The sequence below is a fragment of the Vombatus ursinus genome, unplaced genomic scaffold (assembly GCF_900497805.2).
Source record: "Vombatus ursinus unplaced genomic scaffold, bare-nosed wombat genome assembly UNPS02014812.1, whole genome shotgun sequence".
NCBI lineage: Eukaryota > Metazoa > Chordata > Mammalia > Diprotodontia > Vombatidae > Vombatus > Vombatus ursinus.
The window spans coordinates 94,549,601-94,621,689 of record NW_020954590.1 but is presented as its reverse complement, the minus strand read 5'-3'; positions in this window follow the sequence as shown (position 1 = coordinate 94,621,689).

Genomic DNA, 72,089 nt, shown 5'->3' with positions numbered 1-72,089 from the left:
CTCTATGTTTATCCGGGTGGGCTCCGAAGACTGGTAAGTATGACCTTGGCAGCCTGCTCCTGTTGGAAGGAGAGTGCACGGCGTGACTGGCACAGTTGGGAATGTTTACCAAATACTTCTATTCATGCATGACATTGTACTCAGTTTATCTAATTCCAGAACACTACAAGGTCTCCTCAGTGAAATCCACAAGGAAAATGAAAGATATTCTTCTACCCAACAACAATTAAAATATTAAGGAGGATGAAAAATGCTTATTGCTCAACATATATATGTTAACTGTTAGCCAAAGTAGTCCTTCAATGTGAATGTCCTTGACAGGTGCTATTGATAGAAATGAACACAGAATTTGGTGGTTGGAGAAGACTGAACTGGGATTGCATTTGGGATAAGCATGCACTGGTATATAGAACTTTCTTTGATCTCAGCTTAATCATTATTTCAAACACTCATCCATTTAATATCCTGTACAAAATTATTAGCATATGCTGCTAATCATTGAAATACTACAATTTCAAGAGAATCAACATTATGAATAATCTGAAATAATGGAAGGTGGGCATAATAAACAACCTGTCATGTGCTAACAACAATGACTTTCATGGGTGTAATTTCATAAACAATTTATGGAGAACACATATAACAGGGAAAAGAAGCAGGTAGTAATGAATTGAGAATGACAGACAACAGATTGATATAGCAGTATCCTTAAAATAGTAAAAGAATTAGAAGACTCTCTCAGGAACTTTTGGCAGATAATCAAGGGATTATCTATGGGAAAGTATAGACAAGAATCACATAGGATGAAAAGGTATGGAAGGATGATGATCAGCCCCTGGAGAAAGGACTACCCACATCGATAGCATCTCAGATCTACCACATCAGCAAAGTATTAAAGTCTCCTACAACCTAGATTTTGGGATTGAGTATAGATATTCCTTCTGTGTGCCTGTGTGAGTGGGTCTTAGTTGAACCTCATATCTAGGACCCCTTTCTTTGACAACTGTTATTATTGGGAATACATCTGAGATTTTGTCAGACTCAGGCTATGGTATTATTAAAAAATATGATGTCTACATTGGTAGACAGAAAAAAGGTGGCTCTACCTTTGTTAACCAGTGAGCAGCAGAGTTGGAACTAATGCATGAATCAAGTGTTTACAATATGTCTACTGTGTGTTTACTATATTGCCAGAAACTGTGCTAAATTTGGGTCATATGAAGGAAAAAAATGCCTGTACTCAGTAAGCTTACATTATAATAAGGAAAACTACATATACATGAATGGGTATACACAAGATACATACAGAGTAGAAGCAAGCTATCTTAGAGGAGAAAGCACTAGCATCTGAGGGACTAAGAAAAGCCTTCTGCAGGAAGTGGTTTTTAAGTTGGATTTTTTAAGGAAGCAAGGAATCCCAATGGGCAGAGGTGAGCAAGGAAAGCACTGAAAGGATGAGAAATAGCTAATACAAAGTCACAGAGTAATCATGTATGAGAGACAGCAAGCAGATCAGCATGGCTAGGCCATAGAGTATGGAGGGGAATAATGAATAAGAAGACTGGATAGCTAGGGAAAAGCCAGGTTATAAAAACCTTTAAATGCCAAAAGAAAGTATTTTTATTTAATCCCCCCAAAATGAGTCACTGAAGTTTGTTGAGTTTATTGATGACATGGTTAGTCCTTCACTTTAGAAAAATCACTTTGGCAGCTGTGTGTAGGGTAGATTGAAGTGAGGTGACAACTGAGATAGGAAAATTAAATAGGAAGCTATTTCAATACATTGTTCAGGCAAGTGGTTATGAAGGAATGAACAAAGATGGTGGTTTCAGAGAGAGAAAAGAGAAGGAGCTTCATGTAAGGAATACTGTGTTGCTGAAAAGAACAAGATTTGGGAAATTATTAATTGATAATTTGAAGTTTGTTCCCCTGACCCATGGCATATGGTGGAGTATAAACTCCTTGAGGACAGGCATGTCACACTTATGTAGTTTTACCTCTAGTGCCTAGAATAGTGCCTGGCACTTAATAGGCACTTAACCAATGGTTATTGATTGATTGGTATGAACAATAACAGCACAGTTAGATATATGACTTGTGATAGAAATGGATTGAGAGTCTACATTGTGATATCTAACATATCCAGAATACTCTCTGAATTATGTTCACATGAGGCCACTTTGAAATGAATGTTTTGAGACTTAAACCCTAACAGGATCTAGGATCCTATAGTGATAAACACCTCATGAATGTGAAATGTAAAGGCAGCTAAGCAGAGGCCATGAATCTTAACCTAAAACTGCTTTTTTTTGTTTATAGACTTTTCTTAATCTACATCCCAGAGTCTAATTTTGTATTTGACAAAGAGACAAGATACAAATTGGCACGTGTATTTTATCTTTTTTTAATCTTACATTATGATTATAGGCTCAACTCTCTTCCTAGTATACATACCCACACACTACCAAAAAAAAAAAAGAAAGAAAGAAAAAAAGTCAAACAATAGCTTCAAAATGATGATTTCCTGATTTCCCAATCACTGATCTTTCAGAAAACCTTGTAAACTGATGGTTCTGTCAAGCTTCTGTTATTAAAAGGTGTAATTAGGTTGCATCTTTGGAAGAAAAGTGCCCACCATAGCTTAAGATTCTCCACCTACCATTGCTCAGGCCCCTGGAATGTTGTTCCTCTTCCTACCACGGACAGATTGCACAAAGTCCTGTGCCCAGTGGAGTGCCAGCCAGGGAGGCGAGTTTTCCCTGGTTTGGGTGATGTGGGAGGCAACTACATAAGGCAGAACTTACTTCCTCATGGTTAGAGAATTTTAATTTACAGTGAAGGCTATTTGGAAGCTTGTGACATTGTTGAGCTTGTGGATAGAGCAGGTGAAATTTCTCAGAGAGCTAATCAGTCAGAAGGATGCTCACTAATTTTACCAATGCACTTTAACATTAAGACAGTTTGACTGTTCTTAGGCACTCACCTTTGTTTTTGTAATTTGATTTATGATGATCCCAGGGACTTTATTGAAAGTGAAGGGGAAAAAAAAACAGGAAACAATCTAAATGGTGAGATTGACTAGGATTAGGTTCTATTTTTACACCCAAACATCACAAATTGAATATCACAAATCAATGCCCTCATGCTGAAGTGACACCAGGACAGCCATTAATTATAAAACACTCACAGAATCCAGCTTTCTGGTCCTAGCCAGTAAAATGAATTACTAAAACACTTTATTCAGATGCAGTTTCATCTTTAAAGGATATTATTTGCATAGGCATCTGTCGGTGCTCATCATTTTTAAGGGTGGAAATGTCACCTGGATAAGATTCTGTCTTTCCTGCCAAGAAATGGAGCTCTCTGCTTATTTGCCATTTGAAGGGGTCATGACATTATTCTGAAGTGGCATAATCTTTCACCAGTTGGAAAAGCATTGGGTTTGAAGTGAGAGTACCTGTTCTCAGGTCCTGTCAATAATAATAATAATAATAATAATAATAATAATAATAATAATAGCAATTATAACTATAACAATAAACATTTGTAAAACCTCTAAGGTTTGCAAAATATTTTATATTTATTATATTCACTTAAACTTCCTAGACCTCAGTTTGCTCATCTGCAAAAGGAGTGGATTGGACTAGATAACTTCAAACATTTCTTCTAACTCTCTCAATCTATGGTCTATGAACATGAACTCCTCATCTTTTGTCTTTATCTAATTGGCAATGTTATAGTTACTGGTTGGTTGGTTGGTTATTGTCCTTCATTCTTGAGAGGACCAAATTGACATCAATATGTTGAGGTCAAGGTACAGTTTGTCTGAATGTGACTGATTAAACCAATATGAACTTGGAAGGTACAAATAGTCTGTATGAACATGTGGAATACAGATGTCTCTAAATTTATGCCTCTCACGTTGCTTTTGGGCATACTGAGTGGTCCTGTGCCAGTGCCTCCCACATCTTCCAATTGATTCCAAAGTTCTTCAAAGATATCTTGAGAATGTCATCGTATCACTTCTTTCGACAGCCATGTGAGTACCGGCCTTGTGTAAGTTCTCCATAAAATAGGCTTTTAGGCAAACATACTTCTGGCATTCAAACAGTATGGCCAGCTCATTGCTATTGCACTCTCTGCAGTAGAGTTGGAATGCTTGGTAATTCAGCTCAAAAAAGGACCTCAGTGTCCAGCATCTTATCTCACCAGGTGATCTTCAGAATCTTCCTAAGACAATTCAAATGGAAGTGATTCAGTTTCCTGGCAAGGCACCGATATACCGTTCAGCTTTTACAGGCAGACAACGATGAGGTCAGAACAATGGCTTTGTAGACCTTCAGTTTGGTAGGTAGCCTGATACCTCTCTTTTTTCCCACACTTTCCTTAAGAGCTTCCCAAACACTGAGCTAGCTCTGGCAATGCATGTATCAACTTCGTCATGCATCAACCAGATCTCTGAGTGCTTCCCACTCCTTTTCTACTCCACTGTTGTCAATCATGTGTGGGTTGGCTTTCCCTCCAAGTTAGTAATGCACTGTTTATACTCAGAAAATGTTCTAACCTGTTGACATTAAGTTTTCTGTAGTCGTCTTGCCTTGGAGCCACCACTTTTCTTTGAATGAAAATATTTAGCTTGGAAAGGATAAGTCTATGATTAGTCCAGCACTCTGTGCCAAACATTGCCTTCATCATTCTCATGTCCTGCCTGTCTCTTCTCCTTATAATGACATAGTCTATTAAATTCCAATATTTACTGCAAGGGTGTATCCATGAATTTTTATAATGTTTCAGGGCTGGGGGAACTATGGCCTTGAGGCTACATGTGGCCTTCTAGGCCCTTGGGTGCTGCCTTTTGGATTAGTCCAAGTTTTACAGAACAAATCCTTTCATTAAGGGGATTTGTTCTCTGAAGTTTTGATTCAGTCAAAGGGCTACACTTCAGGACCTAGAGAGCCACGTGTGGCCTTGAGGCTGAAGGTTCCCCACCCCTGAAACATAAAAATCCATTAGGTAAGTGAAAAAAATCTTTAGGTAAATGGAAAGCAGTGCTGGTGATGAGAAGTTCATGGGATGTGCAAGTCTTCAGTAATGACTGTTACTGTTTCTGACTCCATTCCTCCCAAGTCTGATAGTCTGTGCTTACTCTGGCATTAAAGTCACTCAGACTTATAAGCTTGTCCTCTTCAGGCACATTGATGACAAGGGTCTCCAGGTCTTCACAAAATTTTTCTTTTACCTCATCAGGGTTCATCATGGTGGAAACATATGTACTGATGATCGTGGCATGGTGCTTTGCTAAAAGTGGCAATCACATTGTTCCAAGTCTGTCATTCACTTCTTTTGATAGACATACAAGCTCATTGACTAGATCAACTTTGTAACACTCCCTATCACTGTGGCCACTCCAGAAAAAATGTATATCCTGCTCCAACTTTGGTAAGCTGCACTTCATTTGCCAGCCTTGTTTCACTCATAGCTGCTATTTGATTGCAATACCTGCTGAATATTCTCACAACAAAAGTTGTTTGTTTTTCAGGTCTACTGAATTTCGTGTTGTCCATAAGTAGGCACTCATCCCATGTACTGATGGTGAGTGGAATCATCTTCACAAAAGTTTTTGTACATTTTTTTTTGTGTGTTTTGATGGCAAGGTAGGATCCCTGCCTACCACAGAAGGTAGGCCAGGATTGGATTAAGCAGACAGTTCTTGGGGCACCTTTTCTATCCTTTTCTCACACCAGGAGGTGAGCAATGCAGTCCTTAAAAAAGGCTACTCAGACAGAAACCCAGGGAGCTGCCAAGTCCCACTGCTGCTTCAGTCCAATGAGAAGATGACCTATGACCTGGACCCCTTGTGTGCATGGTTGTGACTACAGTGCCCAGTGTATTTGCAGCTGTTGCTTCATCACTTGCCTGTCGTCACAGGAATTCGAGGTAGGTAAAAATGGTAAAATGATATGGGTAATGTCTTTTGACTCACACCTAAACCGGATTTAAGTGAGGCAGAGTTGTGCAGCCTGGTCAACCTCGCTCTCTCTTCCAGACTCATGAGAGTCCAGTGGCAAGACAAAAGTCAAGATGACTGATGATAGCTCAGAATGCAGTTGATGAACTTGGCATCTTTGATGTCTAACCAAACTCTAAATGTTCCACAGCACCTGTTTCAGTAGCTTTCATGGCCATTGGAACAAATTGTTCTTATCCACCCATTTCACTGGGGGAAATCTTTACATGCTTGGAGTGGACACTCCCCTAACTCACCAATGGATTTGAGAACCCTCTGTTACCTTTAACCTGGTTCAGCCTGTCTGCCAAAATGTCCTGCCAGGGTGTGACCACTGCACATGCTATAGCTTCTTGGAGCCACAGGTGAGAGTTGGGTGATTTAGGTGGACACCAAAGGTGGAAAACAGCCCTGAGAAAGTTCACCAGAGAATATGAAGGGGCAAGAACATTTTTGCTTTCCAAATATCTGGAAAGCAGAATGAGCATTATTTTTAAGAAGCCAAATTTATTTACTAATTGAATACAGAAAAACATTTTACATTATAAGAAACCAATAGTTTTTTACCTGTGAAAATTAGTCAATGGCCATATTTCAAAATGCAAATCAATAGTAATAAGATGAGTAGAATTTAAATAAGGTTACAGGAAACTTCTGTTACATAATTTTTTTTTCATCACAACAAATCCTTTAGGTAGGTAATAAAAGTATTCTCTTCATTTCATAGGTAAGGAAGTTATCTGTGGCCCCACAGCCAGTAAGTTTTTGAGATCAGATATAAAATGAAGTCTTCTATTGCCACATACAGCAACTTAACCATTTCCTATACTGCCTCTCTACACATAAAAAAACACATAGAGCGAAACAGCTAGCATGGCATTCTTGCTAAGAGTCCACGTGAAGAGAACATGGAATTCCTGGTTGAGCAGAAGAGACAGAAAAAAAATCGATCTGATAATTCCACCTCTTTTTAAAATTCTAAATGACAGACAGAAAAACTCACTTTTCCTGAAAAAAGTTCTTAAAATATCTAAAGAGAGTGGCCATGAATAACATTGTGCAACATTATCAAAAAGGGCCAATAGGCCAAAGGGACTTCACAACTTGTCACATAACATTGATATGAGCTAACTTTTGATTTTTAATTTTAAAGTGGCATATTTCTTATCTGTGAATCACACATTGTCCAGAAGCCTCTGTCTCCCTAGAACTCAATAAAAACTCTAAATCATCATCATAATTTTCAAATACCACAATCTTCGCTAACACGTATAATAAGGAAGCTTTGAAGATCATAGTCACAATTTAGCTCTAGTTTTCAAAATTATCAGTGAACTTTAGAGATACAGTGAAACATTGGTTATCTGGAGACCTATGTTCTATAATGGTTCTGGGAAAGAAAGAAAAAAGATGAAGAAAAAAGAAAGAAAGAAAGAAGAAGGAAGGAAGGAAAGAAGGAAGAAAGGAAGGAAGGAGAGAGGGAGGGAAGGAAGGAAGGGTGGGAGTTGGAAAGGAAGAGAGAAAAGAAGGAAAAGTGAAGGAAGGAAAGAGGGAGGGAGAGAATGCAGGAAGGAAAGAATAAAGAAGGAATGAAGGAGGGAAGAAAGGAAGGAAAGAAGAAAGGAAGAAGGAAGGAAAGAAGAAAGAAGGAAGGAAGGAATAAAGAAAAGAAGGAAGGAAGGAATCTCTTTGATGATAAAGATTACCCTTTGGTCACTCAGTGATTAAATTAGCTATATTGAGATTGTTTGACTTATCATATAGAAGGAAAAGATCTTTTCTTTTCTTTAATTGGCCCATGATATCTAGGAAAGGATAGGAGCCAGAGAGACAATGAATAATAAAAGTAGAATTTAAAGGGATTTAGCATGAGCAATAGTGGTGATTAGAATACAAATTATGAAAACCAAAGATTGAGTGGTTTTAGAGTTTCAGCAAGCAGTCACTGGATCCTCAATGTGTGTTTTGGGAGAAGGGTGTTTGTTACATAGTAAATGGCTCTTTTCTTCATAACATATCTCATTTGTTGCCAGAGCTTTTCATATCTCCCTCCATATCTTTGCCACCTGATTCCATTTTGACTATTCACACAGATTACCCTTTATTTAGGTCCTTATTACATCCCATCTGGCTTGTTGAAATAGCCCCCTAATTTTTTTCCCTTTTCTATTCCATCCTCCACACAAAGATTTTTTTTTAAGCATAGGTCTGATCATGTCATTCCTTTACTCACTAAACTAGTAGTTCTCCATTTCCTCTAGATAAAATATAAACTCCTCTGTTTAATTTTTATTTATTTATTTTTTTGGGAGTCAATGGGGGTTAAGTGACTTGCCCAAGGTCACACAGCTAGCCAGCAAGTGTCTGAGGTCGGATTTGAACTCAGGTCCTCTTGACTCCAGGACTGGGGCTCTATCCACTGCACCACCTAACTGCTCCCCTCTGTTTAATTTTTAAAGCCTTTTACATTAGGGGCCTAATCTACACGTTCAACACTATTATATTGGTATTACTATCAGTTCTGTATTCTAGAGTCCAGTCAAACTGGCCTTCTGGATGTTTCTTGAACTCAGCACTCTACCGCCTCTGTACCTCTGCATTAGCTATCCTTTATGCCTAAAATGTATTTTCTCCTTATCTCTACTTTTTAGAACCCTATATTTTCTTCAAGACACAGCTCCCCTAATTGAATGCAACAAGGAATTTTCATTTCGTTTTTGTGTTCACTGCACCTAGCATAACACCTGCTACATAGTAGGCACATAATAAATATTTGTTGTTTTATTATGTGTACAATGTAAGATATAATTAGTTACTTGTACTTTAATAACCCCTAAAGGGATTAGTGTGACATGACAGTTCAGCAGTATGGAGATCATTCACTGTGCTCAGCACATAGTAGGCACTTAATAAACATTTATTGAGTGTTTATATAGTTGCGGTTGATTCTTGTTATTCATGGTAGTTCTATTCTGTAAAGTTGCTGCAAGCACTGAATTAGTAAACACTGAACCATTGCTCCTAGGGGAAATGCAGATTTAGGTTCCTGTGAGTTTCTGGTCATTGTGTTTGCTTCAGCACTTTTCAGAGCAGCCTCATGTACAGATTAGTAAATTTCCTCTTCCTTTTTTCTGGATGTACCATATTGTTGATTGATTAACACTGAACTCATGGCCAACAGCACTATAACTCATGCCTAAATGAAGCTTCTAACACATTTAGTACACATATTTTCTCCATACAGCACATCACAGCCTTCTTGCATTTGGGAACACTAGATAGCATTATGCTTGGGGGCCATTTTAAACAGTGAAATTACAAAATTGCAAAAAATATAACCCTAAAGAGAACAATTGTTTATAGTATGAGAACTGAAATAAGAAGGCTGAACATCACCTTGTTCAACCTCAGTTGGGACAATGCATGTTGGGCAACTGATATTTTCTACTATTCTGTTCTTGCCTATGAATGACCATGAAACCACCAGTAGCATTGATTCTGGGGTTACCAACAAATTTGAATGAGTAGGCAAATTCACAAATATGGAATCGATGAACAATGAGGATTGACAGTATCTAGTGACAAACAAATTTATTTAGCCCCATTCCCATACAAAGGAGCTATCCATAGCTACATATACAGCACATCTCAATAACTGATGTTTATGGCAGCTAAGAGGCATGATGAATAAAATGCTGGACCTGGAGTCTGGAGGACATGAGTTCAAATCTTCCCTCAGATTCTTACCAGCTATGTGACACTGGGCAAGTTGCTTAACCTCTGCTTGCCTCAGTTTCTTTAACTGTCAAATGGGGATAATAATAGTACCTATCTCCCAGAGTTGTTGTGAGGATCAAATAAGAATATATATGTAATATATATATATGTAATATATATGTAATATATATAGACATACATATATACACATATGCATACATATCACATACATAATATGTATGCATAGATACATGTATATATATGTGTGTATCTATGTGCACATACATATACACACATATCTCACTTAGCACAGTGCTTGGAATATAGTAGGCACTTAATAAATGCTTATTTCCTTCCTGATGTTTAAAATAGTGCCCCTGATTCATTAAGAAAATAATAGCTCACTTAGAGGTTTGCAAAATGCTTTTTATATATTATCTTAGTTGAGTCTCCCCCAAATCTTATTTTACAGATTAAAAAACTTGATTCTCAGATATGTTCAGTGACTTGTCCAGTGTCACACAGCTTATGAATGTTAGAGATGGGATTTGAACCCAGGACTTATTGAGTCCAAATCCACTGCTCTGTCTAGTACACCACTAGATTAAGTTGTTTTCTGAATCCTTTGTTTAAGAAGACAAGAATAGGCATACATTGTAAAAAAAAAAAAAAGTCTATCAAAAGACAGTTAAAATCTACAAGTTGTGACACTTAGAAGTTAATCCTCTGTTAACAAAACAGTACTTGAAAGAAGAATTGCAGTCTCTTAACAACAATGTGAAAGATTGCTCCAAATCATGAATAAGAGAAATACAAATCGAAACAGTGCTGACATTTCACCTCTCATCCAGCTAATTGGCAAAGATGACAAAAGATGAGAATAGTCAAGTCAATGTTAGATTGACTGTAAAAAGATAGACATACTAAAGTATTGTTGGTAGAGCTCTAAATTGACTCAATAATACCAGAAATAAATTTGAACTATGATGTTTTTAAAAGTGACTAAATGATGCTTTAATCTAGGAATTCCATGATTAGGCATATCTTTCTAGGAGGGTAGCTATAGAAAAGATGGCCCCATATAGACCAAAGTATGCATAGTAGCATGTGCTATGATAACAAAGAACTAAAAACAAAGCAGATGCCCATCAATCAGGTGATGGTTCAGCAAATATACCCTTGACTGTTTCCTGGCTTCTTCACTCTCTAGTCATCTAGCTCGATCTATTGACTCTTTTCTGACTGCCTACAAACATGCCCAATGTTTCCCTCATCCTTAATCAACTCTTACTTGATCCAATCATTCTCATTAGTTATCACCATGTATCTTTCTTCTATTTCTTGAGAAAACCATCCATGCTAAATGCTTTCACTTCCTTTTCTTTCACTCACTTCTGAACCCTCTGTAGTCTGACTTCTGACCTCATCATTCAACATAAAGTGCTCTCTCCAAAGTTGCCAATAATCTCTCAATTGACAACTCTAATGGCCTTTTCTTAGTTCTCATCCTTTTTGACCTATCTTCAGCCTTTGTCATCACTGATCATTCCCTAAACAAGGCTTTGTGACACTGGTGTCAATTTCTGACTCCTGGTTATCCTCTCACTTGTCTGACCACTACTTCTCAGTCTTTGCTGGATATTTATCCACTTCACACTCATTAAATACAGATATCTCTTGAGGCTTTCCTGGGCCTTCTTCTCTTTTCCCTTCATAATCTCTTGCTTGGTGATCTCATTTACTTCTGTAGGTTTGACAATATTATCTATTCAGATGATTCCCAGATTTATATATCCAGCCCTAATCTCTCTCCTGAGTGCCAGTCCTTCATCATGAACTGCCATTTTGAAAGTATCTCAGATTCAATATGTCAAAAAAGAGACCTTATTATCTCTTCTTACAAATTCTCCCCCTTTCTTAATTTTCCTATTACTGTCATGAGCTCACTATCCTCAGAGGCACCTAGCTTTGCAACTTTGGTGTCATCTTCAACTGCATGTGTGCTCACCCCACGTATCTAATATCTAGTCAACTTTTGTTATTTCCACCTCCACAGAATCTTTCCTTTTTTCCACTCACATAGCCACCACTCTTGGACAGACAATTATTATTTCTTACCTGGACTATTACAGTAGCTGTCTAATTGGTTTCCCTGACTTAGGTCTCTCCCAGCTCCAATCTATCCTTCACTCAGCTGCCAAAGTAAATTTTTCTAAAATGCAGATTTGACCATTTCAATACCTTCTTCAATAAATTTCAATGGCTCCCTATTACTTTTAAGATCATATATAAAATCGTCTTTATTTAAAGCCTTTCACAACCTGGCTTCTTCCTGACTTTCTGGTCTCCTTACTTTATACTGTATGCCAACCTCCCCTCCCTGTCCCTGAACTTTAAGATACAGCTGCATTGGCCTTCCTGCTGCTCCTTACACACAACTCTTCATCTCTTAACTTGATGCATTTGCACTCTCCGTCCCCCATGACAAGCATATTCTCCCTACTCACTTTTGACTACTAGCTTTCTGGCTTTCCCAATTTCTCCTATCAAATGCTATCTTCAGCAGGAGGCCTTTCCTGGCTCACCTGCTGCTAGTTTCTTCCTTTTGAGATTTCTTTCCATTTACACTGTATGTCTTGTGTCTAAATGTATTTGCATGTTGTCTCTGCTGTAGAATGAGAGCTCCTGGAGAGCAGGCACTGTGTTTTGTCTTTCTTTGCATCCCTAGCGCATAGCACAAATTTACATGCATTATCCATTTCTCTGTCTGACAGACAGTATCAGTGAAGTTAAGATATTTGTCTAAAGGAAAGGTATCCAACATATTTTCTAGTATGGTTGGTCAATTTGTTCAGGACATGACTGATCTATAAGCACATGAGAATCTTGTTGACTGTTGATTGACTGTACAAACATGTAATGGAATATTATGATCTATAGGAAATGATGAATCCAAAGAATTCAGAGTTTCCTGTGAAGCCATGAAATGAAACAAACTGAAATAAGCTGAATCAGGAAAGCAATGTATACCATGATAGTCATTTAGTCATTAAGTTATGTCCAACTCTTTGTGATCTGTGGACCATAACATGCCAAGAAGTTTTCTTGGCAAAGATACTGGAGTAGTTTGCCATTTATTTCTCTAGTGGGTTAACTGACTTGCCCAGGGTCACACAGCTAATGTCTGAGACTAGATTGGAAGTCAGGTCTTCCTGACTCCAGGCCAAGCACTCTATGCACTAAGCCATCTAGCTGCCTCCATATGGCAATACTATGACTACAATAATGCAAATAGAAAAATCAGCCAACAAAAAAAAGTTTAACCACATTTGACCCTGAAATAGAGATAAGAAAATGCTTGTCTCTTTCCTTTGAGAAGTGGGGGGCTTTGGGTATGGAATGTTGCATAAACAGCCAGTTGGTCAATGTATTTATTGGTTTGGCTGAACTACTTTTCATTTTTTTTTCCTTTTTTATTCTTTTTTATAAGAGATGGCTCAATAGGCAGAAGAGGTGGGAGGAACATATTTGCAAATGAAGGTGATGTAAAAACAAGAGAATTTTTTAAAGCAGTTAATTCTCATTCATCTTTAAAATTCAGCTATCCAAAATGACTCATCCCTAAAGACTCAGTATGTCCTAGGTTTTCCTGTACAAAGTTTGCACCATGTCCCTGAAGCTCCAGTGTCCACCTATTATCAGCACAGTGGGATTTCAAACCAGTAGAATGATCTCATGCTGCCTGAGGGGCTTTTCAGGTAATCAACTGTTGAGTGCTGTTCAGCTCACTCAACAGTGGCAACTGCACAGTGCTAGGAGCTTCTGATGGGGGAAACAAGAAAAACAATACATGAAAGATTGTGATTACTCTTAAACAATTGATTCCACCTTCATGTGGCAAAGTTGGCTCACAAAAGTGATTGCCACACACATTAATATACCATAGGCACAGAAGACTGTGAGGTAGAACTCGAGATTTCTCACACCATAAGAAGACATTTCTTTTCATTTGAGATGGGGGGATGGGTAGGTGGTGAAATATGTGTAATCTAGTTACCTCAGCTGGTCACATGCTCATATTTATGATTATAATAATAATAGTTGATAGTTTTTTATAGAACCTTAAAGTTTGTCAAATACTTTACATACATTATCTCAATTATTCTTTATGATAACCTTATGAGATATTTATCACAGGCATTATTATTTCTATTTTATAGATGCCCATGGATTGGGGCCCCTAGATAGAAAGCTAGACCTGGAGTCAGGATAAGCTGATATCAAATTCAGACTCAGACTCTAACCCTGGGCAAGTCATCTAACAATTGACTTAACAAGGTAAGTGTGCCTTAGCTTTCTAATCTGTAAAATGGAGATAATAATAGCATTTACCTCACAAGATTATTGTGAGAATAAAATGAAATTTTTGTAAAGTGTTTTGTAAGCTTTTAAGTAGTGTATAAATGCTAGCTATTATTAACTATTTGATGGAAACTAAGGCTAAGAGAAATTACGTGACTTGTCTATGATCATAGAGTGAATAAGTGTTTTCTGCTGCAGTGGGATGAGTTTATCAGGAGCCCCATTATCATTTAACTTTCCCTAAACTTGGGTGATGAAATCACAGAGTATAACAGGTCATGTAACTGAGAAAATAAGATGTTAAGATATTAAACTAGAAGTGAAAATATTTGTTAGTCAAGCTTGATTGAATGAGAGGACAGCAAGCCATGGGCTTTGAAGGATTGGCTCTATTCCTCACGGCCCTTTAAAAAAAATCAGGCACCTTTCTGACTCTTAAGATCTGTATCCAAGTTTCTCATTCTATCTGCTGCCCTGACACTTCTGGGCACCAGATTAATAATTACATGGTCCAATTAACTTTTTTCTCACTTTGCCTTTTTTTTTTTTGACCAATCACCCTTTTGATACAATTGGTGGAGGTAAGGGATAATTACAGAGTTCCCTTAAATAACTCATTCCTCGCACATTAAAAATACTATTTGATTGGCAAGATTTTCCTTAAATACATCTTTTGCATACACTAAGAAATCTTTGTTATGTACCGGTTCTCTCACATAACCATTGTCATACACTGTGATTAAGATATGATCAATGTGGGGCAGCTAGGTGGTGTGGTGGATAGAGCACTGGCCTTGAAGTCAGGAGGACCTGAGTTCAAAACTGGCCTCAGACCAAACACTTGACACTTACTAGCTGTATAACCCAGGGCAAGTCACTTAATACCCCAATTTCAAAAAAAAAAAGATATGGCCAATGTCTAAATTGAAGAAAAAAGGTGGACTCTGCTACCTACCCTTAAAAACCTATGTCAGCTCTCCATTGTGTTTGCCATTTAATCCAGGAGGCAAAATATTTCCATGTATGCTTGAAAGTGGTTCTGTTCCCACACCAATGACTGAACATGGCTAAAGATGGAAGAGAAGATTTTGGTGTGGGCAGGAAAGTTTGCCTGGACTTTGGCCACAGGCCTATAAACCAGTTGTTCTAGGAGTGGGAGTTAGCCCTTGCTATGCCCAGAACAGTTCAACATATGGGTACGTCATGGCAAGCTGGAGCCCGACAAACTTCCCAACACTTCCCAGTTCTTGGTGATGCACCTGCTAGACAAAGTGTTCTTGGAGGAAGCACAATCCCTTTGGGCCCCATTTTTTCCTTCTCCACTTTCAGGGCCCCTCAACAGAGAGGATCCCTGATGTGAGCCAAACACAAGGATGCAAAGACACACATAAATACATAAACACATACAAATTCACATACATACATACTGGCCTACATCTCCATTATCTCCTGGTCATACACATTGCCTTCACCCCCTCCTGCAGACTATTGAGAAACTTGCCTTTCTAAAGTACTGGTATCCATTCTTAGAAGAAAGGGATCATTGCCAAGTTAAAAATATGACAAAATAAAAATACAACTGGCTCATATTTTTTTTCAAATGCAATCATACTTTAGAAATGGTATTAAACCTAAAAATTAGAAATTCAAGATATAAATAAGTAAAGAGAGAAGAGCGATTGTTGGTTTTATAAATAGGCAACATGGTACAGTGGAAAGGGCTGAATTTGGACCCAGGATGTAAATTCTAATCCATTTAGCCTCTCTAGGCCTCAGTTTCCTCATTTTTAAAATAAGAAGGTTGGATTAGATGACCTCTAAGTTCTTTCTCAGTTGTAAATCCATGATCTATGTTCATCTTTTGAATTTCTCCCTGTTCAGGTGTTTCCTCATCTATTAAAGCATAGAATAAAAATATCTTACTGTATAAAAGAACAACAATGTGTTCTCCTAAGACTTCTAAAAGTTGAATATGTGTGTGTGTGTGTGTGTGTGTGTGTGTGTAAGAGGATGAGGAGGAAGAAGAGGAGGGAAAGGGAAAAAGGAATAGTAAAAATGAAAAGTTAAATAGACAATTTGAAAATCTTGAATGATACTGGCTCCTTTGGCATAAGGAAGTTTCAGATTTTGTACAACTAAAGTGATAGAACACATACAATGTTAATTTCCTCACGACATAAAAAGGTCTTTTTCCAAGCATATTTCCTAGGAGATGAACTAGAGATAAGCAGAGTATTAGTTAGCTTAAAGGAAAATCTCATTTAAAAATAATTCCACTAATAATTTTTTATGAGGAGATTGGGAGAGTCCATTTGCAGGTGTGAGAATACAAGAATTACCACACAGGATGCTATTCACTAGACTCTTGTGCTTTCTCTCTCTCTCTCTCTCTCTCTCTGAGATATGTTCTCATTTTTGCCATCCTCTAATAATTACCCCACCTACACAATTCATCTAAATGTTTAAGGACTTTTCCAAAGCATTGAAATTTGAGATGTTGCTGAAACACATCCTTTTTCCCAGGACTCCAGCTCCACCTGGGAAACAATCCAGAGGACCTTGCCATTGGTTCAAGGGATTTCTCCTTTCGCTGATAACTGAATCTCTACTTGGGCACAAATTCTGAGGGTTCAGGGATCTAATACACAAAGTTCTGATTGATCTTTTCTCATCCTGTTGCTTTCACCATATCTTACTGCTCATTTCTGCATAGTCCTTTTTCTTTGGTTGCCTTACAATGGCATATTTTCTATTGCAGTGGGAAGACTGGATCAGGAGTCACCTTACCAGCTGATTTTCCTTCAACCCAGTTAATGAATTCACAGAATATAAAGGAGAAGATATGAGGTAACAAGGTGTTAAAATCTTAAATGAAGTGGAAAAACATTTGTCAGTCAAACTTGATGATATTAAAGTGCACCCAGTCATTGGATCCAAAGGATTCATCACACCTTTAGTGGACCTTGAAAAACTATAGATAGTCTCTAAGTAGTAAGTCAAAGCAAGAGACCTCTGAGGAATGTGACTCCTGGAAACAAAGAGAGCAAGCTATGAAAGGGAAGAACTCAGTTCTCAAGAGAGGATCACCCTCTGCTTTTCCCCTGTCACTTGTACCAGAGGACGGCTGGGGATGTTTGAGGATTTATCTCTTCTCTCCCATTCACCCCATCTCTAGCGGCATGGTGGTTGAGAGGAGAACTACTCACTAGAAGACACTATGCTCAGCAGGAGCAGGCCAAATTAAAATCCTGTTGAGTGACCACTTGCTCAGTAGAAACAACTCACACAGTGGGGAATAGCATAAAGTTACCACAAAAGGAGAAATGACACCAGGGCCCTACAACACTGGAGATGTGAGTTGCTTTGGCTACATAAAGGGTCATAGGTATGCGTCTCTACCAATGCTCTCTTTGTACATACCCACTGTTTTTGATGACACTGCTTGTCTTCATTGCAAGTTTATGAAGGAAATGTTTTTTATCTATTTTTCACATTATATAATTTCTGTAAATACATTTTTTTCTGAGAAAATTACATTAACAATTAAAGAGAAGTGCAATAATAGTGGTTCATGAGCTCTAGGTTTTGGAATGCAGACCCACAGGCTACCTGGAACCTGAGGTTAATACCTTCCTGCATGGAACCAGTCCATGAATTCCTGGTGCTAGTAGTTCCCAGAAGGGGTACTACTCAAGGGTTTATTCAGCTACGTGTTACAGTAGAGGAGGGCAGGGCCTGGAGTCAAGAAGACCTGAGTTCAAATCCAGCCTCAAATACTTATTAACTGTGTGATACCAGGCAAGTTACTTAACAAACTCTTGTTTATCTTAGTTTCCTCATCTATAAAATTGAGATAATAATAGAAGCAACTTCCCAGGGTTATTATGAGGATCAAATGACTTAAAAATTATAAAGTGCTTAGCACAGTTCCTAGTACATAGTAAGCAATATATAAATGTTAGCTATCATTATTATTATTATTAGTGGTTGGGGTGATCATAAGTTCTCAAAGGCTTATGTCAACAGAGTATAAGTTCTTTTATTTCTGACCAAGCTGTAAGACTTCCAATATTGCTCTAGTGATGGACTGTATGTCTGTTGTTCAATCACCATCTCAGCTAAATTCAGGGAGGCTTATCAACAGAGGAATAATCAGTAGGAAATAATTATTTTTAGTTATAGTAACTTACTTAGACTATTTACTAAACTGAAAAAGGATTGTTATCTCTGCCAATGGAGAGAGTACTCATGATCATGAAATAGTACATCCTTGAAGTACTGAAAAAATATCCATAAGGAAAAAGAACAGTAAGCAAAAACACCAAGGACAGGGTATAGGTATTGCCAAAGTGTGTAAAAAATCTACCTAGCCTAAGTTTACTTGTTAACCTAATTAGCAGATGATGGATTTAGAGATGGAATGGACCTGATAGGACATCTAGTTCAACTCTAGTTTTATTTGTCCTATCTTTCCTCTTATTCACTAATTTCCCCCTCTTACTTTGAGTTAAAGGTATTTCTGCACTAAAAACTTTGTGTGTATTCTATCTTTCTTTGTGTATATGTGCATTTATGCAAATACATTATACCTTTCTTTGACTAGCTCAGGTGAAAGTAAATATCATGTGATGCCTACATCTTCAATCTCTTCCACATTTGTATAGACAGACTTTATCTTACACATCTTTCCTCCTTAATTCTCCCCCATCCCAACCGTAGTGTATATTTTCCCTTCTTTGTTCCCAGTCACCAGCGGAGTGAAGCTCTGTGCTGTTCACACACTTCTTAGTATGACATTTTCAGTAATGTTCTCAGATGCTTTCAATGAGGGTGAAAATGGTATCAAGGTCTGCTACTGCACTGATGGCAAATTATTTAACTTGAAAAGGCTACAAGCCAAGACTAAAGTGGAGGGGCAGTTGGTGCACAACTTTTTGTTCTCAGTTAATTGTGTGCTCAATGAAGCCTCTGAGGCTGAGATGCAACAGTGTATGGATTGATCCTCTGCCACTTGTGCTAATTTTGTCCTGACAATTAACACCAAGAAAACAGAGATTCTCCATCAGTCAGTACTACATCATCTATATATAGAAGTATTGATTACAACAAATGGAGAAATTTTGAGTGCCGTCGATAAGTTCATTCACCTTAGCAGTATATTTTTTAGGGATGTACACATAGATGATGAGGTTGATGCATGCATTGCCAGACATAGCTCAGCATTTGGGAGGCTCCAAAAGAAAGTATGGGCATGAAGAGATGTTAGGCTGCCTACTAAGTTGAAGGTCTATAGAGCCATTGTACTGACCTCATTATTGTACACCTGTGAAACTTGGACAGTCTACCAGCACCATGTCAGAACATTAAACTGCTTCCATTTGAATTACCTTAGCAAGATTCTGAAGATGACATGGCAAGATAACTTACTGGACACCAAGGTCCTTTCTTGAGCTGAGCTATCTAGCATTCAAACTCTACCACAGGGAGTGCAACTCTGATGGATTGGACACTTTGAATGTCAAATGTATGTTTACCTAAAAGACTATTTTTTCTAAGGCAGTTGGGGTTAAGTGACTTGTCCAGGGTGCCAAGTGCCAAGTGTTTGGTCTGAGGCAGGATTTGAACTCAGGTCCTCCTGATTTCAGGGCCGGTGCTCTCTCCCCTGTGCCAGCTAGCTGCCCCGCTAAAAGGCTATTTTACAAAGAATTCACACAAGGTAAGCACTCACAAGAAGGTCAGAAGAAGGAATACAAGGACACTCTCAAGGTCTCCCTGAAGAACATCGGTATTGTTTGGTGAGACATGGGAGACATTGTCACAGCACTACCCGCTATGAAATGCCTGCATCAAACAAGGTGCTGAGCTCTATGAACAAAGAATTGTAGTAGCTCAAAAGAAACATGAGACATACAAATCTTCATCCCAAATGTCCATATGGACTATTTGTGCCACACCTGTGGTAGTCTCCTGAGCTCATAGATTACTCCAATCAGCCACAGTCAGACCCACTATTTTTATATGTGTGTGTGTATATATGTGTGTGTGTGTGTGTATGTATTTTGGCTAGGCAATGGGGTTAAGTGACTTTCCCAGGGTCACACAGCTAGTAAGTGCCAAGGGTCTGAGGCCGGATTTGAACTCAGGTCCTCCTGACTCCAGGGCCAGTGCTCTAGCCACTGCACCACCTAGCTGCCCCAAGACACACTGCATATTGAACCTAACGTGATGTCATTTTGATCCTCTTTGAGTACAAACGACAAACAATAAATGTGCATGTCTGCATTTATGCAAATGTGTGTTATACCTTTAACTAGTTCAGGTAAAAGTAAATGTTAAGTGATATTCACTTCTCCAATCTTTTCCACATTTATATAGACTTTTACTTGCACACCCTTCCTCACTACTTTCTCCTCCCTCAGTGTATCTTTTCCTTTCTCTCTTTACATTCTTGTTTTGAGATAATCAAATATGACAAAATAAATCTATCCATAATGCATGATAATATTAAAGGTTAGAAGGAAAATTATATCCTCCCATCCCCACTAGATGTGAATAGTTCATCCTTATGAAGTCTTTTCTGATTGCCCAATTGTATTTTTTAGGTTTTTGTTGGCTTTTATGTGGTATTTCAAAGTTTCTACTTAGCTCACTCTTTTTATTAGAAATGCCTGGAATTTCTCTATTTCATTATCTATATCATCCATTATCCCCTTCCCCTTTCAAGATTATATTCAATTTTGATGGGTAAGTTATTACTGGTTGTAAGCATTTTACCTTTTAGAATATTACATTCCATGCTATCTAATCTTTTACTGTAGTAGATACTACATCTTGTGTGATCCTGACTGTGTTCTTGGTACTTGCATTTTTTTTCTTTTTGGTTGATTGCAATACTTTCCTTTTGTTATCAAGAAACTTTGGATTATTTCCTAAGACATTCCAGGGAGTTTTCAATTTCAAATTTATTCAGAAGGATTCTGTATATTTTCACTTTGCCTTCTTGTTCTAATACATATGAGCAGTTTTTTTTTAATTTTCTGATTTCTAGAAATGTGATGAACAGGGTCTTTTTTTGGGGGTTATGTCTTCCAAGTCAATCAACAATTTTCAAATTGTTCCTTCTAAATTGTTTTCCACGTCATTTTTTTCTATATGATAAATGTTATATTTTCTTCCATTTTGAATATTTTGACCTTGTTTTTTTAATATTCCTCATTGTTTTATAAAATCATTAACTTCTTTGTGGTACATGCTAATTATTAGGGAGGTAGATGATTATATAAGGTTTTGAGCCTCTTATGCTATTTTGTTAATTTTAAAAATATTTTTATATTTAACATTCAATTTCAATTCATTTTCAGTCCTAAGCTCTCTCCTTCCATTGCCTTCTATTCAACAGTCAAGTGAAACAAAATCCATCACAAATATGTATAGTCATTTAAAACAAATTCACATATTAGCCATGTTGAAAGAAAGAAGAAAGAGATGAAAGGAAGGAACAAAGGAAGGAATGAACAAATGAATGAATGAAGGAAAGTAGGATGAAAAGTAGGAAAAAAGAAAGGAAAAAAGAATGGATGAATGAAAAGTAAAGAAATTAAAAGGAAAGGAAAGGAAAGGAAATGTGCTTCATTCTATACTCTGAGTCCACCAGATCTCCATCTGGCAGTGGATAGTATATTTCATGGTGATTCCTTTAGAATTGTGGTTGGTCACTGTGTTGATTACAGCTCCGATGTCTTTCAAATCTGATTATCTTTACAACACTTTTGCTTTTCTATGAATTATTCTCATGGTTCCGCTGATTTCATTTTGTATCAATTCACACATCTTAAGTTTTTCTAAAATAATCCCCTTTATAATTTCTTACAGCTCAATAGTATTTTATCTCATTCATATATCAAAACTGGTCCAGCAATTTCCCAATTGATGGGCATCCCCTCAGTTTCCAATTCATAACCACCACAAAAATCTACTATAGATAGTTTTTTGTACATATGGCTTATTCTCCTCTTTCTTTGATCTCTTTGAATAGTAGAACTTGTAGCAGTTTTTCTATCAAAGGCTGTGCACAGTTTAATAGCTGTTAGGGTATAGTTCCAAATTATTTTCCAGAATGGTTAGCTTGGTTCACAGCCCCACCAATAATCCATTTAGGCACCTGCTTTCCGATAGCCCTTCTAAGATTTGTTATTTTCCTTTTCTGTTAACTGAGCTAACCCAATAGGTATGAAGTAATACCTCAGAGTTGTCTTAATTTTCATTTCTCTAATTATTACTGTTTTATGGCATTTTTCATGAAGTTATTGTTACATTAAAATTTTTCCTCTGAATACTGCTTATTCATTTCATTTGACTATTGAAGAACAACTCTTAAATTTGATTTAGTAACTTATGTATTTTAGAAAAAAGACCTCAAGAGAAATTTGCTACAAAGATTTTCCCTTATTTCCTGCTTTTCTTCTAATTTTATCAGCATTGATTAGGTTTGTGTAAAAGACAATTAAATTTTATGTGACCAAAATTGTCCATTTTACCTCCTATGAACCTATTCATAGATCTGACAGGCAATTTTTTCACACTCTTCTAATTTGGCTAATGATGTCATCTTTTATATCTACATCATATATCCATTTATAACTCATCTGGTGTGAGTTTAGGTCTATTTTTTGTACCTTTTACCAGACTACTTTTCAATTTTTCCAACCATTTTTGTTGAAAAGTAAGTTCTTAATCCAATAGCCAGCATCTCAGGATTTATCAAACACTATATTTATGTGCCAATTTCCTTCTGTATATTGTACTCCTAATTTGCTCCACTAATTAACTTTTCTATTTCTTATCTGTACCAAATTGTTTCCATTGTTATAGTTTTGTGTTATATTTTGGGATCTAGTACTGCTAGGCCCCTTTCCTTCCAGTTTTTTTTCCATTCATTCTCTTGATATTCTTGACCTTTTGTTTTCTCAGATGAATTTTACTATAATTTTGTTCTAGCTCTATAAACTAATTATTTAGTATGTAAATTAATTTAGGTAGTAATGCTATTTTATATTATATTGGCTCAGCTTATCCATGAGCAATTAATATTTCTTCAACTATTTAGACCTGCCTTTATGTAAAGAGCTCTTTATTTTAACTCTGTTTTCATCTTTCTGTTTTAAGTGTGTTTCTTATATACAACATATTGTTGGATTCTGGTTTCTATTCCATTGTGCTATCCTCTTCCATTTTATAGATGTTTTTCCCATTCACAGTTATGATCTCTAATTGTATATTTCCTTCCATCTCATTCTCTTATACTTTTTCTTCTATTTTTTCCCCTGACTCTTGTTTAAGAGTCAGTTTTGCTTTTAGTGCCTCCCTTAATCTGTTCTCCCTCTTATTCCTCCCTTTCACTTATCTTCTTATTTCCCAATTTCTGTGTCATATAAAATATTTCTCTATACTATTGTTTATGTGTGCTTATTGTTCTCTTCTTTAACCAGTTCAGGTGAGAATGAAGTTCAAGTGTCATCTGCTCTTTCCCCAGCCCCACCCTAGCATCCCTTCCTTCTTTCTGTATAAGATGATTGTGCGGAAGTCTGACTGGCTGTAATCCTCTCTCTTACTCTAACATCTTGAATCAACCCTCTAATTATCTTTCTAAGTCTTTCCTCTACATATGCAATTTCTTTTCCAATTCTTTCCTACATTCTTCTCATTTATGTTTATATACTTCTAACGGTTTTTTTTTAAATCTTGCTTCACTTCTTGAAATTACAATTTAGCTTCTGGGTAAGCTTTGTTTTCCTTTGAAGCTTGCATATAAGTGTTTTGCCATTATCTTCAATTCTGAGTTTATATCTTGGGTATCCCTGAAATGATAATAGCTTTTTACATTTTTTTGTTTATTCATTCTTACAAACTTACTTCAGGCATTAAGACTTTGTGTTAGGACTAGACTCTGCACACTTTAGTCAGGATTATGGTAGCTTTGTATATTTCTAGACTGTCTTATATCTTTTACTATTGCTTTGGGTTTTTGTGATAGTTCTGTGGTCCTCTTCTACTCTTCTAGGATTGGCTTTAAGACCCTCTCTCCTAATTTATTTGAATAGAACCCTTGATCTTTTTCCACTATCTGGGCAACTGGGTGGTATATTGGTCAGAAAATTGAACCTAGAGTTAGAAAGATTTGGGTTCAAATCCAACCTCTGACACTTACTAGTTGTGTAATCCTAGGCCAGTCACTTAACCTTAGTCTCAGTTTCCTGAACCACAAAAAGGAAATAATAATAGTATCTATTCCCCAAAGTAGTTGTGAGGATTCAATGAGATAATAGTTGTAAAGTTCTTAAAACAGTACTGGCATAGAGTAGATACTTAATAAATGCTTGCCCCTTTCCACTCTTAGAATACTGGCTCTAATATCTTGGCCCAATTCCTTTCTCTTTTCCTGGTTACTTGCTTATAAATTGGATTTGTGACTTTGGGTTGAAAAAGATGACCCACTATGGGTTCTCCTTGGATTTCTGATAACAACTTGGTCTAGTATTCTTCTGAGGTCTTTTTTTTTTTGGAGTAGCCATTTGGGGCAACTGCGATTCACTGCTTCTTTCTACTCCCTCATCTCTACTGGTCTTTTTCTCATTTTGTAGATATGAAAAGAGGACTGGAGAACTTATGTGAATTGGTTCAAGTCACTCAGAGAGTACATGACAGAAGCATGTTTTCAGCCTAGGTCTTTGTGTCTCCAAGTCCAGCAATCTCTCCATGATATCATGATGCTTCTGAATATGAACTATGTTTCTAATACATTTATAGTCAAACCCAGAATTTGTTGGCCTTTTAGTGTATGATGGAGTAACAGAGAAAAGAAGGGAGACAGTGTATAATAATTCAATTATAGCCAAACATACATAATAATACACATTTAAGATTCACATTTAGTACATACATGATAAATAAACATACATTTATTAAGAACTTACTCTATTTGTGGTCATGCCAGTCACTGGTGATGCAAAGACCAAAACAGATTTTGCTCTCATAATATGCAAGGAGGAATATAATAGAAAAACAAGGCTAATAAAAGGTAAATTGAGATGGGAAAGAGCACTAAGTGACATATCCAGTAAGATAGACTAACAATTGCTTGTCAAAAATGTTATAACAAAGGTCCCAAATATGATGGTGGCTATATGAAGAGACAGAAGAGAACATATGCAACAGATGCTTCCATGGCAGCCTTAAAATTGATAGTTTGTGATAGCTGATTATTTTTGGAGAGCAGGCATAAGGAACAAATACAAAAAATATTGTTCCTAGGAAATGAATCTTGGTGACTGGGAAGGTGATATGGTAAAAATGTGTAGGAAAGAAAAGTTTAAGGGAAGGTAATGAATTCTCTTTTACCTATGTTCAGTTTGGAATACCCATCTAAGTGAAGATGTCCATCAAGCAATTAGTGAAGTGGAATAGGAGTTTTAGGAAGATCTTAGGGCTGGAAATATGTATTTGGGGTTATTTGGATAAAGATGATAACCCACAGGAATGAATGAGATTAGTGAGAAAAAAATGGAAGGAAGATGGAGGAAGCAGAGAAGAAAGCCAGTCCAGGATAGAGTGCTGGGGTATGGCAATAATAAAGGAGCAAGAAATAGATAACAAGCTAGCAAGAGATATGGAGGAGTAATGGGACACAAAGGAAGAGAACCAAGAAATAGCTCTATCTAGAATATCAAGAAAAGGGAGAATGTACAGGAAGAAAGGGGAGCCATCCAGGGATGGCCCGAAGCCAACTCTAACCAGCTTGCAAGAGCCAGTTGTTAAATTTTCAGTGTGAACATTTATATCTAAGAAATCAGCAAGCTATGACCCAGAGATTAATTTATTGTTTTGTTGGTTTCTAGACCTAGGAAAGTTAATAATTCAGATTAAATTTAAAAGTCTATATGGATACATCCACCTCCTCCATACAGTTGAATTGTTAAACATTTATTAGCACACCCTATTATTTTTATATTAACATTACTTGAGCTCAACAGGAGTGCAATAGAAGGCTCAGAGAATAAGGTTATCACCATACTGGAGGCCTAGTGCCTGTAGGTTAATAAAAATAATAATAATTGATAATAACAATAATAACAACACATTTATATAACACTTTTGTAAACTCCTTCACAACCATTATTGACTTTGATCCTAGCGTTACTAATACAGCCAACTATGTCCTAAGGTGCTGAAAGGTCAAGGAGAATGAGGTTTTGGAAATGGTCATGTGTTTTAGTAGCTATGAAAACACTGGTAGGCTTAGAAGGACCTGATTCAAGTAGTGGTGGTATTGAAAGATAGATTGCAAGGGGCTGAGAAGTGATTAAGTGGTGAGGAAGAAGAGTTAGCTCCTCTTAGAAATGTTAGCAAAAAGGAGAAAAAAATACAACTTGAAAGGATGACAGTTATATGAAGTTTTTTTTTTAAATTTTAAGGAAACTAGTAATTTTATAGGCAGAAAAGAGTCATTATAGTATTGGGAGAGATTGAAATTAAGGTTGGAGGGGAAAATAACATGGAAGGAAATAGGAGGTATGGGATTAAAATTATAATTAGAAATCTTGACATTAGCAAGGAGAATGGCCACCTCTTCTTCTGAAACTGGGGTGAGTTAGCAGAACATGGTGATGATGTAGAAGGATTTTGATGCATGGAATAGGTGTGATGAGGGAGCTAACTATTGATGGCTAAATGTTCTTGGAAGAGTAGGGAATGAGGATATTTGTTGAGATAGGGCCATGGAGGTGATGTTGTCTTGAGGAAAGAAGAGGAGATTCAAAATTTTCATTGAAGGGACAACATGGATAGAATAACAACCTTTCCAGATCTTAAATTATATTATAAAGCAACAATCATTAAAACTACTTGGTACTGGCTAAGAAGTAGAGTGGTGGATCAGTGGAATAGGTTAAATATGCAAGACATAGTAGTCAATGACTATAGTAATCTACTATTTGATAAACCCAAACACCCTAGTTTCTGGGATAAGAACTCACTATTTGACAAAAACTGCTGGAAAAACTGGAAAAGAGTATGGCAGAAACTAGGCATAGACCAAAATCTCACACCATATACCAAAATAAAGTCAAAATGGGTTCATGAGTTAGCTATAAAGGCTGATACTGTGAGCAAACTGGGAGAGCAAGGAACAGTTTACCTGTCAGATTTATGGAGAACAGAAGAACTCATGACCAAATAGAGAACATTATGAAATGCAAAATGGATAACTTTGATTACATTAAATTGAAAAGTTTTTGCACAAACAAAGCCAATGCAACCAAGATTAGAGGGAAAGTAGAAAATTGGGAAAGAATTTTTACAACCAGTGTCTCTGATAAAAGCCTCATTTCTAAAATATATAGAGAATTAAGTCAAATTTATAAGAATACAAGTCATTCTCCAATTGATACATGGTCGAAGATATGAACAGGCAGTTCTCAGATGAAGCAATTAAAGTCATCTATAGTCATATTAAAAAATGCTCTAAATCACTATTGATTAGAGAAATGCAAATCAAAACAACTCTGAGGTACCACATCACACCTATCAGATTGGCCAATATGACAAAACAGGAGAATGATAAATGTTGGAGAAGATGTGGGAAAATTGGAACACTAATTTGGTGTTGTGGAATGATTCAACCATTTTGGAGAGCAATTTGGAACTATGCCCAAAGGGCTATAAAAATGTGCATACCCTTTAATCCAGCAATAGCACTTCTAGGGCTGTATCCCAAAGAGATCATACAAATGCGAAAAGGACCCACATGTACAAAAATATTTATAGCAGCTCTTTTTGTGATGGCAAAGAATTGGAAATTGAGAGGATGCCCATCAATTGGGGAATGGCTGAACAAGTTGCAGCATATGAATGTAATGAAATACTATTGTGCTACAAGAAATGATGCACAGGCAGACTTCAGAAAAACTTGGAAAGACTTGTATGGACTGATGCTGAATAAAGTGAGCAGAATCAGGAGAACATTGTACACAGTAAAAGCTACATTGTGCAATGACTAATATTGATATAGACTTAGCCCTTCTCAGCAATGCAAAGATCTAAGACCTCTCCAAAGGCCTCATAATGGAAAATGCTATCCACATCCAAAGAAAGAACTATGGAATTTAAATGAAGATTGAAGCATACTATTTGCTATTTTTTTCTTCCGTTGTATTTTGTTTCCTCTTTCTAGTGATTCTTCCTATTGGTTCTAAGTCTTACAACATCACTAATATGAAAATATGTTTAATAGGAATATATATGTATAGCCTATATCAGACTGGGAGGGAGGAAGGGAGGAAGAGGGAGTAAAATTTAAAACTCAAAAGCTTATGGAAGTGATTGTTGATAAATCAAAATAAATTAATAAAAAATAAAAAATAAAATAAAAAAGATGGTTATGCAGGATTGAGGGTCAGCTGAGACTAAATAATTTTAATTCACAGTGGATAAAGTTAGGCTCTCTGATGTAACTTCTTTAGTAGATTTCATTATCTTTAGGGTAAAGGTAGAGAAAGCATATGGAAAGAAGTACCAGATCTAGAATTAGTAGAGAAGGAAAGGGCCAAAGGAATCAAGAATGTCAGAACATATTTAAATGACTGAAATGACTATAAGGTCAAGGCCTCTAAGCAGATAATTGAGGCCAAGACTAGAATGATATCCTGGGACAATAGAGAGGAATAAAAAGACTAGACAATGTGTTAAGGACTAAAAATAATCTTAGGAAGAGTGAGGCAAAATGATAAAAGGAAAGACAAGAAGTTATGATCAGAGAGAGGAATATCAGAATTCAAAATCATGGAGGCAGCAGAGATGGATGATGGATGATCTACTATGAAACAACTATAGGTACTCTATATGTGTCTGAGATGAGGTTGAGATGTAGGTCATAGGAGGTGAGGAGTTTGATGAATTAGTTAACATGTTTTCTGGGCCCTCAATGTATATGGAAGTCATCAACTATGAGCAGATGTTAAATATAAGTAGAAAGTTTCACCTCAGATGCCAACTCCTCTAAAGGTTGTCTTTATTGTTAGTGCATCCCCTTCATTTTTTTCAATTGTACTATACTTCTTTTTCTTCATATTGTGTCACCCTTATCACTATCCTATAGTAGAATGTAAACAATTTTGTCAGGGATACTTTTGTTTATGTCTTTGTGCCTCTAGTGTCCAGCACAGTGTTTCTCACTTAGGTGATTGACAAGTACCTGTTAATTGTATTTACTGAAGTGAATTGAGGAAGATTGTGAGTCAGGTGCTGAACTCCTTGGGAAAGGAAGGAGAGTGAAATGGAGACCAGTATACCATAGCAACAAGAATCTGGACCAGGTAATACAGGTAAGTGAAATAAACCTCAATGGTCAGGAGTTAGAAAGTAATGGAGGCAGAGATAGGATATGGAAGTGGTAGTGGGGGAGAGAGTATGACTACTTCTCCTCTTGGGCCATTGCTTCTGGGTAAATGGGAAAAGCAGCTACTAATTTTGAAGCCAGTGGCCAGGGATATAAAATATTGTTTGTAAAAAGCCAGGTTTCTCTGAGCAAAAGAAAATGGAAGGATTGTGAAAAGACAAGATCTAAAATAGAGCAATATTTATTAATGCTAAAGTGAGAAGTCTACAGGTTGGGGAAGAGGATGAGTTGAGATGGATGGGGATGGGGATGGAGTACAAGAAGATGTAATAAGGAAAGGGATTTTTACCTTGAGTAATGAGAATTCTGAATTACAGGCATTTAGAGGTGTAAATTTGTTAACCATGGAGCAAGGGAAAGCAACCCGGGGTGGAAAGATGCCTCCAATCTTGGTGGGTGGCTTTGGTACAGATGCTCTGTCTCCCAAAATGGCTGGATTAGAGGCTAGTCTGAACTCTCAAGTGAGGAAAGCTCTGAAGTGTATCCTAAGATTGTTGTGAATAAGGCAAGTGAAGAAGATATACCATACAAGAATTAAGCTCTGTCTCAGGCCTGGTGTCAAAGCCTCTGATCCTTTTAGATCAGTAATGGAATCTGGGAAGTCTGAGAGTTCAACCCCAGGAAGACAATAGGCCTTTGTCTGGCATCCCAGTCCCATTGAACCTCAAGCCTAGAATGCTTTCCCTCCATCTCCCACCTTTTAATATTTCTGAAATGCATTCCCTCCTAACTTCTACATGAAATAATTTCTCTTTTTTGTCCAATATCATCTTTTGTATGAAGCCTTCCCTGAGTCTTGCCCTGCCCTGCAACTGCTAGTGCTTTTTCTCTCAAACTTTTATTTAACTCATGTATTTATTTGTATGTGTTCCTTTTATATATCTATATGTATATTACATACATACACATACACACACACATATATATATACATTTGTATGTACATGCGTGTTTATGAAAACTTGTTGTTTCTCCTGTTAGGATGTAAGTTCCCAGAAAGTAAATATTATTTCATAATTCGTATTTGTATCCCTAGCACTTAACACGGTACCTGGGACAAAGTTGGCACCTTATTAATTGATTATTTCCTTGGGAACATCAATAAAAATGTAAATAATCTTGGTTCTAGTACCTATTCTAACTTTCTATTTCTCCATCCTGAGAAGTATCTGCGTACTCTTTCTCTTTTTTTTTCTGTCACTAATCCAGTTCTTTCTTCATCTATGCCTTCTTAGTCACATAAGGACTTCTCTTAGGTACAAAAAGTCTTTTGAAAAGTCTAAACCCATTAAGCTCTTTGGGTTGCTTTTATCCATATGCATAGTGCCCTGTCTAAGATGAAACATGCATGAGTTCCATTTACAGAAAGCATATGGCCTTTCCTGTAGTAGGTTATGTTTGTGTATATGCTCAATGATCCTACATTTTATTAGAGATTCCACCAGCTTGTCTAATTTGGAAATGAGCCCTCTTATATGACACTTCCCAGCTTGAGCTTGGTTTAAGTAAACAGATGGAGAGGCAAGTGGACACTTGCAAATAATAATTCTGTCATTTGTGGACATGATTCAGTTGACTCAAATAGAATATGAAGAAGCAGACACAATTTAAATAAAATTAAAAAAAATCAGAAACCCAACCTTCTTATGCTAGGCTTCCCAGGATGAGGTGAATTAGTCAATATCACTGATTATGCTTTTGAGAGGAATTTGGCAATAAGAGCCCTTGAAGAATCTGATTGACTAAATCCCAGGCTAAGCTTTCCCACTTACACAGGAAATACTAATTTGAGGGCTTTACGTTAATATCACTTTTCATTCTGATGAAAAAAGGTGACTATAAATGACAGAAGATTCTTTAAATTTAGAATTTGCAGGATGTGAAGAAGGGTATTAACTAACAGTTCTCTATTTCTCATATCACCTCATCCCCACCCAAGGTGATACAGTGTTTCTTGGACATTAATCTTCTTAAATGCTTGACAAAGGGGAAAGTAATATTTCTCAATCTTTAGGATATACACATATTTGAACCACTCCTTCTTAATCTTTATTCATTCATATCATGGATTCATCCATATCGTGTAGTATAGTTGTCGGTGTGTTTTATGACTTGATACCACCTTTCTTCCAATATACCAAATTTGTAACCTCAGTATATTATAATTACTTTTTCACTCTCTCTCACCCTACATATCCAATCAGTTGCCAACTCTGCAACATATGTCACATCCAATTCATTCTATCAACTCATATATCTACCAATTTAATTTAGGCCCTCATCACCTCTCACTTAGACTATTACATGGACATAGAAATGGCTTCCTGCTTCATCTATCTCCACTCTAATCCATCCTCCACACCACTGCCAAAACATTTTTCCTTAAATATGGATTAGATCATGTCCTCTCACGTCCTCCCTCTACTCAACAAGATCCTCATTATCTCTAAGATAAAACAGAAACTCTCTCTCTCTCTCTCTCTCTCTCTCTCTCTCTCTCTCTCTCTCTCTCTCTCTCTCTCTCTCTCTCTCTCTCTCTCTCTCTCTCTCTCTCTCCCCTCAGCAACCTTGCCCCAACCTATCCTTCAGGCCTCATTATACATTACTCCCATTCTCATACTTTATACTCTAGCCAAATGAGCCTTTGTACTGTTCCTCATTTACTGAACTCACTCACTTCATCTCCCATATGTCTATCTTTGAATTAGCTTTGTCCTCTTGCCTAGAGTGTATGTCCTCCTCATTTCTATATCAGAATCCCTCTCTTCCTTTAAGATTGTAACTCAAATGCTACATTCCACACAAAAGTTTTCCTAATTATCTTGAATTTAATTACCTTGTATTAATTTCACATTTATTCTGTATATATTTTATGAAGCAGCATGACATTTTGGAAAGAATGCTGGATATGCAGCCAGGGGACCTATATTTAGATTTTGACTCTGCCACTGAGTACCTGCATAACTTTGGGCAAGTTACTAGATCTCCCTGAGTTTCAGTTTTGTCATCTCTCAAATGAAGTGGTTGTATTAGATTTTCTCTGAGATCTCTTTCTGCTCCAGAACTATGATCCAATGATCTTATGTTTGTATATAGTGGAATGTAGTTGAATTGTTTCTAGCTCACAGGGTTGTTGGGAGAACCCAAAAAGGAGATAGACAGAAAGATAGATGGATATGATTGATTATATATCATACAAGCATACATATATAGAAAGGAGATAGACTATATCTGTATCTCTCCACATATATAGAGAAATAACTATATACCTATGTCCATCTATCTATCTATCTATCCATCTATCTAACTATAATTTTGTAAACCTTTGAGTGCTATATTAATAGGAGGTATTACTATTGTTATTATTATTTAAGGGTCTCAGAGGAGATAATAGAAATAAGATCTTTGAAATAAGAATTCTGTGATCAGACAGGATCTTAGTCTGAGTACCTGCTGCCTTCTGTCAACATCCTGGCTGAGGAGAGATACTTCATAAACATTAGCTGAAAGAGATGTTCATGACCATTGACTGGGACAGTTGACTGAAGAGAGCTATAGCCCTTTTCTGAAGTGGAGAGGCTTACTAATCATAGCACTCCTACTGGACAAGCTAGCGGGAAGCCCTGACAAACAATTCAGCTAAATACTCTGGTGAAAGCCCAGTGAGAGATTAAACAAATTTCTTCAATGCCTTGTAACCTTTCCTTGCAGGGAAAGGTTTATTCACCACAGAAACCTGCCTCTCTCATGCAAATGGCAAAGATGACCTAGAGAGTTGCCTCAAAAGAGCTGTAGCTCTCCTTGCACCGGGGAGGTTTATTAATATTAAGAATAGCAGATTAGCTAAAGCAGTAGAGATAACACCTAATAATGAGGATTGGAGATATGATACTTGGTGGGAGCAGGACCAGCAAAAACAGAATGATAAAATTGCAAGTAGCCATGTCAGAGGCATGAGGTTCTCCTCTACATGTATACCCTTTTCATATATGAAAAAAGTGTTGGATATGGAGCCAGAAAACTGGGGCCATTTCATATATGAGGCAAACAGTGAGAAAATATTTGTAGAAAAAATCTTTGCAAACCTTTAAGGGCCATAAGTGATATATTTTCACATGTGAAAAAGGTATACTTGTAGAGACGAATACGTACCACAGTAGATAGAGCACTGAGCTTGCAGTCAGGAAGATATGATTTCAAATCTGGACTCAGACATTAGCTATGTAATCCTGGGCAAATCATTTAACCTCTGCTTGCCTCAGTTTCCTCATCTGTAAAACAGGGATTCTAGGAGCACCTACCTCAGAAGGTAGTTGCAAAGATCAAATAAGATAATAATTTTAAAGTGTTTATAAAGTGTTTCAGTGCCTGGAACATAGTAAGTACTCTATAAATGTTAGGTAGATATTTATTAGATATTTTCTGCATTCAAGCCCCTAAACATGAGTATAGCCACACATACTTTCCATGTATGTATGTCTCATGAATGATACCCACACATGTTTTTTTTTCCTTCCCATTAACAGTATGCATATTTGTGGTTAACTGGGCTTAATAAGTTCACAAGGAGAAAAGTTGTTCCTTTGTTTCTATGGCATTTCACTAAATACCTTTGCTTTGGATTGTGTATACTCTGGATGATTGGTAAACGTAAACATAATACTGTGGGTTTACGAGTTTTGGTTGAGAGATAATTCTGACCTACAGAGTATCTAGAATCTGGTAGAGTCTGGAGAAGCATAATGGGTGTGGAAGGATCCATGTGCTACAGTTCAGATTTCTATGTTCCTAGACAAAAAAGAAAAGACTCATGTTTATCGCCTTAAAATATTAGTCAAAACTAATAGACATTGTTTACTCTCATTTTTTTTTAACGTAGCATACAATCTTTAAACAGACTGCAAATAAATCAAAGTCCAGGGTAAAATTATTAGAGACAATCAACAAGCACCATTTTCATGCATTATATTTGGGGGTTGTGATCATTGAAACAAAATAACTAGTTAAATGAAGTGCCAATCCACTTGAGCAATGTTATTTTTTTAAAACCCTTGTTTGATTTCTAGAAGGTAACATAATTAAACAATAAATGGTAGAATAATCAAATTATCAAGAAAGCTATGAAAAGGGAAGTTGGTACCTGAATGGCATGTGGAACACTTAGCATCTACCTCCCACTTGTGAGAAATCAAAGGAATCTAAGCTCTGAAGAATAACAGAGTATAGGGGATGTGGTGAACACTCTCACAGATGGAGCCTCCTTCCAGCTGTTACCAAAAATGTCATTTTCAATTGCCAAGGTATTTGCTCTAAATAGTATGATTAAGGTGTATTTGGAAATCACTGAAGCTTTGTTAAAGAAGGTAAGATTTGAATTTAGCTCTGAGACAGATTTTTCTAATATCATTTTAGTGCTATCATACAATCTATATGTATGAATTCAAACTCAAAGATTTACCTAATAAGTTACCTATTGACCTACCTTGTGAGAGGCGGCATTGTACAATGTAGAGCAGTGATGTCAAACCAAAACAGAAATGGGAGCCACTAATGGGAGCCACATATTGACTTAGTTTTAAAATGCAATATCTATATTCTATTTATTTTGTTAAATATTTCCCAATCACATTTGAATCTGGTTTGGGCCACAATCAAGAATTTTGTGGTTCTTATGTTTGATACCTCTGGAGTAGAAAACTGGTCTCAGCCAGGATAATCTGGCTTCAAGGGCTACCTGTGATATATATTGACTGTGTGACCCTGAGCAAGTAATCTAATTTCTAATTTCCCTACATAAATATATATATGTGTGTATATAAATTCACTCATGTCTGTTTACATGTTGTTTTGTTGTATATATGTATGTGCATGTATATGTGTGTGGACACACACACACACATGCACATACGCATGCATGCACAATACACTTGTGACACTGGGCAAGTTACTTAACATCTCAAGGCCCTAGCAAGTGTAAGTTGTAGAGTAGGGGCTGATCTGCATTGATAGAAAGAGTTTCTGATCTAGGAGTTTCCTATGTGAGTGAAATCAGTGGTCTACTCTCTATCTCTACATTTGTGCATTATAATTAACTTCAATAATCCCAAAGAACCATACTTTCATTGGCATGGGTAAATCCTTTACCAATTCAGATTACAGCTCTTCGTACATTAATAAATAGTATCATGGGTTCCGGACCCCCAAATTTTATCACCTACTAGTCAAATTTCTGATTGTGAGCTCTTTGAAACTTAGCCAGGCTGGCCCTCAGATGATAGTCCAAATGTTTGCACATAATACATGTATAAATATATACATGTATACATGTCTATCTATGTCTATATCCTCTCTTACATTCTGCATGATATGCTTTTTAATTTTCTTATTGTATTTCAGTATTTAAGTTTTAGTAATAAAAAAGAAAAAAATCAACCTTTTTTCCCTAACCTCTCATTGACGAATGAAGATGGACATGCATGGTACATGCCTTAAATGGATGGACAAGTGTCAGTAGCATTTCCAAGCACTCACAAGCATGGCTCCCTGAAAGTTTTTGTTCTTCATTGCTTCAAAACAATTTTATAAAACAGGATTGTTTTATTCCTATCTCTATATCAGATCTTTGTCATAGTAGAATGGATTTAGAAGACAAACTAGGAAGGAGAGTTTCGCATGGTGCTACTAAATTAGGTCAAATCTCAAACAAGGAAAGAGAGGCAGGGAAATCCTTCCTGTAGTGGAGAATTCAGAAAATAAATGAGTTGAAGACAAATTCGAACATATCAACTTGGGCTCACCTACATTTCCTTATTAGGAACCTTGTTCTCACAAAATAACCTTCTGGATTCTAGCTTTTAAGAGTTATGTTTGGGCACTGCTCACTAATTTGCATTGGAAACACCTCCAAATAAAATGCTCTCAAGATGTATATATAGGTGATATATATATATATATATATATATATATTATACACACACACGTGTGTATGTATGTATGCATGTATGTGTGCATAACTTTTCAAAGTTATATTTCAGAAGGGTATTTGTGAATGTTGTGCTAATAATGAGGAAATACAGGTGTGCCCAAGGTGACAGCCTGCAAATATGCCTTCATTTGATTTATCTCCTGAAATCTCCCTTATAGGGAGTTTCCTCTGCCTTTCTGCCTGTTGTTCCACTGCACCAGTAGATTTATTGATTTACCGGGACCATATAAAGAGCTAAACCAAAAGTATCATGATAAACTTTGAATTGGCATATATAGTGGCTCAGGAATCCTTTATTTTCTTCTTGATATTTGTTTTTAGGCTTGGACTATCTGGACTTATTATGATTATTTTCAGACAGAATACCTTGTTATTGGAGACACAGAACCCTAAGATTGTAGATTTTTCTCTTTCTATCAATTAGTGCATCTAAAAATCTCTTTTATGGTGATTTTGAGATTGTTTACTCAGCATTACATTGTGATTAGTATTTGTATAGAGCTCCCCATTTCTTCATTTTGGTACAAAAGAAAAACAAATTCATAAAAATATTTTATAAATACTTGTGTTTAATGAAAGAAATCAGATGAATTCCCTGAACCACTCTTTAACCATCAAAGAAGTCTGATGAATTAATGAACTATCCCAGATGAGCCCAACATATAGTAAAATTAGTAATAAAAATAATAGTACTTATCACCCCCTTTGGGATAGCTACCCAGTTCAGCAGAAAAAAAGTGTGCAAGCTGAGTTCCAGGAAGTGATTACTCTTATAGATTCTAAAGTGTTTTTGAATCTGCGCTCCCAAATCTGTAAGGGGCTTATAAACCCCTAATGGTAAGCTTCTCCTTAACAGTCAGTCAAAAGACAGAATTTAATCAAAGCAAGAATAATTACTAAGATAGCATAATAAAAACAAATACAGATAGAATATATGGGAAGGATGAGAACAAATTTAGACTACAATGGTTGTGAGGCTCAGACACAGAACACATACAGCCAAGGCAACTCTTACTTCTGATACTCTAAGACTTCTGTTCTTTCTCTCCTTTTATATTCCGAATGCTACTTTCTCCTGGGCAGAGCATCACTGCTTCAACAGACACTCAGCTAGGCTCCTAGAGTCTCCTCTCCTCTGCAGTGGGATTCTTGACTGTCAGGGCTAGTTTCTTCCCTCATAAGTTCATCATTTGCTTTTCTTTGCTGGAAGAGGTCCCATTGCTTGAAGCTGCTTCCTGCCTTGAGTGTTGTTCCATTTTATGTTTATGTTTTTACAGAGAGTTTATATCTTTAGTCTCTTCTAGATGTGTCTCAACTGTTTCACAAACATTCTTGAACTTTCAAACTCTCAAACTACTGGATGAAACATTTTCTATTGAATCACTCTTCCACCATGACCAATAGAGCAAAGGAGTCTTTCCCCTTGGTATAAACAAAAGGCCACACTCTTGACTTCTGGCTTGAACTGCCTACAGAATTTAGCATACTAGTTTTTTAAAAAGGGATCTAGGGCATAGCCAGTTTTTTTTTTTTATCAGTTTTGGATGACTTGCCCTCAAAATCCATCAAGGAGAAATTCAAACTTCATGAGGGAGAAGCAGAGTGTTAACATCTTGTTAATACACCAACAACTTGTCATCTTTGTTATCAACCCTTTATTTTCTGTAATTATATCTGTTTTTATCCTTAATACACTACCTTGGTATCTGTGATTACATGCTCTGTGTGTATGTGTATGCATGTGTTTGGTATGGAAATCAGTAGGCTAGAGACCAGTTTCCCCTCTTATCAATAGGTTAATTTTTATAGTGCTTTAGTGTAGATTACAAAATGATTTCACCTACGTAATCTTGTTTGACATAGTACTCAGAGGTGATTTTAGGACTCCTGACTTTAGATCTCCAAAAGATGCTTCCACAATACAAATGCAGTATTGGATGGAGAAAGAATTAGAAGACTGTTCCCCCAGCTGTCACTTTTCCTTTTTAGCATAAGGAAATGGATGATGAAGGCAAGGCCATTAATCACTCCCAATGGGCCTAAACACTTGAACTGGATGTCCTTTGAAGGCTTGACCTGTCAGTCTGTCTCAGACACTCCTTAGGCCCTCTCAAGAATATTTCAGTGCCAGGGGACTTATTACAACTTTCTGCAGCTCCCCATGGTCAACCTAAACTGAGAGTCAATTTCCCATTGCAGGTTGAATGGCACAGTTGCTTGACTCACCTATAGTATTCCCCAGAGTCTACACTTCAACTTGCTAAAAAAAATCAAGCACTAGCATTTTGGCTTTCAGTTTTTCTGCCTCTTCTCTAATGCACCATTTTAAATATGTACAATGTGCTTACTCATCCTGTCCTCTTGTTCTCCTATTTTAAAGGCTGGATAATGACACAGCACCTGCTAACTATCTTCCATAGTGAGAATTAATGAGTTGTCCATAAAGCACTTTTGAGGAACCCAAAGACATGCTTTGTACATAAATTGAAGGCTGTATGAAGACAAAGGGTTTAAAATTCCATTAAGATTCCCCTGAGTCACTCAGTATTCCTCCCTTCTTTTAGCCTGCACTTTGCAACTTCAGCTCAGTGGGTTTTCTAAATTGTTTCTGTTAATTTTAGCTGTTTCTAGATAGATAGCCATATTCTAAGTGAATCATCAGAAAATTTAGGATAGGAGCAAATAGCACACTGCTCTATTGCGAGCATCTTAATCGGTTTTCTTAGGGAAGAGGAAAAAGACAGGAGGTATATTTTCTCCTTAGGGCTCCTCCTGGGATGATACCATGTATATGCATGTGAAATGGTGTAGGCAGGGAAACAGTAAGTTATATGAAGCTTCTTTTTAATCAGTAGGCTATTGTGTGCCTACATATTTATTCTAGGTCACATGTAGTCAAAGGGACGCATATCTTGTTGGTTGGTCAGGTCAGAGCACACTATGTTATTTGGGAGGCAGTGTGATAAAGTAGAGAGAGGCCTAGTCCTGGATTAGAGAACATGGTTTCAAATCCTAACTCTATCATTTATTATTTCTGTGACCTTGGGAATGGTATTTAATTTCCTTAGACCTTAGATACCTTATGATGTAAAACAAAAATTAAGGGAGTGAATTAGGAGACCCCAGAAAAGGCATTAAATTTTCTTCTCAGAGGACCTGGGTAAAATTTCTGACTCTCTGTTACCCATATGATTTCAATCTTAACCTGCCCTTAATCTGCCTGGGCCTCAATTGTTCATCTGTAAAATGAAGAGTTTGGAGTAGATAAATTGTAAGGTTATTTCCACTTTTAGCTCTATGATCCTAGAATCCTTGTAGCTATAAAGCTATGATTTTACTATCCTATGTTATCTTTCTTGATTTGAGTCACTGGAAATTCTGAAGCCGATAGGAAGGTTTGGGGTTTGTCAAATTGTACATGTGACTAATTGTAGCCAAGACAGGCTAATGTTATAGTTCACTTGTTCGAGCTGTGCAAGCTTTTACAACGTAAATAAATATTGCCTCATGTGTTACCTTATTGGATATGCCAGTTTGCCCCTATTCTTGAGATTTATCTTTCAGATTAAGAAATCTATTTTGTAACCTGTTATTAAGCCAAACATTTTTCCCCACATTATGATTAGAAAGGGTCCTATTTTCCTGTCCTTCCCACCTCCACACAGCTTTGCCTTTGATGAAATTTCAACAATAGAACTGAATCTCTTTCTTTCAAAACTTGAAGTAGAATATCAGAGACCATCTAGTGCAATTTGCACCTGAAAAAAAATCCCTTCAAAATACCTCTTACAAATGATTGTCCAATCTCCTCTCAAAGACCTCTGGAGTTGGGAAATTTTCTACCTCCAAAGGCAAACCCACTCCACTTTTAAGAAGCATTTAATTTTAGGGAGTTTTTCCTTATATCAAGCTGAAATCTGCCTCTTGGCAACTTCCACCCACTGATCTTATTTCTCTGATCTGGATTCAAGAACAATTAAATCAAAACCTTCTACATTCTATTTGATGTTCTTCTTCAAGTTTCAATCTGCCATTAGTGCCACTAAATTTCTGAAGAAGGAAGATCCATCAGACTTTCCTTAGCTCTCACTCATCCCTTGCACAGCAGTACACCCACATATTAGTGCATTCCAAAGGTGATCCACTAGGAAACACAACAGGGGAATATATAATGAGTGGGACAATATGAATTCTTATGTTTTTATTTAACATAAATTTTTAAAATTACTGATATCTTTTGTCTTTATATCACTTTAATTTCCAAGATTATCCCTTTCCCTCTCCCCTGCTTCCTGAATCTTGCCTTGAGTTCAGCAAAACTAAGCAACATAACTAGGTCTGGCAATGTATACAATGTTCCAAACCCATAGTCCACCACTTCTGCAAAAAAGAAAAGGGAGATGCATTTTTTTCATTTCTTCTCTAGGCCAAACTTGGCCACTATTGTTACGTGACATTGAAGCTTGATGTTTGTTTGTTTGCTTTTTTTTTTTTTTGGTGATTGATCTTTCCATTTACATTGTTACAGTAATTACGTATGTTGTTTTCCTGATTCTGCTTCTTTCTGCATCAGTTCATATTCCCCCCCGCAAAAAAACTTTTCATACTTTTCTGAATCCTTCATGTTTGTCATTTATTCTCCTTATTTGCTTCCCATTTGACTTTCTTCTCAGGTTGCGCTTTGCCATTAACACAGTTCGAGTTCTGTCAATGTGGCATTGTCATGGCACCATTTGCCATCTCTAGCATCTATTTTGTTAGTTTCCTATCTTTGATACAGTGTAGGAGGTTTAGAAGCCAACATCACTACATAATGTCTTCTTTCTCTATTTCTCCTTCTTTCTTTTAATTTAATTTTAAATGCTCAGGAAGGCCCATTCTGCAGGCCCCCACACTCAAGGATCAATAGAAACTAAGTTTCTTTCCCTGGTCCTAAATTAGGGAAACAATCACTTTCCCTTCTCAGGATTACATGTTCATTAGGTCCTCTTGAGCTTCTGAGATGGGGAGAGGGGAGAGATGTAACAATATGACCAAAAGTTGCTGTAATAGTTATAGTAGCAAAGCATCACATGGACATACGGCATTACTACCATTTTCACTGCTTTCTTAGATCAATCAGCTGTGTTGATGGAGGGTTCACTTTGGGGGAAGCCCTATACTTAGCGATGGCACATATCAATTATGATAATGATTCACAGTTATACAACACTGTGAAGTTAATAGAATATTTTACTGATGAAAACCTTATAAGGCAGGTACTGCAAGTATTTTTATCCACGTTTTACAGATGAGCAAACTGAGATTCATAAATAAATGACTTGCCCATGGTCATAAAGCTAGGAAGTATTAGAACCAGGGTAAGAAGCCAGGCATTCTAACTACAAGTCCATCTTTTTTTTTTTTTTACTATAGCATGTTCCCTACTATTAAACAAAGTAAAATGGTTAATTTGTGTTACAAAGCCAATGTGGATATTAAACAATTATTCACATAGATATTTGGGTATTCTCCAATTCTACCTTGTTCAGACTGGCAGTATAGATAACTCCACACTCACTGAACAAACTTGCCATTTAATTTTCTCTGTGCCTAACCCTTTTAATTTAATCGTACAAACATTTATTATGAATTTATTATGTGCAGGATGTCATGCTAAGCACTGAAGAGAATACAGAGATAATATAAAATCCTTGCTGTCATGAAACTTATAGTATATACATATCAATATATATATATCTCACAGTATATACATATACATATATATATATATATATCACAGCAATGATTATGATGCCAAAAATGATGAGTATATGAGAAGTGTAAATGATGTTATATGGAGGTGGAGGGGTTATCTGGAGTCTAAAGGTTTAGGAAATATGAATTTGGCTTTAAATGATGGATGGGAATTCAATAGGAAGAAAGAGGTATAAGGAGAAATGTAGGTAAAGACCAGAAAGGAGTATGTGTGGGACACAGTGGGTCCAATCTGACTGGATTATAAAGGATATGGAGAGATGAATTATGAGATAAGGATGGAAAGGTAGGGAAATATTTGAGATAAATTATCTGTACAACTAAGAAACAAATGTTTGCCTTTTCATGCACTCTGTACTAATGCCTTGACATACCCCCTCCCATTTTCCATTTAGTTCTGAAGATGAGCAAAGATACTACCCGTCACCCTGTTCACAGAATAAGTATGTACAAATCATGCTGTAATCTCCAGAAGAAATATGCTACAGAAGACAAAATCTTGTTAAAATTACCTACTTGTGTAGTATTTAATTGGTGAATTAATTGATACTGAAATATGGGTAAATCCACTTATCTGTTTTTCTATGGAGAATTTCCTTTTGCAGCATTACTTCAGCAGTAAATCTAGTAGGACTGGCCTTGGTTACTACCTTCTTGGAGTTTATATGTTCCATATACTCCTCTCTCGCCCAAACCTAGAAAATTTCCCCTTCTGGACAAGCAGTTGCTAGGCACTAGCAAACATTCAGTTCCAGCAAACAAATCACTTTAATAACAAGGATTCAATCAATACTGCCTGTGGCCTTGCTTGTAACAATTCATGTGGCCCTCACCCTCTTTTTCACAACCTCTTCAAGGTCATTGCCAGTCCATATTTGAAATCTTGATAGCACTGTCACCACCCCCTTCAGCACACCACTTGCTCCTGGAACAGTGGGTGACTATGGTAGTGCTGCCCTCTACTGCTCACTCTCTACAAAAGACCCTCTCTGCTCATTTTTTGGGGGGACCTCTAAGCCCCAAAAGGAGTTCTCCCCTCAGTCCCTAGGGGTTTTCACAGTAAACAGAATATATCCACACACAAGCTGCTGTCATCAGCAGAGCTTATATTTGCCCCACAGTAATCAGTCAGACATCTCTATTCTGTTCACACCAAACTCTAAAGCATTGTCAGCCCAAAAACCAAGAAAAGAAAACCTTATGACTTTCCTCTTGGAAAGCACTCTTCCTTATGGAAGGGTGGTATTTAAAAGATAGCAAAGTATTTTTTTGTAAAAATCTGAAGGAAAAATTATTCTTTAAAAGTAAATTTGGAGTTCTCATCTAAGTGTTTAGAGGTATAGAAGTACAAAAATAAAGGCTAATTGTATGGCTTGCACATTAAATAAAAAAAAAGTTAATTGTTAGCGTGGTTAGTAAACTTGTTAAAATTAGAAGAAGAAAGAGATATAACACTCTAGGATTGAAGTACTTAACTTGAGTCCTTGGATAGATTTCATGGAGGTTGGTCAACTTGGATGGAAAAAAAATCTTTATTTCAATATAATTGATTTACTTTGTAACCCCATATATTTTATTCTGTGCATTTAAATCATTATTCTTAGAAGGAGTTCATAGCCCTAGCAGGACTGGAACTTAAGGACATCTTGAAGGAAGGACCAAATTACCAATTGACACAATGCATTTTTAGAAAATCTATAAGCTAAAGAAAATAGAAATGCTAATAACAGGATGAACATTTTATTTAAAATAAAATTGTAATTTTTGGGGGTATTAATTAACATTCCTGGTCCTGTTAGTGATAGGTTTCATCAACTTGCCAAAGGGCCCATGATACTAAAAAGGTAACAGACCCTTGCTCTAGGAGCTCCAAGGTTAGTCTAATGAGAGTTGGCCTTGATTTTCATTAGCCCTAAATTGTGTTTGCATCCCAGAAAGCCATCAACAATTTCAGAATTTGTACTTAGCAGCAATAGCTTTCTACTTGGTATTTCTGCTTCCACGGTCTCCCTTCTCCAATCCATGCATGGAATCTATGCAGGTGGCAAGGTGATATTCTTAAAGCTTTTGCCAGTCCGTGTACATTAAACCCCGGTGCCTCCCTGCTATCTCTAGATGAAATCCTGAATCCTATTTGCTACATTTTACTGTCCTACACACATAACTTCAGTTCAGCCAGCCTGGTCTTCTTGCTGTTCCTGACATAAGATACTCCTTTTCCCATTTCTTTGCACAGATTTTACCTCTTGTTTAGAATGGACTTTCTCTTTACCTCCACCTGTTAGCATTCTTTATTCCTTTTAAAATTGACCTTTAAGGGGCAGCCAGGTGACGCAGTGGATAGAGTACTGGCCCTGAAGTCAAGAGGACTTGAGTTCAAATCCAGCCTCAGACCAAACGCTTGACACTTACTAGCTGTGTGACCCTGGGCGAGTCACTTAACCCCAAATGCCTAAAAAAAAAAATTGGCCTTTAATACCACTTACTCTAGGAAGCCTGTCCTGATTCTACCCTTAATTCCCAGTGGTTAGTGCCTTCCTCCCTTAAGATTACCTAGTATCTATTTTGCATATGTGTGCATGTTGACTCCCCTTATAAAATATAAGCTTTTTGAGGACAGCACCTGTTTAATTATTTTTGTCATTGTGACAGCATCTAGTATGGTGCCTGGTCAATAGTTGATATTTAATAAATGCTTGTTAATTGACTGATTGATCAGCATGTATAATGGAACTTCTCCAGAATATTTAAGAGAAATCACAGATATGTATTGGTCAGGATGGGAAGGTGTGAAAGGATTGTAATTTACATCTTTAATGGTGGGTGCCTACATTGGTGAGGCTATCATTCCATTTAAGCAATAAAGCATGGCTGAGTGTAAAGAATGAAGATAAAATTGTGCCATTCAACTATCCTGCTGGTAAGTCTGTAATTATCCTCCTTAATCTCTATTTTAGGGCACGTAGGCATGGATGGACTGTTGTTGTTATTTGTCCTTTGTTCTTGAAGAGGACCATGACATCAGAGAGGTGATGTCATGACATGAAAGTGAATTTGATTTAAGTGAGGGAGGGCTGTGCAAAGTCACCAGCCTCACTGTCTCCTCCAGAGCCATCTGGGTCCAGTGGCAAGATATAGATCAGGACAACCAGAAATGGCCCTGGATGCAGTGGGAGACCTTGGCCTTTTAAAGTTAAGGTCTTTCCCAGGTCTCAATTATACTGAGACCATGTACATTCAGTGATTAAAGCTAGGCAAGACATGAGGTAAGAATGGCCTCTTTTCCCAGTGAAAAAAATCAGTCTGGGAAGGGAAGAATCTCAGGGTCTCTGGCCATAACAGAAAGGATTGCTATTTACATTCACTCTGAGTTATCTGGGCCCAAACAGAATGCTGCAAAACACAGAGAGAAGACCATGAGAGCTTCTCCCTTTGAAATCTACCAACAGGGAATTTGTTCCCAGCCCAATGACCCATGTTTTAATGCATCTCCTCTCCCTTCCTGCCCTAAGGATTACTGCATCATCCCAACAGTTTAAGTCATTCATTGCTGAACCATGTCTCCCATGACCCACTAGAAGTGCCTCAGGCTCCCACTGATCATAGGGCTTACTAATTTATCATTATCCAGGAATAGGGTTAGCTTAACATTGGCAAAGTATTTTTATGTGAAATATTTTTGTGCTTCAAAATATCAGAAGGATCTGTTGTTGAATAGGTATGGTTTTTATGCCAGTAATACTGATTCAAAGTAATTCTTTACAGAAATCTCAACTCTGAATGGGCAATATTTCATTTAGGCAATAATAAAAGATGCAGTTAGGAGGGGCGGCAGATAGAGAATCTCCTTTATTATTGCCTAAATATAATATTAAATATTAAACTATGTGATACATTTTTTCAGGTTAAAATGTAATTGGTTTGTCATAAAAGTCTGAGAGACAAAAATCATGACTAATATACCACCTGAACAATTAAATTTATCTTAATGATCTCTGTGGTCTATTCTACATTAAAGGATAACATTAATAAAGAAAATGGCCAACATTAGGGCTAAAAGGGAATTAGGTTGGAGGTAATAATAACAACAAGAAAAGTTTATGTCTTCATAGCATTTTACAGCTTACAAAAGGCTTTATGGGTGTATCATTTTAATTTCACAATCTTCTCTGTAAGGTAATGCAAATATTATTATCCACTATTTACCAATAAGGAAGTTAAGGCACAGAAAGGTCAAGTGACTTGCATTTTGAGATGGTGAAAACCTAATTCAATATATATTCTTGGACTTTTTCATAATAAATGAACTCATCATGCCCTCTGATCTATTCAATAATAAGACACACTATGTCATCTAGCCTTGAAGGAACAACATAAACAATTGTAGATTTCCTTATTTTCACTATTATTTAGGGATACCCACAAGGATACATGTTCCATGAATGTCTGTGCCTATGCCAGGTGATATATAGTTGCCTTTGTGTTCCTCAATGTGAGATATGTATCCCTGATTGTGTGTATGTCACACGATGATGCACAGGGCTAACACTCATAGATGGAGGCAACACATCAGATACTCTGTTTTGTTCCTTTTATCTTCTTTAGAAAAACCAAAATTGTCAGTGACAACTAGCCAGTGAACCCTAAACCAACTGAGAGATACATGGCAGGTGACAATAGGCTTCCATGTACGAGCTACCAATAACGGCTTGCACACAAGAAATATCTCAAGTGATATCCAGGAAGTGTGTGATTGGATGATTCAGTAAGTTGGGACTATAAGTAAGGGACAACAGTGGATGGTCTAGCTGCAAAGGCAGATAAGAAATGGTAAAAACCTGGAGGAAGATCTCTATATATTGAATAGATTCTCTGTGAAAGATTTATGGGAAGATGTGAAGAAGGATTGCACAGGATGAGAGGGCTTAGTTGAATTTCCATCTATACCATTAAATTTAGCACTCACCTCAATGAGTTAACACTCTTATTAAAGTACTGAAATAATTTATAGAATAATGGAATTTTAGAAGTAGAAATACCTTAGAGGTTATTTAGTTCCAATTACATATACATAAGAAAATTGAGACACTGAGAAGTTGTGACTTTTCCAAACTCAAGAATCTATTTAGCGGCAGAGTTGGGATTAGAACTCATATCCTTCAAGTTGTTTTTTTGTATGTGTGTGTTGGAAAGTTGGTAGGGGGAGAACTGGGAAATTAATTTCTTTAGGAAGTTTTTTTTTTTCCTTACAGGTATGAGTCAATGCAATTTGCGGTGGTCAACAAGGGAATGACAGAATGCTGTTTTGTATTCTCTATATCTCTCAGTCAATTATGCAACTTTGAGGATGTGTTCTGCAGTTGAGAATCATTTGCAAAAGCCTGAATGTTCCCTTCCCATATTTCAAGTTAGGATATTCTCAGTTTATTCACAGACCATTCTCATAAAGATTTTTTTTTTTGCTTTTTGCTGAAGCAATCAGGGTTAAATGACTTGCCCAGGGTCACACAGCTATTAAATGTCAAGTGTCTGAAGACAGATTTGAACTCAGGTCCTCCTGACTCCTAGGCCAGAGCTCTATCCATTGTGCCACCTAGTGTCATAAAGGTTTTTAAAGAGATGAAAAAAGCAATCCTTTTGGGTGGCAGTTTCTCAGAACTTTTCAGTCACAATTTTTGAGATATTAATTCCATCTGACATAGTTCCCATTTTTCATAATTTTCCCTTTTGAAATATCATGGAAATTCATCCCCAAGTGCCTTTCAGAAGAGTTTATCTCCAAGATATTGTCTTCTGTATATATCTGATTAGAATCAGCCACTTTTCAATTCCAACTCCATGAAGGCTATTTCCATTTCTCCATATTGAATGCTGAAATGTTATAGTCCATATGTGTCAATTTTATTGTCATTGACAATGGGAATGTATAGATACAGATATGGTGGCAGATCTAGTCCACTTCACACATCTATTTATTAGCTGTTCCATTTTGATTCATAAAAGTGCTTGGGATGATCTTATTTGTGTACTATGACAAGCTACCTGAAGGTGTGTTTTTATTTCCACTACTTTTCTCTGTTTTGTTAGGTGAAACTATTCATTATTTTCATCATGCTTCAGTATCATGTTTTGCAGATGAGTTTGTACTCTAAAACAATGTTACTCTTGGCTGCCATCTATGCTTGCTTAGAAAGGAAATGACATATTTGATGACTGAGACAATTTCTGGACTCTTTTGGCTTTTTTTATGTGACAACCATTTTACGTCAATTAAAATACTCTAAGAAGAAGTAATATTTCTGTTTTTTAAAACTCATTCACCATTTTTTCAGAGTCAGCAACATATTCATGTAGATAAGCTATGGCAATTAGGTGGCACTGTGCTGGACCTGGAGTCAGGAATGCTTGAGTTCAAATCTTTCCTTAAACACTTACCAGCTAAACGACATTAGGAAAGCCATTTAAGTACTCTATGCCTCAGTTTCCTCAAATGTAAAAAGGAGATAATAATAGAACTTATCTCACAGGGTAGTTGTGATGACAAGATGAGATGATATTTGTAAATCACTTTGCAACATGAAAGAATTATGTAAAGTACTAGCTATGATGATGATGATGATGATGGAGCTGCACAGATGAATTTTAAAAATCGCAGATCAAGAAGAAACCTCAAAGCTTAACTAGTACAGCCGATAAGTTACCAAGAATCCATTTTCAACATCCTCAGTGAGTGATCATCCAGCTTCTGCTTGAAAACCTACTATGTGAAGCAACCTTTGGAGGCCACCTGGTCAACTTTGATTCCGTTTTAATTGTTAGGAAGTTTTCCTTATATCAAGGCTAAATATGCTTCTTTGAAAAACATATACCCATTGATTCTTGTTCTGCCTACTGGATCAAATAGAATAAATCTTATTCATCTCCCACACAACACCTCTTCAAATGGTTGAAGACTTAACCCTCCCCAAACATCTCTCTTATCCAGGTTAATCATCCCTAGTTTTTTTTTTTCAACCCATCTCCAATTAGCATATTGTCCAGTCTTGTCACCATCCTGATCACCTCCTTTTGATATGCCCCAGATCTTCCTAGAATAAGGCACTCCCAATGACTAAGCATAGTACTACTCATGTGATCTGGCCAGGGAGCAGGGTAGATGAATATTAACTTTCTCTTCCTAGATATTATGCCTTTCAATGCATCCTAGGTTAGAATTAGCTTTGTTAATTGCCTTGTTATACTATTGAATATGTTATACTATTAAATATGCAATTCACTAAAAATCTCAGGACTTTTTCCTTTTGAACTATTGCCTAGCTATGCCTTCCTCCCTTCCCTTTTTGACTGTAATTTTAAAAATTCACCTTTGAATGGATGAGGCTCAAGCAGCTCTTATAACAGCAATCCTGAGGGATTAAAGTAAGCACACCAGCAGATCCCAACCTCCCTTCTCCATGACTGGTCAAAGATGCCTTCTTCCTAGGCCAGGGGAGTGAGTAGAGATTGAAGTTTGGATTCTTTGCTGAGTGGGGTCACAGGACTGAAATCTCTAGCTCTGGAATATCTTAAGCCATGGTTGGAGGATCTCATCAAGTTCTTTATAGACTTTCTCCTGTTATACTTCTTAATAGTTGACAGAAACAATGCAATTATCTAAATAGTTTGGACTACTAACTTTACCTTTAACATGCAATAAATACTTTTCTCAAATGAATTTTGAAGGGATTGCTTGAAGAAGAAACAGAGAATTGATTATCCCTATATAACATATGATGGTGGGAGAAGGGGATTTCTAATGAATAGACTAAGAATAGTGAGATTTCACTAATTCTGGGAAGTTCACTCACCACTGCCTTCCCCTACCCTTAGATCACCCCTCTTTCTATGCTCCCCACCTATAAAGTGCAGAAATTTGCTATAAGATCTTCCAATTCCCTAAATTATTTCAAATTTGATGTATCATAGTGAATTAGAAGCTTTTTAGCTTTTGTTTTAAAATTTATATCCAATTGTAATTATTATGTGTTCTGCATTTATTCTTAATTGTGAACCAGGGTCTATGGTGGAGGGGGCCAGTGAATGGATTGAGGTACATGGAAAATAAACAGAAATAGCTAGTTTTTTTTTTATTGTTGTTGCTGTTGTTCTAGCTTGGGGGGATGGTTCATGAGAGAATCTTAAGGTTTTGATTTCATTAATAACTCCTAAGCTCCTAAATAGCAGAGAAGATTAACCACATGACTCAGGACCATTTGTCCTACTCTGATCTATAAAGGAATCCTGAGTAAGCATACAGAATGAGGACAAGTAGCCTCAGGCAGAGTTCGGTACTCTCATAGTTTCTTTTGAAGCTCATTGTCCTAGGTGAAAAGTAGAATGGAGGATTGACCAAAGGAGAGTCACATTTTTGGGCTGGTTAAAGGAGGAAGTGGGGGGAAAAGTGAACATGCCCAAATTCCAAAATGTGGTGGCAAGGATGGATCATGAATAAGGAATAGTAGTTCCTTTCCTTTTAGCTTTGTACCTTAAATCTGTAAGTCATACCAGACAGTGCCACCTACTGGTTGTAATTGGATCACAGGATTTAGGGAAGAGAAAACCCTAAGAGCACTAATGTGGGTGGGTTATCTTGGGTAAGTTAATATTTTGGCAGTTTTAACGTATCGGCAACTACATGGTACAATGGATAGGCCTGAAGTCAGAAGACTCATCTTCCTGAATTCAAATTTGGCTTCAGACACTTACTAGCTGTGTGACCCTGGGCAAGTCACTTAAGCATGTTTGCCTCAGTTTGTCATCGGTAAAATGAACTGGAGAAGGAAATGGCAAACCACTCCAGTATCTTTGCCAAGAAAATCCCAAATGGGGTCATGAAGAGTAGGGCATGATTGAACAACAGCAACAACAATAGGTTATACAGTTTCAGTTGTGTTAGCTGAGGATACAAAGAGAAAAGTTAAAAAGTCCTTTCCCTCACAGAGCATACATTCTAGCATTATAGACAACAAATGCAAGTGTAGGCCTGTTGCAGAAGATAGCATTTGACAGTCATCTTGAAGGAAAGAATAGTACTTCTTAAGGTAGACATTTCCGGACATGAGGTGTGGATGGGTGGGAGAGTGACCAGTGCAACTTTACAGAGAGGAGAGATAAAGTATCTTTTTCATTTTTTCCAAATAAGAAAAGATAAGGAATCTGTGCTGCTATAAGATCACATCCAACTGAAACTACATTTTCCCTCCTTCCTTTTCTTCCTTTTTCCTCCTTTCCCTATCTTACTCTTCTTCCCTCATGACCATTTCCTGAAAAGAACAATAAAATACAATAAGTAGCAGGAGTTTTCTCCTTGCCTCCTCCCTCTCTCTGGATCTTTTCAAGACCTCTCTCCAGAAGACTGAAGGAATTCTGTACATACACACCTCTGTCCCTGCTTTCTTCACTGTTCACCAGAGTAATTACACAGCTGGGGAGGCTCTTCTGTTGCTACTCAGCCTGTCTTACCTCCCTGTGTTGTTTGCTCCCACACTGTGCCAACAGCATGATTATAATGTGGAAGTAAAGCAAAAAGCACCCCAGTGAAATAAGCCAGCCTGACAGCTTCCAAAAAGCCACCCCAGTGATTTACTAGCTAGATAAACACTACACACTACTTAATAGGGCCTGATGCTCAGTTCTTAGACAAGTGGACTTCCCCACTGAAGTCAGAACATCTGGCTACTTCTCTTCAGATTAATGTTACATAAGATTCGAAGCTGGAAGGGACCTTGGAAGACATCTGTCTAAGCCCTTAATTTACACATGAAGAGTCTGAGATTTAAAGGATTAAAGTAATTTGTACATGGTCGTACCAGTACCAAGCATCCAAGCTAAAATTCAACCAAGGTCCTGTGAGACTTCAAATCTAATGTTCTTTCAGTGATATATCATTTATATTTTAAAAGAGATGTAATCTATCTGGGCGAGACAACTGCCAAAGTACCGTAGATTTAGAACTGGAAGTAATGTGGGGGCCTATCTATTCCAATTCAATCTACAGGTGAGGAAACTGAGATTCAGAGAGATTACATGAATTCCCTACAGTCACATCACTTATAAATTGTAAACAGTATTTGAAGCCAGGTCTTTTTGACTCCAAGTCCAAGATTCTAGCCACTATGAGCAGTTGCCATGATTCTGACTATTAATATGTTTGTACCAAAGTCCACAGAGACATAATAGTACATTAAGATAATCCAGCTAATTGAATTAGAGTCATTGTGGAGTAGCGATAGAGAGGTGGCCTTAGGGTCAGGAAGAACTCAGTTCAAATCCTACCTCTAGCTGTTTAATTGGGGTGAGGGTGTCGTTAAATCTTTCACTGCCCCAGGAAACTCTCTAAGAGTATCAGTTGCAGAAAAATTGTTCCTTATAGGTGATTTCTCTTATAGTGGAATTCATCTTTTGTTCTAACCATGTAACTATTATTCCAAATTCAAGCAGTGAAATAGTTGGGTAAGCCTTGTGTAAGTATGATGTACCCAGAAAGGGTGCTGGACTTGAAGTCAGAAAGCTGAGTTTGAATACCAGCTTCACCAATAATTAACTCTATATTTTTCCCTAAAGAAAAGAAGTAGGACTTGATTTTTCTAATAAATAAATAAATAAATGAATAAAATAAACAAACAAAAAACCCAAACCCCAAGAAACAGATAGAGTTTTTTTTTTAATTATGGCATAGAAAAAAAACTATGGATCATTATGGGAAGAGTAGATATAATATATGATGACAATAGAACCTCAAATCTGGACCCTCAGTATACTATGGACTATGGGAGTGAATGTTAAATGGGCATTATCATGATGATGTTGGCAAGGGTGTCTAGATCTGAACAAAGAGATAGAAAAGTCAGTTTGAATGTACCCCGTGGTCAATTTTCAAGATATCTTAAAGAGGAGAAATAAAAAAGTGAAAAGAAGGTCATATGTGATGAATAAATCTCTATGCCTTCTCCATCTCCCTTGGTTTTGAAAAAGATTTATCCTGAGAAAGCTGAACTTCCACCCTACACCCCCTCCCACACACAGTATTTTTGATATATGACCATCCAAGTCCTGCTTGAAGACCACTTATGATCAAGCTTTAGTTGTTGTCCATCTAATTGAATATCACATTCCGGAAAAAGTTTTTCTTCATTCACTTATTTTTTTTTCTTGTTTGCATGGTCAGAAAAATTTTTTTTGAATAGTATGCCCAATAGCCAGGAACCTTTGCTATGCTCCATGGTCTTGATGAGACCAGCATGATGTCATACACAAACAGAAATATTTGGAGGACTTCACTATCTATAAGGAACCCTTCTTTAGCTCAGAGTTTTCACTGGATCTCTTCCATGACTGTGATGAATATTTCTAGCAAGCATTCATCTTTCTGTTTTACATATTGCTTGGAATTAATGATCAGAGAGTCATTGAAAAAGATTGATCCTTTCAAGGAATCTTACATGTTTTTGACATAAAAATGGGAGATAGTTTGTTGGAGGAAAACCTTTAAGGCTGAACTTTGTTATACTGAATCAAATAATCTTATGAGTTGGCCAAAAAAATAAGCACCGGGGATATTGTATTTTCTGCATCATTCCAACACCTGTATAATGGTAAACATATAGTCTACCATGGACTGCCTGCCTGTGAAATCCTACTTATATTATCAAAGATACCTTTCATGAATACCCAACCTATGCATACTTATATGTACGTATACATATATAGTATAGGTAGGGGTGTGTGTGTGTGTGTGTGTGTGTGTGTGTGTGTGTGTTTGGTCTAGATCTAAAATTTCTGCAGCACAGGGGATTCCACGTAAGCAAGTTCCCTCTACCATCAGCATCTGTTCTTCAACTTGTATTCTTACAGTATTGCTTGGGGTATTAAGCAGTTAAGTAACTCTCTTTGGTTTACATATCCAATATGTAAATGGTAGGACTCTAAGCTATGTCTTCCTGTCTTCAGGTTGGATCCTTATCTATTATTCCACCTTGCCTGTAAATGTCATTATTATATATGTGTATAGAGATGTGAAAAAAGATAGATAGGTCAGTAACTATTGATATACGCTCAGTTACATTTTTTCCTGGTAGTAATAATATCTGAGATTTTTTCCAGATGTTTGCTACCTTTTTAGACACATTGAGAATTGATCCATTAATTCCATATTAATTGTGTCATCTCTGGCCTGGGCAGTCTCTATTTATACTTGATCTAGTAGTCTGCTTTTTCCATCTTTGTTCTCTTTAGTAACATTTTTACCTCCACTATAAATACACCTGGGATTGTGACGATCCAGTTCAAGTGTGGTGGACCCACTCTTCTGGATGTTGAAAATAACTTATCAACTTTTTATAGATTTTTTCCATCTTTCATCTATTTATTATTATCCTTCCAATTTCATAACTGAATTCCTTTGGAATGACTTTGCTTAATTGGATGTCTTGCCAACATTTCTTCAAATTCATTTTACCTTTTGCTTAATTAGGAAATAATGTTCATGATCTTCTGCCATACTCCATCTCCAGGTCAACATTGGTCCATTAATCACTACTTCTTGGGCTCACTCATTCAACCAGTTCTGAGTCCTTCTAACTATACTGTCATCCAATACACACATCTTTATCTTGTCCACAAGATACAGGATATATGTGCATAGTTGTTTTTTTTTAACCTGGATCTATCATTTCTGCAGTCAAAGGGATTCCAGGCAAGCAAATTTCTTTACCAATCTGCACCTTGTATTCCTAGAGTATTGCCTAAGGGGTATTAAGAGAGATTTTGTCAATTACCTATCTGAAATTCAGACCTTATCTATGACTTTACCTTATTAACTTATGATAATACCTTATCTATGTTATTTTCTTGATATATCAGGCTAATAACCCTGTCAAAACCAGAAATGAGGTTAGTCAGGCATAATTTGTTTTGATGAAGTGTTCTTAGTGATTACTACTTCCCTCTCTAAAGGGTCAGAAACCACCTAATAATACTTTCCAGAATTTTGCCAAGGATTCCAGTAATTAACTGACCTATAGTTTTCAGCCTTAAACCTTTTAAAAATTGGATATTTGTTCTTTTTCCAATTCTTTAGCTCATCTTTGATTATTATTTAAAAAAATGATCATGGCTCATATTATATTTTCAATTTATTATGGCACTGTAGGATGTAATTTTTCCAGGTGCATGATTTGAACTTGCTGAAGGCTCTATACCCTTACCTTTTTCACTTTATCTCGTCTCTCAAATTCTTTTTAACAAATTTTATTTTACGCTTACCAATCTAATGGTCTTTCTCCTTGGTAGTGAAAACAAAAATAATTTAAGATTTTAATCTTTTTTGTCTTTTCATCATCAATTATCATTATCTCATTCATCCTAATGACTGGTCTTATCCTTTCATTTATTTTCCTCTCACTCTCAATAAAGCTCACCGATAGCATTTTTAGAATTCATTGTCTGACTCAGGTTGTTCTAAGTTCTGAAACTTATGATATTTTTTATAAGATCATGAAATTTAAAAAAATTTATTCCCAGTTTTCTGCTTTCATTTTTATCTCTTATTTATGTCTTAAAAGAAAAAAAACCAACCTTAAGCTGGTAGACAAATTCTTTGCATGAATTGAGAGCTGTCCCTTTCCTTTCTCATTGCAGTAGTTTGAATTTGTATTCACAACATTTCATCGAATGCCTAATGCTAAAAGTGGATCACAGACAACCTCCAAAAGGTATTAAGGGTAGTGGTGGCATAGTGATGTGTGTAATATAGAAAAGCCATACACCAATGTCTCACATTACAACTGTATATTACCTTTCACATAGGGTGTGTTGGTACTCTCCTCACTCTTTGGGTCACCCATTCCAACCCCTTCTCATCCTACTAATTCTAGATGCCCAGAGATAACCAATCACCATATTGCTGCACTCAAATTCTATCGGGTCCAAAGGGGTAACCATGTTGAGGGGAAATGCATTACCCCACATGCCACTCTAGTTCTTGAGGTACCATTTAATATGTTTTCTATATGTATAGGTATCTATTCACAATAATGATATTTTTAGATGTTGGATACCCCATTTACCTAAGAATAAGGTAAAAATAAAGTATGCTATAGATACTATTAAAGCAAACACATTATAATAAAACCTATTACAATACACATATAAACCTGGATTCCAATATTCTTCCAATGCACTCAATATCTGTGATGAAGAGTGTGCACATACTTAAAGAATCCTGGCAGGGAAGTATATGAGAGAGGAAAACTGATGCTCTTGGGGGTATCTCATAACTCTGGGTGGCAGATTATTGGTCCATTCAGGAATATCAGCATTATATGAAGGCCTTTTTCAGCTCATTGTTTGACTGTTGGTCAGCACTACTCTTAACCTAAGCAGACCCCTCCCCCCTCTACTTGAGCATAGTCATTTGTGAACTCTTCAATTTATCATAACCTTAAAAGGATGCTTAGAAAGTGTTATTTCTTAATATGAAGGCAATTCTCTTTAAATCAGAAAAAAGAAGAAGACATCAAACTGGTTATCTTTGGGCTATGCATACCAGCCTAGCCTCGCTATTGCCCCGTCAGAGCAGAACTCACAGAAATACAGCTCAAGATCCAGCCAGCTTACCAGGATACCATAGCAGCTGTAAAGTCCCCTCTGCTTTTTCTTCTCAAGCTAGAGGTGACAGCAGAGAACAATAAGTTCTTTTGAGACTCTAGTTGGTGTTGAAAGGGCAATAATGGCCAATGAAGTAAATTCTCCATAAATCAATAATCAGTCACTCAGCTAAAACCTCTCAGTGGACCTTTTCTAATCACCAGGACTCCAACCCCACCTCCACTGTCCCCTTTCTGTGTCTTTGGTCCTTCTCAGGTTTCCATGCTAGGTCCTTCTATCAAGTTCCTTTATCTGGTTCTTCTATACTTCAATGATTTGAATGAGAGCTGTCTCAGTCTCAAATACTCTCTGTTTACTTATAAAGTCATAACCACCCAAATTTTTTCCCAACAAATCAATAGTCTTTTAAAAAAATACCTTAGACTCCAACTCTTTATGTGGTCTCTCTTTTTATCTCTCTCTCTCTCCCCTTTCTCTCTCTTCCTCCCTCCCTACCTCTTCCTCTCTCCCTCTTTAGTTTTACCCTTTTAGTCATAAAACAGTTACATTCAAATGAGTTGAGGCACCCATAATGATTACAATTCTAATGGCTTTGACATAGATTTCAATTCTTTTTGGTGCCCATGAAACAGTGTTCTTTTACACTCATATTTTCCATTTAAAACATATGAAGATCTTTTTCTATCTCTTTAAATCATTAAATACAAAAGAAAGGCATCAGTCTACATTATTCACAAGAATTTCTGAGTCTTCATATTTTATTCCAGTTATTTTCCATCTGAAACTGTTCAAATCCTTTCTAAAAGCTGTATTTCTTCATATATATGCATATATATATATATATATATGCACATACACACATATATAGAAGTAATTTTAAGACAATATTCCTTTTTTAATCCTACTAGGGACCAAAATGTTTATTCACAATATCATCAATTTCTTACATTCTTTGACAATTGTCAATATTTCTTTTCTGTTATACAAAAATACTTTTCATTGCTATACAACACCATAAGGAACAGGTCTTGAACAGTGTCCTTATGTCATCATACCATCATTCTTGGGCTGCCATCCCCAGTACAATTTTAGTAGATGGGATCCAACCTGTACTTTCTTTGTACTTATTGAAACCTATTCTCTCAGCATGTATGATAAATGCTTGCTGTACCTTTCCCTTTATTATATATTACAAACTCTGAAATAGAGTGGTTCTTTCTTCATGAAAATCAGGTCCAGAATAACAATTACCCTCATTGATTCAACAACTTTTTGAAGAAAAAAATAGCTAAAATGCATATAGCACCTGCTATGTACTAGGCCCTCTGCTAAGCACTTTACAAATATTATCTCATTTGATCCTTACAATAACCTTGGGAGGTAGGTGCTATAATTATCCCTATTTTAGTGATGATGAAACTGAGGCAAAGAGAGATGAAGTGATTTGCCCAGAGTCATACAGCTAGTAAGTATTGGAGGCCAGATTTGAACTTGGGTCTTCCTGACTCCAGGCTTAGCATTCTATCTACTGTGCCAGCTGGCTGCTACAGCCAGAGAATGAACTGGACTTACCTTTAAATAGGAGTATAGAACTGTTATGGTTCATCTTTGATAAATCATGAAATTCTTTCAATAATTTGAAAACTCTTGCTGCAATAATAATGTATTAATCACACTGACTTCTCAATGATGTTAACTGGTCCAGAATCATGGCATACAATGATCTCAGGTGAATCAAATGTACAAGCACCACAAAGGAAAATGGAAAGACAGGTATAAGAAGGTGAACATATTATCTAAATTACAGAAGTGGCATAAATAAGACAAGAAAAAGGGATACACCAGACATAGACAGAATGAGAGATAATAGAAAGATTTTCAATATTAACATTTGAATAATGAATCTTTTAAAAAATACCTCTAGGGAAAAAGTCTCTGGGGGCAGAGACAAGATGGTGGAGGGAAAGCAGTGACTGTCTTGAACTCTCTCCAAAGCCCTCCAAATACCTAAAAAACTGGCTCTAAACAAATTCTAAAGCAGCAGAACCCACAAAAAGACAGAGTTAAGCAAATTTCCAGCCAAAGACAGCCTGGATGGTTGATTGGAAAGGTTTATCATGCCGGGAGGGGAGAAGAGCGCAGTTATGCGTGGGCGCGCAGGCCACAGTGACCCTGGAGCAGGCCTCAGAGGACTGAATCATGGGCAGCTGTGGCAGTTTCCAGACTTCCCAACCCCTGAATGCCAAAGACAACTTAGAAGGTCAGTGGGAAAAGTCTGTGACTGTGGTGAGAGAGGAGCTAGGTCTCAGTCAAAAGTCTCGAGTGTGGCCCGGGGCCACAGCTTTTTCCTGAGCTTCTGGCCCACGGACTGAGGGGGAATCGAGTGTCTGATCAGAGGGGGATTTCAGGGATATCTTGGCCAGTGCTGAGGCAGGAATCTCTTGCTTTGCCCATGCTTGGATCTGGGTCACAGTTCTGAGGGGCAGTCCTGGGGCGAGGAGGAGCACTGGTGCGGTGGAGCTTGTTGTGGAGGTGGAGAGAAAACACCTCGCCCCTTATCATACCACCTTGGAAGAACTGAAAATTTACAGGTCCCTAGAAGTACCTCTGAAAAGAGCTGTACAAACCCCCAAAGCTTGGGACAGTACACTCTTCACGTTGGAAGCAGACTTTTACCTTAACAAAGAGTTTAAAACTCAAGTAATTGGCCAGGATCGTGAGTAAGCAGCACAAAAAAGAGTCAGACTATATTATCTTACTTTGGTGACAAAGAAGATCAAAACACACAACCAGAAGAAGACAACAAAGCCAAAGCTCCTACATCCAAAGCCTCCAAGAAGAATATGAATCAGTTCCAGGCCTTGGAAGAGCTCAAAAGGGATTTTGAGAAGCAAGTAAGAGAAGTAGAGGAAAAACTGAGAGTGATGCAAGAAAATCATGAAAAACAAGTCAACAGCTTGCTAAAGGAGACCCAAAAAAATACTGAAGAAAATAACACCTTAAAAAATAGCCTACCCTAATGGCAAAAGAGGTCCAAAAAGTCAATGAGGAGAACGCCCTAAAAAGCAAAATTGGCCAAATGGAAAAGGAAGTCCAAAAGATTACTGAAGAAAATACTTCCTTAAAAATTAGAATAGAGCAATTGGAAGCTAGTGACTTTATGAAAAATCAAGACACTGTAAAACAAATCCAAAAGAATGAAAAATTAGAAAACAATGTGAAATATCTCATTGGAAAAACAACTGACCTGGAAAATAGATCCAGGAGAGAGAATTTAAAAATTATTGGACTATCTGAAAGCCATGATCAAAAAAAGAGCCTAAACATCATCTTTCAAGAAATTATCCAGGAAAACTGCCCTGATATTTTAGAACCAGAGGGCAAAATAGAAATTGAAAGAATCCACCGATCTCCTCCTGAAAGAGATCCCCAAAAGAAAACTCCTAGGAATACTGTAGCCAAATTCCAGAGTTCCCAGGTCAAGGAGAAAATATTACAAGCAGCCAGAAAGAAACAATTCAAGTATTGTGGAAACACAATCAGGATAACACAAGATTTAGCTGCTTCTACATTAAGGGACTGCAGGGCATGGAATATAATATTCCGGAGAGCAAAGGAGATAGGATTACAACCAAGAATCACCCACCCAGCAAAACTGAGTATAATTCTTCAGGGGAAAAAAATGGTCATTCAGTGAAATAGAGGACTTTCAAGCATTCTTGATGAAAAGACCAGAGCTGAATAGAAAATTTGATTTTCAAATACAAAACTCGAGTGGAACATGAAGAGGTAAACAGGAAAGAGAAAATCATAAGAGACTTATTAAGGTTGAACTGTTTACATTCCTACATGGAAAGATGATTTTTGTAACTCATGAGACCTTTGTCAGTATTAGGGTAGTTGGAGGGGAAAAAATTATGTGTACGTATATATGGATATAGATAGATAGAGGACACAGGGTGATTTGAAAATGAAGGGGTCATATCTGGAGAATAAAATTAAGGGGTGAGAGAGGAATATACTAGGAGAAGGAGAAAGGGAGAGGTAGAATGGGGTAAATTATCCCACAAAAAAAAACCAAAAAAGAAAAGGCTCTTACATTGGAGGGGAAAAGGGGGAAGGTGAGAGGGAATGAGTGAATCTTATTCTCATAGGATTTGACTTAAGGAGGGAATAACATACACACTCAACTGGGTGTGGAAATCTGTCTTACCCTACAGGAAAATAGGGGGGAGAAGGGGACAAGAGAGTAGGGGAATAATAGAGAGGAGGGCAGATTGGGAAAGGGAGTTATCAGAAGCAAATACTTCTGAGGAGGGACAGGATCAAAAGAAAGAATAGAATAAATGGGTGAGAGGGATAGGATTAAGGGAAATAGAGTTAGTTTTTCACAGCAAGTCTACTATGGAAGTGTTTTGCATAACTGCACATATATAACCTCTATTGAGTTGCTTGCCTTATCAATGAGGGTGAGTGGGGAGGGAGGAAGGGAGAAGATCAGGAATGCAAAATTTTAAAAACACATGTTAAAAAAAATGTTTTCACATGCAACTGAGAAATAAGAAATACAGGAAATGGGGTACAGAAATCCATCCTGCCCTACAGGGAAATTGAAGGGGAAGGGGATAAGAGAAGGTGGGGGAGAGATAGAAGGGAAGACAGACTAGGGGAAGGGGTATTTAGAATGCAAGCCATCTTGGGGTGGGGGGAGGGGCGAGATGGGGTGAAAATTTGGAACTCAAAATCTTGTGGAAGTAAATGTTGAAAACAAAAAAACAAATAAATAAATTACCATGAAAACAAAAAAAAATCAGCAGGATTACTATATGGCAATGGTAAAAATCCAAGAGACAATAATGGAAAGGGAATTCTCATTTAAAAGTCAATCAACCAGAGCGCTCAATACTCAGATAGATGCTCCTTAAAGAAATTTTTAGTGAACTGATCCAACCATTCTGGAGAGTAATTTGGAACTATGCTCAAAAGGCTATAAAAATGTGCATACCCTTTGACCCAGCAATACCACTTGTAGGGCTGTATCCCAAAGATATCATAAAAATGGGAAAAGGACCCATATGTACAAAAATATTTATAGCATCTCTTTCTGTGGTGGCAAAGAATTGGAAACTGAGGAGATACCCATCAGTTGGGGAATGCCTGAACAAGTTGTGGTATATTAATCTACTGGAATACTATTGTGCTATAAGAAATGATGAGCAGGCAGACTTCAGATAAACCTGGAAAGACTTATATGAACTGATGCTGAGTGAAGTGAGCAGAACCAGGAGAACATTGCACATAGTAACAGCCACATTATGTGATGACTAACTTTGATAGACTTATCTCTTCTTAGCGATGCAAAGATCTAAGACAATTCCAAAAGACTCATGATGGAAAATGCTGTCCATATCCAAAAATTTAAAAATAAAATAAAATAAAAAAATAAAAATACCTCTAGGACATTTTTATAGGGAATAGATGGAAAGAAGTGGATAAGAATTGCACAAATGAGAACTTAATGGAAAGGTGTGATGTGCAAAGCTATAGGAACTATCCACACTGATGACACCATTAATTTACCAATGACATTATAGACATTCTAGACATAAGCAAAGAGAAGAAAGTTGGTTGGTGTCCCTAGGCCTGACATAGTATTTAGGGAGAAGGAATGATCTATTAGCTGATTCATTGCAAAAGTAGAATGTCATGATTATATTTAGAAAAGAGCTAGAAAATATGTCAGTATTTGTTTGCTCCAGATATTGACCTGTATCCTTGTTGTATACAAGGGCATAAAAGACTATCGTATGAAAAGAGAATGGTGAAATATTGGCACTACTGAAATCTTTAAAAAGGTACAGCTCACCTAGATGAATAATGATGTTTATGTCAAGGAAATTCATTACATGGAACATCTTTGGATAGTCTCCTGCTGGAAACTTTAATTGACTGTTGAACTGAGGACTGGTGATGTCCAATTTGCTTTAGTCTAAGTCTTCATTAGAAAGTGAATTTATTTTTTGACTTCTCCAGAGAATGGTTACAATTTTCTTTTGAATTGTAATGATAGTCCAGCCTTATTTAAAGTTCTGTTCAACTCTAGTAAATATAACTTTTATCAAAAATAATGAACAGCAATTTATGTAGCTAGGTGTCACAGTGGATAGAGTGCTGGGACTGGAATCAAGAAGAATCCTTTTCACAAGTTCAAATCTGGCTTCAGAGACTTACTAAATATGTGACCCTGGGCAAGTCACTTAACCTTGTTTACTTCAGTTTCCTCATCTATAAAATGAACTGAAAAAGGAAATGGCAAACTACGCCAGTATCTTTGCCAAGAAAATCCCAAATGTGGTCATGAAGAGTTAGACATGACTGAACAGCAAATGAGTCTTCATTCAAAATTGAATTTGTTTTATTACTTCTCCAGAAAATAGTTACAATTTTCTTTTGAATTACAGTTATGGCCCAGCCTTATTTAAAGTTCTGTTCAACTCTAGTAAGCATAACTTTCATAAAAAGTAACAAACAGCAATTTAGGAAAGAAGCATTAACGTAAATGGTGTCATTCTCCCATTTTAATATGGTTTTTAATCAAGTACTTCAAAATTATGCACAGGAAACTTTTTCTCTAGGGAATCAGTCCTCCATACTAGACATTTTTGTAGAGCATTAGTCAGGGCTCAGAAACTTGCTACTTAACTTTTCTCTGCATATTTTGTCATCCACATCATGATGATGTAATATATATTAAGCAACCACTTATGGTTACTATATATTGGTAAGAAACCAGACATTGCTCCTGATCACTAAGACCTTGACATGTTAAATGGACAATTTCAATGTGAATAAATGTTTCAACATTGAATATATATATGTATATAAAATAGATAGAGTATATATGAATATAATTATATATGAATTTGTGTGCATATATTGTGTTTGCAAAACCAATTCTCTAATAGTCTAAGTTGCAGAAGAGATGCTGATTATCACTGATAGAGATAAATTTCTCAATGGCATTCCCTTTGCTGATTAAATCACAGATCTGATAAAAAAAATTGCTTGGTGTATATATATATATATACACACATATATACGTATTTATATCCATATATACACACATTATATACACAATAGTAATAACAACAATAATAGCTAGCATATAAATAACATTTTAGTGGTTTACAAAGAGTCTTACAAATATTATCTCATTTTATCCTAGTAACAATCCTTGGAAGTAGGTGCTAGTAATATTCCCATTTTAAGGATGAGGAAACTGAGGCAGACAGAAGTTAGTTAAAGGCAACCAAGAGTCACACAGCTAATAAGTATCTGGAAGAGGTCTTTCTGGCTTCAGGTCCAGTGCTCTCACCACTGCATCACCTGGCTATCTGTATACATACATGCACATGAAGATATATACATGTATATACAAAACTGCCTTAAGGAATATACAACACATTTATATATGCAGATTTTTATATGTACACATAAACATATGCATATATATTTGGAATTTTTTAAATAACCTATGGGTTTTTTTTAATGTTCCTAATAAGTTGCCTTAGAAAGTTTATGATATATGAATAAAAATGCATATACAAGGGGCAACTAGGTGGCACAGTAGATAGAGCACTGGCCCTGGAGTCAGGAGGACCTGAGTTCAAATCTGGCCTCAGACACCTGACACTTACTAGCTGTGTGACCTTGGGCAAGTCACTTCACCCCATTGCCTAGCCAAAAAAAAAATTAAAAAAAAATCCATATAAACTTGTGTTAATATACATATGTTTGATTGTTTAAACAATCTAGATTTTTAAAAATTGTTTCCATTATACTAATTATATTCCATGCAGAAGACAAAAGGACAGGCCAGTCACAGACAAACTGAATGTTCTTATATTGTTTCCATAAATAAATTATACTGGATTATTTAGAAATCATATGTGTATATGTATATGTGTGAGTATGTGTGTGTGTGTATGTGTGTGTGTATGTGTTTTGTATGTCTGTATATAATGTTGTTACCTCTTCCTCCATCCCCAAAAGACCTCTGGCTCTGGCCTCACACAGAAGTGAATGCATCCAGGTGCCCTGAACCCAAACAGAGAAGTCATGTTTATTTCTATGGCTCATTGCCCCCACCCCAGAGTAACTTCTGGGGAAATCTCTTAAACAAGGCTTATGCATGACTCATATCTAGGGTCTCTTCATTCCTGAATTATTCTCCTGAATAATACGTTGTCTCCTAGAACAGGTACTTAAAGTACAATCTGGGTTTCAGGTATAGGACAGCAGTTTATTTCATTCATCACAGAAATGACCTAAGACATAAGACTATGAGGCACATATGAATAGGTATAGCAAACATAATACATCTCAAATATCTCCTTATACTCTCTGTGGAAGGCAAATGCTGTGATTGAGGTTTCCCATTCTTATTTACCTCAGACTTGTGCTACCTGAACAACTCATGAGGTCCAGATCTCCTGGGAAGCCAGGATATAACATGAACTTTCTTTAGTCCTTCAGCTACTGGACTCTTGTAGTAGTCACCTTCTCTTTCAAGAATCATTGTACTGTGAAGGAAATCAGGTCTGACTGGCAGCCAGCACATGACTCCAGAACTCTCAAATTCTTGGACTTGCAAGGTAGCTGCCCACTTCTCAATTTTGCTTGGCAATAATTGATGCTCAATTAAGAAAACTGAAAAGTTTAGGATGATATCCAGGGAATCAGGCTCATTTAGACAAACATATATTCTTTCTCCTGTGTGTTTATTTTTCAAATCACTATTGCTATTGACTGCCATGGTAGGCAAAAGAGAGAGAGAAGCTAAATGCCCTATCTCCTCTGTGTTGGAAGCCGAAGATGGAGAAAGCTCAAAAATAGCCCCAAAAGAAAAGAGCTCCAAAGATATAGAGACATTTCTCCCCGTTTTTCTTATTAATCATAGAATGATTGACTTCTCCTAACTCTGTCCACAGTCATCTTTGACCCAGGCCCCTAGTCAAGGGGACCAATCAGGAGTTGCTGAGTAAGTCTCACAAAACACATGTACTCATATAACTCCATGGGAAATGTATTTCTGACAAAGATTCATAATTTATAATCTAATCAAAGGATTGAATGACTTAATTCATTGGTGGATCAGGAGTTCCCCTGATCAAACCACCTACTACATGTATGTATACACACATATTATATATATATTACATATATATACACACACACATATGTAATATATGTATAACATATACATGTATTATATATGACATCTAGCTATCTATTTAGCTGTCTAGCTGTGTATATCCCATTTCCAGGAGGATGTGCATTTTGAGTTGTCCTGTGTAGAACAATGATGGGTATGCACAAAGTTCTCTGTATTCTTCCATTTAACTCCCTTGTGACTTTGAAGTCTTCAAAATGCTTTTTTAGTTCCCAAATCAATTATCAGCACTCTGAGGTTACTATTCTACAACACAGACAAGTCTTATGTTATCTGTTATCAGATAGAAATTCGTTTATGTGTATTGGACATAGTGATTCATGATACATGGGAATACAATATCCTCTCCTTTTATCTTGTTGAACATGCATTTAAAAATATTTACATTGAAGAGAGAATTTAAAAAATAATTATTTAATATTTTATTTTTCCTGAGTTACACATAAAAAACAATTTTATGTTATTCTTTTTAAAATTTTGCATTCCAAATTCTCCACTTACCTCCCTCTCCTCCCCCCTTATTGTGGAGGCATGCACTTTGATATAGGTTATACATGTGCATTCATGCAAAACTTATTTCCATATTGGTCATTTTGTGAAAGAAGACACAGACCAAAAAGAAAAAAAAAAACAAGAAAAATGAAGAAAGTTAAAAAAAAATATGCTTCAATCCGCATTCAGACTCCATCAGTTTTTCTCTGGAAGTGGATGGCATTTTTCATTGAGTCCTTTGGAATTGTCTTATATCACTGTATTTCTGAAAATAGCTAAGTCATTAACAGTTGATCACCATGCAATATTGCTGTTATTGTGTACAATGTTCTGGTTCTGCTCATTTCACTTTGCATCAGCTCATGTAAGTCTTTCTGGGTTTCTCTGAGACCATCCTGCTCATTATTTCTTATAGCATAATAATACTCCATCACAATCATATTCTACAATTTATTTATCCATTCCCTAATTTATGGGCATCCCCTAAATTTCCAATTCTTTACTACCCCTAAAAGAGCTGCTATAAATATTTTTGTACACATTGGTCCTTCTCCCGTTTTTGTTTATTTCTTTTAGATACAGACCTAGTAGTGGTATGGCCAGGTCAAAGAGTATTCATGGTTTTGCAGATCTTTGGACATAGTTCCAACTCCACCAACAGTGCATTAGTGTCTCGATTTACCCGCATCCTCTCCAAAGTTTGTCATTTTCCTTTTCAATCATATGAGCCAATCTAGTAGGTGTGGAGTAACATCTCAGAGTTGTTTTAATTTTTATTTCTCTAATCAATAATGATTTAGAGATTTTTTTCATATGACTATAGATAGCTTTCATTACTTCTTCTGAAAACAGCCTGTTCATATCCTTTGACCATTTATCAACTGGGGAATTGCTCTTATTTTTATAAATTTTGGCTCAGTTGTCTAGTATATTTAAGAAATGAGGCCTCTATCAGAGAAACTTGCTGTAATATTCTTTCACAGTTATGATCACGATGTATTTCCCTCCACTCTATTCCCCCTCACCCCTTATCCTACCCTCTCTCTCTCTTCTTTCATTCTGGTCATCCCCCAAAGTGTTTTGCTTCTGACTACTACCTCCTCCAATCCAAAGTACCTTTTATCACCCCCCTATCTCCTTCCCTTCCTATTTTCCTGTAGGGTAAGATAGTTTTCTACACCCAATTGAATGTGTATGCTATTGTTTTTTGGACCAATTCCAATGAGAGTAAGGTTCAAGTGCTGCCCACTCCACTTCTTCCATTTTCCCTTCAATGTAAATGCCCTTTTATGCCTCTTTTATGTGAGATAATTTACCCATTCTACCTCTCCATTTCCCTTTCTCTTAATGCATTTCATTTTCTCACCTCTTGATTTTTTTAAAGATATCATGCCATCATATTAACTCACACCTGTGTCCTCTTTCTATATACATTCCTTCTAACTTCTCTAATGTTGAGAATCTTGGAGTTACAAGTGTCATCTACCCACATAGGTATATAAATAGTTTAAATTTATTGAATCCCTTTTTACTTCTTTTTCCTGTTTACTTTTTATTGCTTCTCTTGATTCTTGTATTTGAAAATCAAATTTTCTATTCAGCTGTGGTCTTTTTGTCCAGAATACTTGAATGTCCTCTATTTCATTGAACATTCATTTTTTCTTCTGAAGGATTATTCTAAGTTTTCCTGGGTAGGTGATTCTTGGTTGTAATCCTAGCTCCTTTGCCCTCCAGAATAGCATATTTACAAGTTCTCTGACCTTTGAGGTAGAGGCTGCTAAATTTTGTGTTATCCTGACTTTTGCTCCATGATATTTGAATTGTTTCTTTCTGGCTACTTGTAATATTTTCTCCTTGACCTTGGATCTCTGAAATTTGGCTATAATATTTCTGAGAGTTTTCATTTTGGGATCTCTTTCAGGAGGTCATTGAAGCATTCTTTCAATTTCTAATGTACCCTCTGGTTCTAGAATATTGGGACATTTTTTTTCCTTGAAATTTCTTAAAAGATGATGTCTAGGCTCTTCTTCTGATCTTGGCTTTCAGTTAGCCCAAAATTCTTAAATTATTTCTCCTCAATCTATTTTCCAGGACAGTTATTTTTTTCAGTGAGATACTTCAAATTTTCTTTAATTTTTTATTCTTTTGATTTGCTTTTATTGTTTTTTCATATATCATGATATGTCTATTTTTCCACTTCTTTTTAAAATTCATTTTTAGTTTTCAACATTCACTTCCACAAAATCTTGAATTCTAAATTTTCTCTCCATCTCTCCCCTCCCCCAACCCAAGACAGCATGCATTATGAATACCCCTTTCCCCAACCTGCCCTCCCTTCTACCAAGTTCCTCCTTCTCTTATCCCCTTTTTTTTCCTATTTTCCCATAGGGCAGGATAGATTTCTATACCCAATTGTGTGTGTATCTCATTTCCCAGTTGCATGTAAAAATGATTTTTAGCATTTGTTTTTAAAACTTTGGGTTCCAAATTCTCTCCCTTCCTCCCTCCCCACCCACCCTCATTGAAAAGACAAGCAACTTGATACAGGTTAAACATGTGTGGTCATGCAAAACATTTCCATAATAACCATGTTGTAAAAAACATTTGTATTTCCCTTCATCCTATCCCATCCCCCCATTTATTCTATTGTCTCCTTTGACCCTGTCCCTCTGCAGAAGTATTTGCTCCTGACTACCTCCTCCTCCAATCTGGCTTCCCTTCTATCATTCCCCACCCCCCATCCACTTCCTCCCTATTTTCCTGTAGGGTAAGATAGATTTCCATACCCAATTGAGTGTGTATGTTATTCCCTCCTTAAGCCAAATCCAATGAGAGAAGGTTCACTCATTCCATCTCACCTTCTCCCACTTCCCCTCCATGTAAAAGCTTTTTCTTGTCAGTTTTATGTGAGACTATTTACCCCACTCTCCTTCTCCCTTTCTCCTTCTCCCAGTATAATTGTTTCTCACCCCTTAATTTTATTTTTAGATATCATTCCTTCATCTTCAACTCACCTGAGCCCTCTCTCTCTCTCTCTCTCTCTCTCTCTCTCTCTCTCTCTCTCTCTCTCTCTCTCTCTCTCTCCATCCAATTACCCTAATGTTGAGAAAGTTCTCATGAGTTACAAATATCATTTTTCCATGTAGGGATGCAAACAGTTCAACTTTAACAAGTCCCTTGTGATTTCTCTTTCCTGTTTACTTTTTCATGCTTCTCTTGAGTCTTGTATTTAAAAGTCAAATTTTCTGTACAGCTATGGTCTTTTCATCAAGAATGCTTGAAAATTCTCTATCTCATTGAATGTCCATTTTTTCCCCTGAAGGATTATACTCAGTTTTGCTGGGTAAGTGATTCTTGGTTGTAATCCAAGTTCCTTTGACCTCCAGAATATCATATTTCAAGCCCTCTGATCCCTTACTGTAGAAGCTGCTAAATCTTGTGTTATTCTGATTGTGTTTCCACAATATTTGAATTGTTTCTTTCTGGCTACTTGCAATATTTTCTCCTTGACCTGGAAAATCTGGAATTTGGTTATAATATTTCTCAGAGTTTTCCTTTGGGGATCTCTTTCAGGAAGTGATTGGTGGATTCTTACAATTTCTATTTTACCCTCAGGCTCTAGATTATCAAGGCTGTTTTCCTTTATAATTTCTTGGAAGATGATGTCTAGGCTCTTTTTTCTAATCATGGGTATGTTTCCAGTGTAGAGAATGTACTGTCCCAAGCTTTGGGGCTTTGCACAGTTGTTTTCAGAGATACTTCTAGGGACCTGTAAATTTTCAGTTCTTCCAAGGTGGTATGATAAAAGAAGTGTTTACTCCTTTCCAGGCCTGGGCTCTGGTCTATGAGTGATGACAAACACTCTTTTCTGCCTTGGAACTGTGAGAAGGATTCCTGCTCCACTGCTGCCACAATCTCCACCATGTCAATGCTCCTCCTTGCCCCAGGACCACCACCTAGGACTGTGACCACATCCAAGCATGGGCAAAGCGAGAGAATCTTACCTCAGTACCAGCAAAGAGATCCCTGCAATCCCCCTTTGATCAGCCACTTGATCTCCCTACTGTCTGTGGGTCAAGAACTCCAGAAGCAGCCACTGCCCCAGGGCTGTGTCAGGACTGGGGCCAGACCAAGCTCCTCTCTCACGAGCTCCAACAGACCTTTCCTACTGACCTTCTAAGTTGTCTTTGGCATTTGTGGGTTGAGAAGTCAGGAAAATGCTACAGCTGCTAGTGATTCAGCCCCTTGAGGCTTGCTCCAGGTTCACTGAGGCCTGGTCTTTGCCTGCACAGTCCACGCTGAACTGTGTTCCTCTCCCATCCAGGCACAACAGACCATCAACCACCCAGTTTGTCTTGGGCTTGAAATTTGTTTCATTCTGTCTTTTTGTGGGTTCTGCCACTCTAGAATTTTTTAGAGCCATTTTTACAGGCATTTGGAGGGGTTTGGAAGGTGGAGCTTAAGCAAATCGTTGCTTTTACTCTGCCATCTTGGATCCACCCCAGAAAACCTCCATTTTCAAAGAGCAAGTTTTAGGTTTTGGGTAGACCTTTGATCTTATAGAATCACAGATTTAGAACTGGAAGAGTCCTCAAGGGTTATCTAGTCCAAACTCCTCCTTTTATTTTTTTAATTAATTAATTCTTTTTTAGTTTCCAACATTCACTTCTACAATATTTTGAGTTTCAGATTTTCTCCCCATCTGTCTCCTCCCTCATCCCAAGAGAGTGTGCATTCTAAATACCTCTTCCCTCAATTTGCCCCCCCTTCTATGACCACACCTTTTCTCTGATCCGTTTCCCCTTCTATTTTCCTGGAGGACAGGATAGATTTCTATACCCCTTTGCCTATATATCTTATTTCCCAGTTTCATGTAAAAAACAATTTTAACATTCATTTTCAAAACTTTGAGTTCCAAATTCTCTTTTTTCCTCCCTCCCTAACCACCTTCATTGGGAGGCAGGCAATTAGATATAGGTTATACATTCATAGTAATGCAAAACACTTCCATAACAGTCATGTTGTGAAAGAAAAACTGTATTTCCCTCCATCCTATCCCACCCCCCCATTTATTCTATTCTCTCCTTTGACCTTGTCCCTCCTCAGAAGTGTTTGCTTCTGATTACCCCCTCCTCCAATCTGCCCTCCTTTTTATCATCCCCCCATTTCTTATCTACTTCCTCCCTGTTTTCCTGTATGGTAAGAGAGATTTCCATACCCAATTGAATGTGTATATTATTCCCTCGTTAAGCCAAATCCAATGAGAGTAAGGTTCACTCATTCCCTCTCACCTCCCCCCTCATTCCCTCCAACATAAAATCTTTTTATTGCCTCTTTTATGTGAGATAATTTAGCCCATTCTATTTCTCCCTTTCTCCTTCTCCCAGTAAAATCCTCTCTCACCCTTTAATTTCATCCCTTCATATTCAACTCACCTTGTG